Source organism: Vulpes lagopus, chromosome 3 (assembly GCF_018345385.1).
Source record: "Vulpes lagopus strain Blue_001 chromosome 3, ASM1834538v1, whole genome shotgun sequence".
NCBI classification, from domain to species: Eukaryota; Metazoa; Chordata; class Mammalia; order Carnivora; family Canidae; genus Vulpes; species Vulpes lagopus.
Genome location: NC_054826.1, coordinates 36,434,341 through 36,506,429, shown reverse-complemented (window position 1 = coordinate 36,506,429; position 72,089 = coordinate 36,434,341). Strand labels below are relative to the sequence as shown.

At 40.9% G+C, this 72,089-nt stretch overlaps 1 long non-coding RNA gene across 1 annotated transcript; it reads right to left on the bottom strand.

Annotated features, from left to right (window-relative positions):
• Positions 1–43,158: 43,158 nt before the first annotated feature.
• LOC121486366 lies at positions 43,159–67,584 on the bottom strand. Its single transcript, XR_005986614.1, has 4 exons — positions 67,469–67,584; positions 53,976–54,137; positions 51,771–51,823; positions 43,159–43,353 (listed from the first exon to the last, which is right to left on the bottom strand). It is a non-coding gene; the product is annotated as an uncharacterized LOC121486366 (long non-coding RNA).
• Between the last annotated feature and the right edge of the window lie 4,505 nt (positions 67,585–72,089).

Below are 72,089 nucleotides of genomic sequence, written 5' to 3'. Positions count from 1 at the left end.
TTGTCCTGGAAGGCCTTTGATTCCAGTTGGGTTTATAAAGACAGTCACTCACCAGTGCTGTACCTTGTGCGCAGTGGCTTGTGACACCATATCTAAACATGTGCCATGACCTACGATTGAAAGTCACTAGTCCAAGTTGAAAACTGAAGAGTACTGTAGGAGAGTTAAGCCACCTCTTGCAAATCCAAAACCCCGTCACCTCCATCCAGCTGTCTCCTTTAGGGGCCCCGGTCCTTGCTGAGAAGTCTTTCTTCAAAAGACTGTGCTTGGGAGGGCGGGATTAAACGTCCCCCGGCTGCCTGTGTTTCAGCTAGCATTAACGTGTAGGTGCCACTCCTGTAGCTGTTAACTTCGAGTTTAGCTTGAATCGTGGGATTGGGGGGGGGGGGGGACATTTAACTTAATTACTGCTAGTTTTGAGATGTCTGTAAGTAGGGTTGGCATGAATGCAACAGTATGGAAGACTTGGAGATGGGGTCACTTATCTGTGTTCCTATGGAAACTATCTGAATATTTGTTTTATGTGGATTTTTATCCAATTTTCAAACATGCTACTAAGGAGTGCCCCTCAGCTGCTGAGCAAGCACTAGTAGCTTGTATGTTGGCAGAATGGGCCAAAAGCTTAGTGTTGTGACCTGTTTTGAAAATAAAGTATCTTGAAATAATAAAAAACAAAACAAAATAAAACTGGGTAGTCAACTGGGATTGGTATACCCAGTCCTCTTTGAGGATGTGGCAACAATGAGTGAATGAGGAATCTAATGAAAAAAGATGAAGTAGTTTTCCCGAAGTGACATGTACTAGCTAAAAAATACAACAAGGAATCCTCTCCAGATTACTGGAAGATTTTAGACTATGGTCACAGTTCTCATCCCAACTTCTCCTCCAGGAAACCTATCTTTGGAGAATTATTATGCTATTAAAGTAAGGCACGTTTGGGAAGGTAGAGAGAATATGAGTTGAACCACAGGCACTCCAACCAGCCCATTATTTATTTTATGGCTATACTTTAGTGGGACTGGATGCCTTCATCTCATTTCTCAACTCTCTCCTTTCCACTCTACTTCCCAGTACTCTTGGGGTTTTATGATTTTAAGAGTTTAATGTTGGTCCATTTAAATTGGGAAGGCTGGGCCACTCACTCAGCATAAGGCTTTTATAATCTTAGTCACAAAGTGATAGATTGATTGAAAGCAAGACATAGTCCAGTTTCCTAAGGCTGTGATTTCCTCTTTCCAAATGATTTTGTAGCACTCTACCAGAGGAATATGTTATGTATCGATTCATCCTAGGAACTATCCTTCTGTAGCCAGTGAGTCTGAATGGTCAGGAGTTTGTCAATGACCAATTCTTCTTATGCAAGAACCGACAACCTGGACAATGAAGAGACCTACATTTTAAATAAAAAGACATAGAAAATGTAGGAAAATTTCCCCCCACATCCTGGTTGAAGCTTTGATATTAATTTTATGCAAACTATATAATAGACATTCAACCAACATTTGTCTTTTGACTGTTCATAGAATGATGCCAGGCACTTGGGGGGAATTCAAAAGAAATGGGAAGCAGAGGTCACTTCCTCAAAGAATGTTTACTCTAATTGGAGAGAAGAGATGTGGAGACAGCACTCATTAGACAAGTGCATTTCAAAGCAAGCTGCTTATAGTTAAGTAGCAATTAGGTAACAGAGACAAGTCAGAAAAGGGAGCTATCCATGTGGGCTAGAGTGAGGGGGAAAGTGCCTACTACAAGGGAAAAATGCAGGATTTTGACAGAAACAAAGGCTGATCAAGAAAGGAACTTTGAGTCAAGAATAAACTTGAGTAAATAGTACCGTGTTTTCAAGTGATATTTTGTAAAGCACTCATTACTCCCCTCCGACCTGTTCAATAGGGCCAGGGATTGGGAGGGAGTCTGAGAAGGACAGTTTTGCCCACTGTACAGAAATGGCTGAGAAATCAAGTGATTTCTGCAGAGTTCCATACCATATTAAACACATTCCCTGAGCTCAACTGACCTGTGATTTCCTCTTAAGCCATCAGCTTAAACGAATAGAAGGAAGTTGGCCCCTTTTTACTCCTCTGGGGAGAACATGTGCCAAGAGCTGGTAAATGCCAAAAAATTGAAGATATTATGTTTAATGAAAAGATAATAGTACATTTTAATGAGTACTTCTAATTTTCTTGATTTTTCAAATGAGAAGACAGGCTTAAAGAGATTATTGTGCCACTTGTCTCATCTGGTGAATCAGGAGCTCCAAAACAGGGTTCTCCAGTTCTAAGGTCCAGGTTCTTAATCACTTCTATCAGATGCTCCAAGGGAGAATGATACTAGTAATATTAGTAATGCCAGTATCACCTGAGAATGCAAAATCCCTGGCCCAACTCAAACTTACAGAATCAGAAGCTCAAGGGAGTGAGGCCTCACAATCTCTGTTTGAAAAAGCCCTGCATGTAATTCTAATGCAGGCTCAAGTTGGAGAACTATACTGCTTACACCATTTCTCTGACTATTGAGCTTAAACGAAGTTCAGCATAAACAGGGAGAGCGAGGAAGAAAGATCTTTTAAACCGAACATCGATGGGAATGTTTTTAGTATTTCTGAACAGCTGATGAGTCTGCACCTGCTAAGGGGTCTACAAATGGAGCTTCTGTTTGTGAATGAAGGCACAGGCTGGACATAGGGACCAATTTCTGGAATGAAAGCCATTACCTTGGAGTGGGTAATGGCTGCCAGGCAGAGGCTACAAGCCCAGCTCTACTATCAATGAGCACTGTGACCTTGGACACAAGGGTCCTAATTGGGCACTTGGGCCCTAATTTCCTCATCTGTTCCAGAAGTCCACTGGGTTACACAATTTGCGTTGTCCCTTTCTGTTCTAAAACCCTTGTCTCTAAGGCAATTGCTGCAGAGCCAGGACAGAATTAGGCACTATATTGAGTGGCAGACTAAGAAGCCAGGAAGAGAAGATGACTCAGAAGGTTTAAAAGAGTCAGGAAACTTGATTATTAGAGACAGTGAGGGTGGAAGCTAGGAACATTTCAGACAGGAGGTTGGGGGGAGACCATGCCTTCCAGATGGAAGAGTTGGAAATTGGGGACAGGTGCCAGATGTGCTTGTGAAGTTAACCTGAGGAGCTGGATTTGAATACCATAGAGACAAGTAAGCAAAACTCTCAGAGAGTTTTCACTTTGACAATGAGGTGGAGCCATCAAATGCACAGATTATTGTTTTTCCCTTAACTTAGCACAGGAGTTCTCAGCTAGGGGCTATTTTGTCCCTCAGGAGACATTTGGCAATGTCTGGAGCAGTTTTTGGCTGTCACAACTGAGTGTGTGTGTCGGGTGGGTACTAAGAGTCGGGTAGGGAGAAACCAGGGATTCTGAGATGCTGCCAAACATCCTACAATTCACAGGACACCTCCTGCCTCCACGACAAGGGATTAAATGGCCCAAAGTATCAACAGTGCCTAGGCAGAAAACCCCTTCCCCAGCAGAGGAGCCCTGGCCTGATGATACATATTAACTAGTTTATTAGATAACCAGAAGCAGCAGATAATGACTACCATGCTACATAGGGTTCTGAGCACCCTCCAAACCTGCTGTCACAGCAACCCTCTCTGCTTACTTAAAAAAAATTTATTTTTTATTCTTTATTTTTCAAAGATTTTACTTATTTTGAGAGACACAGAGAGATGTAGGCAGAGGGAGAAGCAGGCTTCCCATGGGGAGCCAGATGTGGGACTCCATCCCAGGACCCTGGGGTCACATGCTGAGCCAAAGGCAGACACTCAACCACTGAGCCACCCAGGTGTCCCAAGATTTTATTTTTTAGAACAGTTTTAGTTTCACAGTAAAATAAAGCATAAAGTACAGATTGCCTCTATATGCCCTTGCCCCCACATATGCAGAGTTTTTCCTATTATCTGGGCTCACTTTTTGGTAGCTTTTTACCTGTAAGAAACAGAGACTTCTAGAGCCTTCAGTACTCAGCTAGCAAGGTGCAGCACTGGAATTTGGAGTGGGATCAGCAGAATTTGAGAGCCAATGCTCTCGTGCACGGCCTGGTTCTTTCCACCACCCTGCTGCCTCCCTTGCTGCGTGACCCTGTCAGCTCTGCTGTGAGCACCTGAGGCAAAGAGGGGCAGGCCGATTCTGTTTCCAAAGCCCTAGAACCCTTGCTTTCAGAGCTCCCCTCCCCACCCTGCCCGCTGTCTACTTCAGACTCTCACTCTTCTTTTATCAAATGAATCGAGAAGAAGCTAAGGCGTTGGACAGGGATCCCAAGAAAACAACTGTGTGAAAACCGTCTACACGAAAGTATTGTTTTCTCGGCACTTCATGCCTTTGTGGCCTTTCCTCGTTCTTTCCAGAGGAGTCTTGGGCATCAGCTGATGGGAGAGGTGAACCATGAAAAATGCTGGGTTCCAGTCAAAGTAATTCCATTAGGGGCAGAAATGGCTCTCTGAAACACCAGGGAGGGAAATCATTTGCAGCGTACCAACAGCTGGGCTCAAGTGACATCATCGCCAAAATCAAAGGAAATGAGCTAATCAGATATGCAGAAAAGCTCTTTTTGTTTGCTTGCTTAGAAAGTTACAATTTGCTTTTTCAAGCTAGAGGTGAAAAAAAAAATCTCTTTGAAAAATTTTGGCCCTGCTCTTTCGCTTCTTTAAATTGTTTTCAGTTATCAGAGCAGACGTGAAAATAAAATGCTTGAAATGTTCTCAGGTCACTGCATATTAGGAGGAATTACCACAGGAATGTTATTTTCACAGATTCCTGCCACACATCTGATGGTCCTCAGCCCCCTGCCCTCCTCAAAGGAAAAAACAAAAGGAGACAAAAGTTATCCATTGGTCTTTGTACACTATACCCCTTCCCATTTTGACCTCTTTCTGTTTCGTTGCAAGCTCATCCAGTCCTATGATTGAGTAAATACATATTAAATTAAGGGTAGAAGGCTAGTGGTAAAATAGAATTAAACAGCATTAAATAAAGGAAGCCAAAGGCAAGGAATTCAAAGTGATCTATCCGATAAGGGCAAAGAGGGAAATCCTGCTGTTCCCCAAGGATAGAAGCAGGGGATGTGCCAGGCAGGCCTCAAGTTTTGGAACATTTGTATCGGCAGCAAGAACATGCAAGAAATGAAAGCCTTTGGGTTCCAGTAAAACCCATCTTCTGTTTTTCCTGGACTCTCATCACAGTGCTAAGCTGGGAAAGCAGAGCAGGATATTATTGTCACATGTAGTGACTCAGCTTAGCTCTCACCTAGGAGTTATTCGAATACTCTCAAGAAGAAAAGCTATGAAGGCTGATGCTTTGCGGTGAAAAGGTGCATTGATGGAGTCCGTGTCTCCAGTTATAGGGTAGATGGAGCAGGGTTCAGTTAATGTAAGGCATTCCCTTCTACTGAAGTCATCCCAGAACCATGTGAGTTAGCCAGGCTTAGAGACAGTTCAGCTGTGAAGTGCAGTATGGTACCCCTAGTGGTGGCCATTTACAATAGGGCCTGGATGGACACCTGAAAGTGCTAGGGCCCAAATGACATCTGTGCTCTGGTGGGCCTCACAGGCCCAGGCACTGTGGGTGGCAGGGAGGCTGCACAAAGCAGAGATCCTCTCTGTGCCTGCTAACACGAGGACTCTATTTAAGCTACTATTAAGAGAAGAGACATTTTAGGCCAATCTATTACAAAGATAACTTTACAGTTCCTCTTTACCTCTCTGTTAAGAATATTTCCTTTATTTATTTTTTTGATGAAGAAAGGAAATAAAAGTTTCTCTATAAAATGAGTCTCTGGAAGAAAATGCCTGTCTCTACAAATAGCCAACAAAAAAACCAAACAAACCAATTAAAAAGCAGGCAGAGGACTTGAGTAGACACTTCTCCAAAGAAAATATACAAATGGCCAATAAGTACATGAAAAGACGCTTCACATTACTAATCATTAGGGAAATGCAAATCAAAACTACAATGAGATACCACTTCACCCATTAAGATGGCTACCATCAAAGAACAGAAAATAACAAGGGTGTGTGAAAATGTGGAGAAATTAGAGTCTTTGTGATCTGTTGTTGGGGATGCTCAATGTGTAGCTACTGTGGAAAACAGTATCTCATAGTTCCTTAAAAGATTGAAAGCAGAATTACCATATGATCCAGCAATTCCATTTCTTCTATATACCCCAAATAATTGAAAACAGGGTCTCAAAGAGATATTTGTACACCCATGTTCCTAGTAGCTTTCTTTATAATAGCTAAAACGTGCAAGCAATCCAAGTATCTGCAAACAGATGAATGGAGAAATAAAATGTAATATATATATATATATAATATTCTTCATATAGTAGTATATTAGAATATACTAGAATATATTCTAGTAGAATATATATCAATATATATCAATATAGTAGAATCAATATAATAGAATATTCTTCAGTCTTAAAAAGAAAGGAAATTTGCATACATACTGCAACGTGGATGGACCTTGAGGACAGTATGCTAAGTGAAATAAGCCAGTCACAGAAATACAAATACCTCACTTATCTGAGGTACCAGAGGTAGTCAAAATCAGAGAGACCAGAGGTAGAATGATGGTTGTCAGGTGCTATGGGGAGGGAGCAAAATGGGTACCAGGTGTCAGTTTTGCAAGATAAAGTGAATTCTGGAGATGGAGGGTGTTGCTGGTTGCATGACACTGTGAAAATGGACTTAATATCACTAAACTGTACACTCAAAAAGGGCTAAGCCGTTTTCTCAGGAGGTGGATTCCATGATTGTCCCCATTTTAGAGATGGGAAAACTGATACACAGAAATGAGGTCAACTTACCTTGGACACAAAGCTAATTATTGGCAGGGTGAGGATTCAAAGCCAGGCAGGTGTGCTCTGGAGAGGTCATGCTCTATAACCACTGAGTCACACTATGAAATACAAGTAATGCTGAGGATTTGGTGGGAAGTCTACACTGGAATACTTTGATTAAATAACATACTTAGTGATAGAATGGGCTGATACTCAAGGAGGCATTGCCTTTTGAAAACAGAAAAGTCTACCTATTTGTTTAGTTGGATTTGTTCTTAAACTTATTTTTATTTCTTCTAAAAAGTTGTTAAATACTCTGGCTGCTATGTTCAGTGGCTCTAGAAGCTGTTTGGAGCCGTAGATGGTAAAAGCTGAATGTTGATAAAAGATGCTATGCTACTCTATATGGCCCAGGAGCTGGGGGGACAATGTTCTTGAACACCCGAAGGGTTTAATTTTACTCCACTCTATTTTAATATTTGGCACATATAACCTAAGTGGATAAGAATGGATTTGTTTGTTTTTGTGAGCTGTAGTATGTGTGTATATTAGTGTGTGAGTGTGTGTATGTGTGTGATGGGGAGGAGGGTGCCAGCTTAGGTTACAACATCTGCTCATAAGAGTTTTCTCATCCCAGTCTACTTAGATAAATCTACTGAGGCCTTCACACAAGGGACCCAGTGAAGGCCAAACAAATACAGTTCAGCAAACAAAAGGTGATCTTAAAGTAACATGGATTCTTCACTTGTATTTCTCGGAGTGAAGGGACTACCCGTTACACACCTGTCAAGAGCATAGTGTTGAGAGTGGGCACCAGACCCAGAATGCCTGGCTGTAAAGCCCTGTGCTGTCACCTACTAGATGAATAATTTGAAACAAATTTTTTAATGTGGTTAGAATAAGGGTTCATTTAGGATAAAACTACTGCACAGGATTGTTGGGGGATTAAAATGAAAGGAAATACAAGAAAGGTGCTTAGGGCACTGCCTGGTACGTGGTAAGTGGTCGATAAATCTTAATTTGAGATTTTATCATCTCATTTCCTCTTGTTCTCTGCAAGCCATGCACTTCTAAACCTTACCCCAAATACCTTTTCTAGTCCTTTGACTCCTCCTCCTCTTGCTGCTTCCCTATCTTCAAAGCCAAAGAAACCATTTTAAAGAGGGAAAAAAAAGAAAAAAAAGGTCAGAAAGAAATTGTGAACCAGAACTCTGGGCTTGAATGGGAGGATGTCTAGGAAAACGTACTTTTTCTTCATACACACATAAGGCACTGGACTCATCTCATTATCTTCACCACTGTTGGAAGCAAGCTCCAAAGAGCAATTAATAATAGGAGCTTTGGAATCAAAGGACTCTGGGTTTGAATCCTTGCTTTGCTGAGACCATAGCAAGGTTCTAAAGTTGATAGAATCTCAGTTTCCTCTTCTATAAAGTGTGATTGGTGATGCCCTCCCTGTCGGGTTATGAGGAAGTTTAAATACTGCAATGTGCTGGCCTATAGGAAGTAATGGGGAGTAAGTGGAAGTCACAGTTATTATGTTTTGGTAGTTCTGCTAGGAGCCAAGATAGGATGGGAAGGGAACATCAAGGTAGAGACTGTCAAGCCCTAACTCAGGCTCCTAGTAAACCTATTTTCAGCGCTGTCCCTAATACTGCAGCGCCTAGAACTTTGATTTTTAGCCTATCGACCCTTGCTGTTTTACCCAGAGTCCAAGAATCCAGCCTTTTCCGAAAAGCTAAGAAAGAAAAACAAAGCCTAATTTATAGGTTGTCACTTTCTGGGCACACAGAAAGCCCCTCAGAGGGCCCCTGAGCAGAGGACAGGGAACAGGGTGGGGGCTCGAGAGCGGAGAGGAGGGGGTGTGGGTCCCCAGGCCCCTACAGCAGGGCTGTCTTCCAAGTCTAATTGCAGCACATTCTTGAGATCTGCCGTCATTCACTGAGCCATGATGCAAATGCCTCAGCATTATGGGTGGAGAGGAGTTAGCGTATCTATGAAAGACACACAAAAACATATGCTGACCCCTTCAAACCTATGACCATATTCTAAGTGGAGCCAAACTAAATGAAATCAAGGTCTCTGTCCAGCATTTGAGAGCCAGTGAAAATAGGGACTCAGTGTTTCTCTAAATTCACAGAGTATATTACCTTAGTCATAAAATTGGGGACTTTCAAATCTAATTTGTTCAGCACTAGTGCTGTTGAAGGCTGGGCAGGGTTCCAAAAGAAATCACCTCCACGCAAACAGAGATTAGCAGCTCTCCACTGGAGACATATGGGAATGATTCCCTATAATCTCCAGTAATTGTGGCTGCATTACATTCAAATCCTGTTTTCAATTTTCTTAAACTTCTAGACTGATTGTGTTATTAAATCATGCTGGCTGATGTGTTTAATAAGGACCTATTAAATGTTTATAAAATTAGGGAAATAAATATGGGCTTTTAGTTGGATTGCCCAATGGATCTGGTAACCTATTGTTAAAATAACAGCCCTGCTGTTAAAACTGGGTCTCCTGACTACATACGTTGGGTACTCGCTTTAAAACACCATCCCAACATTCAAGCAGAGCTGTTTATTCTAACACTCCATTTGCAAAAGAATTTGGCTCCCCCTGCCCCCTTCCACTCCACAAAGAAAGAAGTATGCTCAAAGAAGACTAACTAAATGTAAGAGGTAGTGTCTCGGCCAACAAGAAATGTCACCTCCACTCCCAATGAAGTAGTGATAATACCGATTTCCAGAGAAGACCCGGAGAGACCAGTTTTGTTGTTGTTGTTATTGTTTGAGCATTTACCTGGCTGAATTTCAAGCTGGAAATTGCACTGAAGTTCTCCAAGGCCTTCAGCAGGAAGGAATGATCAGTTTTTAGAGGGGGGCAGAAAAACTTGGCAAGGATTTATACAGCAGGGAGAAGGAATAAAATCCATTCTTCAAACAGAGGGGTTTACTTAGGAATGATTTCCCTATCGAATCTTGGTGACCATAGATGATTTGAGTATAGTTCTCTGTGACATGGCTCAGGCTAGCTCAGTAGCCTCTCCCTCCTTGGCATTTGAAAACAAAGACTAGAAACACCTGCAGAGGAGAACCAGGCATGATTGGCTAATGCCTTCTTAAAACAGAAGGCGCATAGTACCCAGGACTGTGGGCTGCCAGGGCAGGGAAATTTGTATCCGGCTCTGTATTCAGTGCTGATTTGACCTGGGAAAAGTATTTCCTTATCTCTGAAACGGAGATGTTAACAGAATCCACCTCTAGGGGTTATCAGAAGGATTAAATAAGACTGTAATGGATGTCAACAGTGGTGTTCTGGCACATGGTAAGGGCCCAAACGTGGTTACTAAAAAAATGAGAAGTGAAGAAGTGGAGGTCATGGTCCAATCTCTGATCTCTTTAGAGTGCTAAAAATAATTACTATACGACGTTAAAAATAAATATTAATACAACATTAACTGTCTGAGTGTGCTCCTAAGTGTGGCATTAAACTCAGTACTGCCTGATTCTAGTCCAAAGCAATTCCCTAACACGGACACAAAACCATAACTTCAGTCCTCCCTGCCAAAACACTCTCGGCCACCTGGCCTCAACCACAGTTTCCTACACACTCGACCACAGCTCCAGTAATTCTGTTATCTTCAAGGCAAATGCAAACCCCACTTTCTTGGACGAATTAACCTTTGAGTTTCCCCTAAGGAGGAGGAGGGCCATTAAACAATCTTTCTGGCACTTAAAACAAAACAAAACAACAAACCACATCATTATCTTGGTATAAACACACCCCCTTAAAATATTCTAACAAGTGTGTACCGGCTCCCCCCATTCGCCCACTGTTGCCACCCCCCATTCCAGAATATTGTAAAGTGATGTGAAAGCTGGCCTGGTTCACATTAGGGGCTCTGAAAGGTTGGAGGAGAATTGGATAGAAGGTTAATATTTGGCAGAACCTTGTAAATGACCTGATTGTTATTTTATATTGCCTACAGTCTCCAAATCACTGCTGCTTGCCAGAAAGGCCCCAAGTGTGGCCAGGTAGTTACACACAGCAGTGTCACAAGCCAGCTCTGTGGAGGGACGCACTTACTCTGTGTGTGTTTGTGCGTGTATGTGGGTGTGTGTGTTTTCCGTGAGTGAGTGCACAGGCACCCGCTGTCTTTTCTTACACCCAGCCAAAATACAGCAGAGACCCAGCACAGCAATTATTTTACGGATTTTTTTTTTGGTCTGCCCTCAGGGGACCTTCTTCCAGTTTAATTGTCTAAGGGGATTGTTTCCTTGTGGGATTTTATTTCAAAATGTTCCTGTTAAAAATTTCTCTCTGAGAGGGAAGGCAGGAGAGGATGGATTTTTTTTTTAAATCTGAAACACATAAACCCACAATCACATCAAAATTCACCAAACTCTGTATCCTGAAATTAATAGAGGTGTTTCATGATGCATAGATTTTTAAATTATTTGTCTAAAGATATGTTTAGAATTGATTATATTAAAGGTGTATAAATCTTAGGTTCCCTGCCCCCACTCCCGTGCCTTGGAAATGAATTCAAGCAAACCAACTGAATTTTAAGTTAAGACAAACAGGGGGAGAGATCATTTGTCTCCAGTTATACATGAAATAGCTTATAATAGCGGATGCTGAGTTCATGAAGTATATGTTCGACCCCCTTTGATATAAATTCCATCATCAGCTCACAAAGAAATTGTATTTATGCATAAGACAGTGCTCTCTAACATGAACTCCTATAAATTATGAGAATAGAAAATCCAAATTTATAAGATGCCATTTCTGGATTTATTTTTAATGCTCTCTCCTGCATATTACCAAACAAATGCCACATTAGCAGAGCATGAAAGGCTTTTTACTGGCATAAGCTCCAGTCATGAAATTCACAGCACAGGCTGGGGGATAAGGGATTGCGAATGAAGAAGCAAGGAGAAAGTATGAGAGGGACCCGCTTCTGAGTGCTTGGGGGGTCCAAAGGCCTGCTATTTGCTTCAGTGTAGACAAACCGGTCATTTTCCTTTGAAGGAGGGTACATGTCTTGATCTATTAATAACAGTAAGCACAGGTGATTGTTTCTGTTTCCTATGAAATGAGAGTTTGTGTTTTCCTTCTAAACCCTACCGGTAGGGTCAGATCCAATTCTCCTCTGCATCTTTCACTAATTCCTTCAATTATTCATTAACTCATTTTTTCATCAAGTATTTATCAGTTGCTTAATATGTATCAACCAGTCAGCTAAGGAACTGAGGACACAGTCCAGCAAGAAGAGCAATGGAGGGTAGCAGTTAAACACAAGCTCTGGAGTTGGTCTGCCTGAGTTATGCATGAAGAAATAATAATAATAACAACAACAACAACAACAACAACAACAACAACATTGGCTAACACATATTGAATGTTTACTTGGTGACTGGCACTATTCTGAGTTTTTACATGTGGTAACTCATTTAATCTCATATACCTATGAATCTAGATACTTTTACTTACTTTAATGGTGAGAAAATTGACGTATTATTAGCATCATCATTTGATAAATCTCTCACTCATTACATACAAAGGATGCATTAAGATACTGGGATTCTTTCGTGGAAACTACTTGAGGAAGGGCCAGATTCAAGCAGTTATCAAGTGGTAGAGATACCAACAAGATCACCTGACTTGTCCAAGGCAAACCACCAGAACAGTTGAATATAAATTACTGCGGTCATTTTGTAGTTCAAGGGAGATTTGGAGGTCATGGGTGGGTGGGATTCAGTAATGAACTCTGAGGTCAGATGACAACCCAAGTCTCGATATGTAGCATATTGTCCTCTTGCTCAATTATTAGCCTCTCTTTAGGAAAGGCTTAAAGCAGTGCCTTGGAGCACTTAAGACTTTTGATTCTGTCCTCTTTTTAAAAAACCCAAAGGCTGTGAGGGCAGGATGCTAAAATGGCAAAATGCACAATACTCAAATGGCAACTACTCAGTAAGACCTGACTGTCCAAGGTGTGGGAACCAACCCTCTTCAGCCTTTGTTTTCAGGAATCAACTGTAGTTTGTTTACTGTCTTAGCTTCTGTCTCAGGCAAAGTTCTTGGTGGTAAGCAACAGAAACTGAACGAAGCTGACTTGTGCAATAAAAATAATTTATCAAAAGGATATAGGGTAAGCATGCCAGCGGGAACCAAGCTCAGAAACTACCAGCCTGGAAGGTGACCACAACCTGCCACAAAATGGTGTGAGCAGGACAGCGCTTCCTTCAGCATGGAGCACACTGTCTGGAACTTGTATATCTGGACCAGGGTGTCTTGCAATCATCCTTCTTCTGCTTTCCCAGAAACTACATTTTGCTGCGCCCACCATCACTGCCAAAATTTTCCATGGTCCTGCATCTTTGTGGCTCTATGTCTGGGTACAAAACCGGAATAGATACATATGATTGACCAAGCTCAGGTGCATGCCCTCACTGTCAGGGAAGTCTTGAAAGCAAGTTTCTGGCATTTTTAAATTCTGTAGAGTAAGAAAGACTCAACCTGCCTCTAAATATCATAATGTATAGGGATTGCAAAATAACAGGGAGAAGGTTCAGATGCTACCAGCCAAAAATAATGACAAAAGTCCACTCCATATTTCCAGTTTGAAGAGTGATTCTCTAGGGATGATTTCACCTGCCCCCTCTTGGGGACATTTATAATGTCTGGAGACATTTTTGACTATCACAGCTAGGAGTGGGTTACTATCATCTAGTTGGTAGAGGGATTAATTCTCTACCATGAATAGGGTGGCCCCTGCTCCCAACCCAAACAAAGGATTAAATGGACCAAAATGTTAATAGTGCCAAGATGGAGAGGCCCTTTGTTAGCTCCATGTGGTACAGACCCTTTCTTGTTTTCCTCCCAGTCATGTTCTGGCAACCATCAAAGGAAGAGCTCTATCTATTTGAATAGATAAACAAAAGAAAAGATGCATTAATAGATGTTCTTCATTGTCCACTAGCTTTAATAGCAAAAGGACCAACTGATTGTTATTTATTTTAGTTTCTGACTTTTTCCTGGCCACCATGGCTTTGAATGCATGGCTGTCCATGAAACAGAAACCTGATACATGTTTGTCAAATGAATAACTCAGGGTAAAATACAGTGTCTAAACAATGCCTACAAAGCCCTCAAAGATCTGGCTTTTTAAAACTCTTCAATCTCCTCTTCTACTACTTTCTCCATTGCTCGAACTGCTTCTACCATGCTCGCTTCCTTGTTATTCTTCCCTACATGTCAGCCATGCTCCTTTTCCCTCTGTCTAGAACGTTCTCTGTCCTCCCCACTTCCCAGATAGCTGCAAGGCTCACTCTCTCACCACCTACAAATCTTTTCTGAAATAATCTCTTGGCCTTTAGCTTACCCTGAGCAACCTAAGTAATGGTACACCTGCTACCCTACCCTTGGCATTCTTGACAATTTTACACTGCTCCTTGCTTTGTAAAAGGCTTTATATATAATTGATATGTATTTGTTATATATCAGTTTAATACATAATACATGATGTTTACATATAATTGAGATATAAATGGTATCCAAAGAACTGCACATAATGAATATGCACAATTTTATGAATTTGGACATATTCGAACACTCTGTGACACCAATAGCACAATCAAGGTAATAGACATATTCATCATCTCCAATAGTTTCCTTCTGTCCCTTTGGTTTTTGGTTTGTTTGTTTAGGTTGCAGTTTTTTTTATTTAAAGATTTTATTTATTTATTCATGGGAGACAGAGAGAGAGAGAGAGAGAGAGAGAGAGAGAGAGGCAGAGACACAGGCAGAGGGAGAAGCAGGCTCCATGCAGGGAGACTGATGGACTCGATCCCGGGTCTCCAGGATCAGGCCCTGGGCTGAAGGCAGTGCTAAACCGCTGAGCCACCTGGGCTGCCCTAGGTTGTGCTTTTTTGTGGCAAATATGTTTAGCATGAGATCTACCCTCTTAACATATTACAGAATTTACTAATATGTTACGTTTGTATCTTATTATCTATCTTCCTCCCATTAGAGCGGCACTTTTTGTATATTTCGTCCACAGTGAATACTAAGTGCCTAGAATGGTGTCTGACACATGGTAGTTGCTCAATAAATGTTTGATGAATGAACAAACAACCAAATCAACTCTAAGATGTGGGACAGATTGAAAATATAAATAGTACCTCCAAAAGATTTTTTTTTTAAGTTCATAAAATGACAGATCCACGGTGGTGCAACAGATGCATGGGACTTCTGGGTGTTTGGCAAAGTTTAAAACTGATCCTGGAAACAAAGCACTGCCCTGGCTAGTGCAGCTTCCTAAGGCTTACTGTGTATCAGGCAGGGTCCCAGGGGGCTCCAAAAATAGCCTCTACATCCCATAAGTCTATGAGGGAAATGCTAGTATCCAAATTTTATAAATGAGGAAATAGGGCTCAGAGAGATTAAGTAGCTTTCCTAACGGCAACATAGCTGGAAAATAACAAAACCAGGAGACAGATCTGAGTTTCTGTTTCCAAAACTCATGACCCTAAACTCTACCTGGAAGAGCTTTGAGCCCCACCTGATGGGGCAGTTCTCATGGTGCTAGATCTCCAGAGCCTGTACCAAGTGCCCATATGGAATGAAGAATTTTCAGATTAACAGGCAAAAAGGGAAGCAAAATCATAGTGTCACCACAAAGGGTTCTCTCCAAACCATCATTTAATTTTCTGGCTACTTAATAATATATATCAGTGTACTATGTATACGTAATTATTTCATGTTAATCATCAGATTAGCACCTCTTTAAAACCCAGTGCATCCTTTAGACCAGAAGACTTGTCCCTATTTTACAGATAAGGAAACTGAGGCATAGAAAGATATAGTGACTTGTACCAATATGGCCAGGAGTGGAATTCAGTGTTCTTTCAGTGTTTACATGCATATAGATGTGTATATATGTGCATGCATGTGTGTGTGTGTGTGTGTGTGTGTGTAGGCTCCAGATGCTAACATCAAGAACAGCGCCTATTGACCACTCCCAGCCCTTGGGCTCTCTCAGAATCCAGATACATCTGGAATTCAAGAAGAAAGGAAGGTGCTGAGACACATGCTAAATGAGATGAGTCTGAACATCTGGTCTCTAGACTTGACCTTTCCTCACTCCTCAAAAGAGGAGTTTGGTCACGTGGTTCCCAAAGTAGCATGACTCCCTGGTATTAATGTAACCTCTGGGTTCCTGCAATGTATGTTTGTTTGTGTGTTCTCTCCCTTTAACCAATCAATTCCTATTTATCCTTAATGTCCCGGCTTGAATTTTACCTCCTCAGGAGGGTTCTACTCTCTCAGAGGGCCCTGAACTTGCCTTTCATGGCATTTAGCACAGCAGCTTAAAATTGTCCTTTATTTTGTATATTGTTTGATCAAAGCCTATCTCTCCCTGGTGGGGTGTAACTTCCATGAACATAGGAGCCTTGTGACTTCCCTCACTGCCCTGCACCCAGGGCTGAGCCCTGAAACCTGAGAGGTTGCTCCACCACTGTGTTGATTGAATGAATGTAGGAAAGGAGCTGGTCTTGAGTTTGGTTTCTACTAACAGAAATTTGTATGACGAGTAGCACCTTGTAGAGATCAGTAAACCAGCAACTGTTCTCTCTTCATAGCAATGTTTTAAGAGTAACCATATTTATTTTTGACTTTTGACTAGCTGTTTTAATGCTTATAATAGACTGAAAAATTTACATCCGTAAGATTTTTGTACATCTGTGATGTAAATATCAGACCACTTAGATTTTTTTCATTCTGTGGCAGCCCAGCTTTTGTCTCATTACCTGAGCTATACAAGACATGGCCAAAAGCCCTTGGGGTGGTTTTAAAAATTAAGAATGCTTATCCAAATGAACTGAGTAAAACTTCACCTTGTAAGGTTTCTTGCAAGTGCCTATTTTTAAAGCCACTTTAGGTAATCATGTGGGAAACTTCATCTCATGACCTTATGATTCCCTGTTTTAAAGCAAAGTGTTCTATTCAGGTTGGCCACTTTCTTTCTTCAACATGCTTAATGCCAGATGACTTCCAGTCCAATTCAAAAGTTAAATCTGTATTACAATATGAAGACTGACTGCCATCAAAACTTCTCAAAATATCCTTGGAACTTGAGTGTTCTAGTAATGGCAGCCTCATTGTGATAAATATATAGTCTTTCAAGCTGATCAACTTGGAACACGGTCATGTTTACATGGTTTGTTTTTTAGGACAGCCAAATTGCTTCATGTGGTCATAACTCAAAATTTCTTCAGGTTAGATTACTAAGATAAAACCAGCTTTTACATAGTCATTTTCATAGTATTTGATTAAACTTCTTGATATTACTCACGGAAGATGAAACAGTAAATAATACTATTTGTTGACATACTTTTAGCCCACTAGGCTGTAACATCAGAAGAGTAGAGATCATGTCTCTGTATCCTCAACAACAAGCATAGTGCATAGAGGCAGGACAAATGGTGCCAACACATTCTAGTTTGCCCAAGACTGTCTTCATTTACTCTGGCTTGTCCCGGTATGATATTTAATAGCATCCCCTTACTCTTGAAAATGCCATAGAATGGGAGATAAATTACACAGCAATGAATGTTTTTGACTGTATCATGAGTGAAATAATGTATGAATAACTAAACAAATGAGACCCACATCTCTCATACATCTGAGATATGTGATGAAGTGCATAAGTTGGCTTTCTGAAAACAAAGCAAATAAGCCCTAATTTGTAGTATGTGCTGATTTCTGTAGTGCCAATATTCTCACTATGTCTGATTCTAAGATACCAATGTTGTATCACTGATTGTGGGGTTGGGAAGAGTGGTGTGAGCTGGTCTGAACTGGCTTCAGCACACCAGTGTTCCAGGAATACTCCATCACTGGTGTACTGTGGAGATACCAAACTGAACATGGGTGTGTGGTTTGTTCTAGGGATGATAGTAAGCAAAACATAACAAATGGTATGACATGGGTACCAGTCTATCAGAATGGATGCTGGTCTAATCACTGCAGACATGGACTGTAAATGAATAGGATAGCCAACCAGAGCATCCTGGTCCTGGCCCTATGGGGACTACAGCCACCACCTTGACCTCATCTGCCCTGCACACTCACTTACCAAACTTACTGATTTAGTTTGTCAAAGGCAGACCAAGGACAATAGCAATATGACTTCCAGGTCCTGTAACAATCTTTTGGTGTTTCCCGGAATTTTGAACAGAGCGGACTAGTCCTCCCCTGTGTGTGGTGTACTCTCCAAAGCTGTGAGTGGATCACAAAGCATCACAGATCCATGCTGGGAACTCCTGCTGGCCTGCCCTACTGGAGAATATTCCACAGTTTCTCTGTTACCTTGATGTGGAATTGAACTGTAGAGGAGTTAGACAACATAAGCTAAAAGTATTCTCAACCTCCCTTTGATTTAGGTAGGAAAAAAAATTTTTTTTAAGATAAAATAAAACATACTCCCAGGCCATCAAGACCACAGTTCTTAGAAGATGTGGGCAAACTTTCAACTCTGCCAAGAAATAGATAAGTGCTCTAGGAGATGAACACAGACAAACTGTTAGAGGAAAATGAGGACAAATCAAAACTCTTCCTTGGCATCTGTTTTAATCCATTTGGGCTGCTATAAAAGAATAACACAAGTTGAGTGGCTTATAAACAACAGAAATTTATTTCCTACAGTTCTCAAGCTGAGAAGTCCAAGATCAAGGCTCCAGCAGATTCAGTGTCTGATGAGAGCCTGATGCTTGGTTTGTAGACAAGTATCTTCTGGCTGTGTCCTCACAAGATGAAAGGGGCAAGAAAGCTCTCTGGGTCTCTTTTATAAGGGCACTAATCCCATTTGTGAAGGCTCCACCCTCATGACCTAATCACTTCCCAAAGGCCTCACCTCTAAACATCATCATATTGGGAATTAGGTTTCAACATAGTGTATGTAAACATTCAATATATGGCAGCATCTTGAAGGGTAGAAGGAAGAAGCTGAGTGAAGCTGCTGCTTTGATGCTGAAATGAAACCCATTTTCTCTCAGAAAACAAAGATGAGCAGGCTACATTCTTGAAGGTTATTGAACTCCTTAGACAATTGATTCCTGGCAATCAATGTCTTCATATGATGGTTAGAACATGTTCAGTAGATATGAGGGGGTAGATGAAGGTGTTGCTAGTTTGGAGAAGATCTATATATACATGGAATTGACTGCCACCTCCATTGTAGGATTTGAAGGCATTGAGCTCTCCCAAATCACACATAAGGGTATGCAACCTGTGCAATTATACAGGATCCTATACCTAGAAAGGCCTCACCTTTGGTTTAATGTTCTGTTGTTGCCATCTTGAAATTCTCAGTAACTTTTGAATAAGAGATCCAGGATTTTCACTTTGCACCAGGCACTGCAAATTAATTTTTATCTTCCCAAAGTGCCATTAAAGGAGATAAAATTTTAATTTCTCAGACTGTATATCCTGGAGACAGAATTGCCATCAACATGTGCCATGAGCCACCAAGGGATAAAGGGAAAAACAACAGAAATATGTATAACTTAATCAGCAAGGATAACAGGTTTTTCCACCTGTTAACAAAAGTACATCGTATCAAAACAATCAACCCCTATCACTAATCAGAAGGCATGGTTGGAAAAGGCAATAGTGGGGCACAGAAAAAGTGGGGCAGCACATAGAAGGAGTCATTTGTGGAAGGAAGCTGAAAATATAAAATAAAGAAGCAAAGACTAATTTCCTAAATTTGCAAATGTTGTTTCTGTATTGCCACCCATAATTCCCTGAATTTGCTTCCTCTCTCTTTTTCTCCTCCCTCCCTCTAGTCTTTTATATAATCATCAATAAATCTTTATGGTAGATAATGAAATGCATAAGAAGAGAGATAATGGTAAGGTACTCTGTGAGTTCAGAAGAGGGAGACATCACTCTTAGTGTGTGGGAAGATACATTTGGAGGAGTCAGCACTGCAGCTGGTCCTTGGGAGACGGGAGTGACTTGGATACAAGGTGATAGAAAGGTTTTCTAAGGAGAGAGGACAGTGGGAACAAAGGCATGAAATGAGAAAGCCTGGGGGTGATTATAAAGAACAGTGCATTGCTTTGTTCGGCTGGAGCACAAGGTTCATGACGAGGAGCAGTGGGAGGTAGAGCTTTCATTTCTCCCTCTATTGATTCTTTTCCTAAATATTTCAGATGAACAGAAGCCACAGTTTAGAGAAGGGGATGCTTAGCCAAGTAACTGGTCCTTAGTGACTAGTCTTATCTCTACCTTGTGCTGTGACATATTGCAAATTCCCAATTTGGAAAATGTATCTGTCAGGACAGACTTGGATGTACCGTAGCAATAAACAAATCCCTAAGTTCAGTGGCTTAAAAATGTTAACAAAGGCTTCTTTCTTGTTCCATGCTGCAAGTCCACAGCAGATCAGCTGGAGACTGCTTTGCTCCATGCTCTCCTCAGTCAGGGATTCAGGCTGATGAAGGCCCTACCATCTGGAGCTTTGCTGGCTGCTCTGGAAAGGGATGAGAAGAGCAAACCATATACTAGCCCTCAAAGGCTTTTGCCCAAAGAAGGCTCATGTCAGCTCCACTCACATTTCACTGGTTAATGTGTCTTATGACCACATCCAACTGAAAGAAGCCAGAGAAGATGCAATCCTATCATATACTTAGTAAAAGAAACATTAGAGTTGTCTGATGAATGGCACCAATGAATACCACAGAGAATCTCAAGGTGACTTGTTCCAAGACACCCAAACATTTGCTTCAGTCTATATATTATATGATTGGATGAATAGTTTTTACAGTTTCACATTTTGGTGCTTTGGCAATTAAAATTGATAGACTTATTTATACAATTGAAGCTTTTTAACTAATTTTTTTAAAGCTTCTTACCATTTTTTTTCAAATTCAAGTTACCTGAGAACTGTAGACATTCTGATCATTCTGGCCCTACTTTGTTTCTCATATAGATGTCTCCAGCCTGAACTACATGATCAAGTATTACTCATGTATTACCCTGGAATTTCTCTAGTTTGGGGATGAAAGATGCATTACCACTTTCTCCTTCTTCTTCCAAGACAGACATCACTCATCAATCATGGTCCCCTTTTCCATTGAACCAAATTTGAATTCTTATTAATAGAATGTTCCAACTGATCAGAGTTTTAAATGAAATAAAATCAATTTATCATCCTCCTCTAATGGGGCACGGGAATAAATATTATCTAAAAACCCAGACTACTGTCCAAGAAATCAATAGCATATTAATGGGAAGGACTTAATTTTTTAACATATATTTGATTTGTTTGTTCTCTCATTTATTCAGCAAGAATTTACTGAGAAACTACTATATGCCAGGTACTGTTCTAGGTACTGGGGATGGTGATGGGTGCAATAAGCCTGGTCCTTTCCCCAGTGGAACTAATGTTCTAATACTGCTAAATATGTCCATGAGTTTATGTGTACAAGTGCAGGAGCAAGAGACAGAAAGGAACTGTATTGCAAGGTAGAGCAGAAAACTTTCAAGTTGGGGATCCCTGGGTGGCGCAGCGGTTTGGCGCCTGCCTTTGGCCCAGGTCGCGATCCTGGAGACCCGGGATCGAATCCCACGTTGGGCTCCTGGTGCATGGAGCCTGCTTCTCCCTCTGCCTATGTCTCTGCCTCTCTCTCTCTCTCTCTGACTATCATAAATAAATAAAAATTTAAAAAAAAAACATATACAGAAAACTTTCAAGTTGAAGAAAATGGAATTTGAAAGGCCAGAGGAGGACTGAAAACCTGAGTGCTCCATGGGGGTAAAGCTAAAGAGGAAAAAAATAATCTCTAATTTTTAGCAGTAACAAAAACTGTCCTCATTCACCCTAGAGTTCAAATCAATTGATTAACACTTACTTACATATTTGCTAAGACTTGATTGGTTATCCTTCCTAGAGGTAACTTTTTACAGATTCATTCACTCATTTATTTGCTTGTTCGTCTATGTCAGACAGTAAGTGATTCCATAGAAGGTGAAATACAAGAAAGATAAAAAGTCTATCTTCAAGGAATGCCCAGGCTTAAGCTTAGGGGTTTGGATAGGGCTAGCAGAAGCTGACTGTGAAGGAAATAAATACAAGACAGAGCAACAGGAAAGGTTATGGTGCCACAGAAGAAGGGGTCATCATCTTTGGCTGCACAGGGATTGCTTTGAAGAGGGCTGGAGGAAAGGGAGTTTAGAATTTTCCTGGAGGAAGAGGAGGCCAAGGACAATTTGAGCAGACAGAGGGGTTCAGCAGGATGGAAAGAAACAGATTGGAATGAGTCTGGGGAATTTAACAGGAATCAGTAGCTTTGGAATGTGGAGGGCAAGAAGATGAGACTGGGGAGAAGCCACGGCAATAAATGAAGTTCTTGAGATGGGGTTTCAGGGAGGAAACCATGAGCTTCTCCTGACATCCCTGAAACCAGCACCCCAGGTTGCTACTCACTCTGTCATCACATAGAACCACCCCAGTGCTGATGGTGCACTTGTCCCCCTTGCTCTACTCTTGGAGTCAATCTTCTTCCTTGCTTTATAGTCCTCTGTCTGAAATATAGAAGAATGTGACATTTGCAAGAGAACAGTATGCTCTTTCAATAAACAAAGAAACAAACCAACAAACCCGACTGCATTAAAGGATATGCTCTCAGTTGGTGGTATGAAAATTTTCATCTTTTTAAATTTGAGCCAACAGACCTCCATAGCACCAGAACACCCGTATCCCCCAGGTCATTTGTGGTTAGAAGCCCAGAGTTTTAAGTGTGTAGAACTTCACCTTTTTATCACTGTGAGAGTTGGGCTTAACCTTGGGTCATGTTATCTTCAAGTATTTTAAAGCATCTTTGTGCAGTTGGATGCTAAAGGCTGTACTTATATGCTCCTCTGTGTAAGTGCAGAGCCCCCTTGAACTACCTAAGGACACAATGGGGTTTCATTATAACAAGGCTGTTTGTAGCATGTGCCTACTTCATTTCCCCCTTTCTTTGGGGATTGGCTTTCTTTGTTTCTGGGCTCATCTATGTGGTGAAGCAATGCTATGTAATCACTATAACATTTCTTCTTCCTAGAGTGCAGAGAGACCCCATTTCCCTGCCTCTGCTGTAGTTATGTTTGGGCCATCTCATTTAATCCAGGCCAATGGAATGCATATGGAAATGATGTAAGGCCTGACCCTTAAAAACATCCTTGTGATCCTCCAGCTCTCTCTTCTCCTGCCACAGCAAGCTGGAGGCCATGTGTTCATGTGGCATTCCTACATGCGTGAATGAGAAATATGCTCACAGTGTTAAGCCGCTGAAATTTGGGGTTTGTCTATTGTGGTAGGTGGCACTAATTTCCCTAACACTACCTGGAGGAAAATCTGATGTCCCCCAGCTGGTAGGATTCTATTTCCTTTGTTTAAGAAACCAGCTCCACTGAGACCTTAATCTTAATTCTACTTTCCTAGGGGAGAGAGGCTTCCATTAGCTGAAGTCAGGGCAGAAAGCCCATTGCAGAAATATGGCTTCTCCCACAAGAGACATGTGGATTGGGTGCCTGGGTGGCTCAGTCAGTTAAGTGTCTGCTTTAGCCCAGGTCATATTCCCAGGGTCCTGGGATCGAGTCCTGAGCCAGGCTCTCTGCTCAGCAGGGAATCTGCTTCTCCCTCTCCCTCTGTGTCCCTCCTGCCTGCTCCGGCTCACTCACTCTCTCCTCTCTAATAAATACATATTTTTTTTTAAAGAAGCATATGGACTGAGGGGGTGAGAGAGTCCATTCTTAGCAAATGGATGATTTTACATTGGTGGGCCTGACAAACAACTCAGTAGATAACTCTGCTTAGAATCTTCCCAATAATCCCTGGGTGGCGCAGCGGTTTGGTGCCTGCCTTTGGCCCAGGGCGTGATCCTGGAGACCCGGGATCGAATCCCACGTCGGGCTCCTGGTGCATGGAGCCTGCTTCTCCCTCTGCCTGTGTCTCTGCCTCTCTCTCTCTGTGTGTGTGACTATCACAAAAAAAAAAAAAAAAAAAAAAAAAAAAAAAATCTTCCCAATATAGGGGAAGGCATTAGGAGACAGAGACCTTAGACTGAGCATTTTTGGAGGGTTCTAAGCTCCATTCTGCCAGCGTTGGCCTCTGAATCTTTCCTGTTAATACTGAGACATAAGCAGAGTTCAAAGGAGCCATTCCTTCCAGAAGGTCCTTCACCCCATCCCAGATTCCCTGTCTTGGTTGTCAAGGAAGCTTCTAGCTGTGAAAGGGCCAACCTGGGAATCAAACCATGAAGCTGCAAGTCATTTTCCATAAGCCACTGAACAGCTGTCAGATGTTAATGAATTTGACTCAGTACCACCCAGGAGCTGAATTTTGTGGACAAGAAGTGAAAAGCTTCCAAGTCTATGACAGAGCTGGTCACACCCTCTGTTCCTTGGAGAGGAGGTAAATCTTCTCAGGGAGGATGAAGGCTTGCCACCAGAGTATCCTTGGCCACTGGGGCAGATGCACCATCAGTGCTGTTTTGTAAATGCCTCCTGCCTGTGGGGCTGTGATGCTTTGTAAAGACAAATGAGTGACAAATGAGTGCATCACCCTCTGCTGACAGCTGCCTACAGAGGCAAGCAGGTCTGATTTGCAAGTGGTTCATTTACAGGTAGAATAACCCTCCAACCCTTTTTTAATATCCTGGACTTAAATGTCAACCATGGAGAGGGGGATGGGAGTGAATGATAGCTTAGAAATGTGTGCGTGGGGGTGCCTGGTTGGCTAAGAATTCGACCCTTGACTGTTGGTTTCAGCTCAGGTCATGATCCCAGGGTCTCGAGGTCAAGCCCCTCATTGGGCTTGTGCTTAGCGGGATGTCTGCTTCCCCCATCCCTCTCCCTCTGCTCCTCTCCCTGCTTGTGTACTCTCTGTCTCTCAAACAAATAAAATATTTTAAAAAACCTACATGTGGGTGTATCTGTGTGTGTTCGCGCACATGCATGCGTGTTTATTTATTTTTCACAAGAGGGAGGAGTTGGTAGCTGGCAAGACCAGCAAAGCTCTTTAAGAAACCAGTGGATACTCCAGGAAGGGAGGGGCAGACTGGTTTAGAACATGAAGTTTTCCTGGAGGAAGTGAATAGAACCTCCCCTGGGAGGACAAGGACAAGACTATAATATAACACAGAGTCTGATGAGAGATGGGTGGTTGACAACAATGCTGCTGTTTCTACTTCCAAAACATAGTTGGAATCCAGCCAGTCTCCATATCCACTGCCACCTCTTTCAGGCCTCCAGGCTATTGTGACAATCTCCTGACTAGTCTTCTTACTTTCCTTTTTGCCCCTTTCTAATCCTTTCTCACTAGCAGCCCAAGTAATCTATTTGAAATTGGAGCATGAGCCTCCCTTGCCTAAAATTCTCCCAAGACCTGAAGAAAGCCTGTTCCTTATTGCAGGCACGATTGGGTTGAACCTCATTTGCCTCCTTATCCTTGTGTCTTGTTCCATTCCCTCTCTCTTCTCTCTCCCTCACCGCGCTCCAATCTTCAGTTCCTTGTAGTCACTAAATGCATTCCCTTCGTCCGACTACAGCATAGGCTGTGCATCACCTTGCACAATTCAGGTCCTCTTTGCTCACTCTTCTGTTTGACCATCAACATCACCTCCTCAGGGATGCAAATATAGGTCTTAGTTCTGTCCCTTGCCAGCACTGAGACCTCAGGTGGGTGGCCTCCTCTCCAAGCCTCCATGTCCTTCTTGGTCATGGGGATAAGAATGATACCCCCCTGTTACACTTAGTATGAGGACAACACTGTGCAGGAGAAATTTCTCAGCTGGTGCCTGGCACATAGCAAAGTGCTCAAAAAAAGTGAGTTGCTATTGTTAATAATATTCATAGTATTGCTATTGTTATTATTATTATTATTATTATTATGTAATTCCATTTACCCAAGACCCCAAATCCTCCCTGGAGAAGACTTGAACAGGCCTTTCTCATGGTGTGTGTGTATTTTTTTTTTATCATGGTGGTACATAACCCCAGCCTTCTGTTCTATTCGTTTTTACACCAGACAGCATTTTACCACAAAAAGCGGCTGTTGTTTCTCTAACGGCAGTCACACACTTAATGCTTCAATTTCCACATTTTATTTTATATGTAATTTAAAGCCCATGGTGCCTTAATTGTAAAATAGGCCTTATTAAAATAATAGCTTGAAAACCAGTGGGGCTCCCTGTGCCGAGCAATGAGGGTTTTTAGCTTAACGGCTGTTTACTAGGATTTAAAAAGAGACACAACCCAAATAAAGCTGTAAAGACATTTCCAGCGTGAGTGATGGGCTGAGGACCAGCTGATAATTAAGCTCCCCCTCCCCCTCACATTTTTTTCTTCTTTTGGTTGCTGTCTGGAGCTTTCCTTAGAAATCCAAAGCACACCCTTTGCTGCTTTTATGATTGATGAGGCGGTGAGGATACTTCAGTACGAGTAAGCAACGTGGTGCTTTGATTAATGATGCTGGTGGGACTCCCAGAAGACCAAACAGAATAACACTGTTATCAGGAAAGCAGCTGAAGCTGCTGAGAGGGACAGCGGCAACCAAGCCTGTGTAGACGGTAAGGCCATCCATAGGTAGGTAGGGTCTTTAATTCAGCTCAAACCCAACCTGTCCTCCTAAAGGGCCAGTAGCCAGAGAAGAGGAGACTGAATGGCATGATTTTCCATTGAATTCACAAAATTGGCATTGAGCACAGTCAGGTTCCCTGGAAATCTCAGAGTATGATACACACATGAGCTGGTAGGAATCTCAGGCTCTTTTATAGTCATGATGGATTTTTTCAATGTGATCTTTCTCAGGCAGCAACATTCAGATGAAGAGATTTCATTGTATAGGAAAAATAATAGTGTTTATCCATTGAACACTGACTTGGACTTACACTGAATCCTCATAATACCATGAGATGGGGATTACTATTATTCTTCTTACTTTATTGCTAAGGAAACCTGGACTCAGAGAGACTTTATATAGTACAGGTCCACACAGCTCTTGAGCTGTGAGCCGGGACTCAAATCCAAGATGACCCCATGTCTAAGCCTATGATCTTGGCCACCTACCAATCTTAGGCTTCCAAGAAGAGATGGGGGGTGGGGGTATTGGGAAGACACCTGACCAGGTTTCAGAACATCTCTGTTTCAGGTCCTACTTTTGCTGCTCACTGTGTGACCTTGGATAAGATGCTTACCTCTCTGTGTCCAAGTGTCCTTGAATAGGAAATAGATACATCCACCCTCCCTCACAAGGTTTTTGTGAGGATCAAATAAATTAACATTTACAAATGCTTTTTGCAAGGTAAGAACCCCAATGGACTATTTATTATAGCAAAGCTGTCAAGTGAACCCACACAGGAAAGCATTTATAAGGCAAAGCAACACTGAAAGAGCCAAGCAAATTAAGATGCCTGGTTCCAGAGGAACCCAATATAATTTTCTAACTCCTAGATGTATGACTTTGGGTAGGTCACATGATCTCTCCGAATCTCAATTTTCTATCCCGTAAAATCAGATAAGACCCATCTCTCAGTATTGCTGTGAGAATTCCATGACATTATTCCCATAAAACAACTTAAACACTGCCTGGCACATGTGCCCCCTGATTGTTAGCTAGTGTTATTATTTCCTTCCCTTCAAGCCACAGTCCACTCCTCATTACTCAGTCAGGTAGGGCTGCGCCTGACTTTCTGGTTGTCTCTCTGAACCTTTGTGGCGTTATAGACTGAAAAAGGAAATATGAGTCAAAGAGTGCCCCGAGGCTCCAACACTGTGGTTTTGAAAGTCAATATGCCTGTCGATAGCAGAACTCATGGCCTCTCCAGGGACTGCCATGCTGGTGCTGCTGAGCTCCACCAGCTCTGCAATGAGAAGCTTTCTGATGGTGGGAAATGCAGCCCAGAGAAAGGGCTGTGTCATTGTCAGGCTAGAGCTTTTGCAGCCTCCGTTGTTAACAGGGATTTGAGCACAAGGTGAGCAGGACAGGCCCAGCTGCCCCCCAACCCGCCAACACCCACACAGTGGTCAGAGGTTGCCACCCCTCATGTCTGCACGGACCTTTACACTTGGAAAAGTGATTTCAGGTCTCACATGCTGGACGATGAGTGGAAAAACCAGGGAAAGCCATCTCGCACCCTCTCCAGACCGACCTGGATCCATATTGCCAAGCTCGAGTTCAAAGAGTAGTGTCAACTTTCACACAACATGACACCAAACAGCCCTGGGTTTGAATCATGGTTCTGCCATTTCTGAGTTCCATCATCTTGGGCATATTCCTTAACTTCTTAACTATCTTTTTCTTCTATAAGAAAGCAGCTAAGTGCAGCGGTGCAGGAGGCAGTTCTCGCATCAGAGTGCCTGGGTTCAAATTCAGAGTCTGGGGACACCTGAGTGGCTCAGCAGTTGAGCTTCTGCCTTTGGCTCAGAGTGTGATCCTGCAGTCCTGGGATCGAGTTCCTCATGGGGATACCCAGGGGGAGCCTACTTCTCCCTCTGCCTATGTCTCTACCTCTCTCTCTCTCTCTGTGTCTCTCGTGAATACATAAATTAAGTCTTAAAAAAAAAAATCCAGGGTTTGATGCATCCTAACTGTGTATTCTCAGATCGTATACTGCTTTCACTGCCTATAAAATGAGAATACAAGGTCCACTGTGAGGATGAAATGAAATTAAAAATCTACGTAAAATCCTTAAAGTAGTAGCAAGCACTAAACACCTGTGGGCTGTTGTTTTTGTCTGGATGAACCAACGCTGCTAGAGTGAAAAATAAACCTGGAGAGCTCAATGGATTAGCATAATAAAAGTTTATTTCTCACTCAGGCAGGGGGAGGGATTTCTTCTCCATCAGGCACCTCAGGGCCCCTGGATCTTTCCCTCTGCAGACATTGCCCCGTCCATCTGTGGCTTCCCAGTTTGCCATGGTAGAGAAAAAGAAGGTGAAGGAGGCATATGGCTCTTACCTCCCTCGGCACAGACATGGCTCCTGGTGCTCCCACTCACAGCGCTTCAGCCAGAGCTGGTTCTATCACCCCAGTCTCATTGTGAGGGAAGCAGTCATTACCGTAAAATAGGCTAAGTGCCTAAATCACAATGTCCTTGTAAAAAGATTAAGTGACAATATGTATGGAATGATTAGCACACTTCTTGGCTCATGGTTAGTGCCTGTTGTGCACCCTGGTGATAGTACTTTGGATTTGGTGCCCGTCTGACTTGATTTAGTGCAATTCTGACTTGGATTAAACCACTGGTCATTCCTTCTCAGGGTCCATTATCATGTCAGTACCAGATTCTCTTAGTAGCCATGTTTTTCTCTTACCTTTGTCACTGTGTCCCTACCTGTCCTCAGCATTTTTTCCTCTTTCAGCATTCCCAGGGTGCCCAGTACCCTCAATGGGATCCCTTGATGCTTCCTGTTGTGGCATTCCACCACAGAACAACTTCAATGCTACATGACAATTTTTGATGTTCAAAGTGCTCTCATCGTATTGATTGTGACACTCTGCCAATTCATACGGGAAGATTTGATTGAGTGCCCACTATCTGCCAGGAATTGGATCATGCAATAATGGTCACTGACCCTTGGAGGTCAGTCAGAATTCTCAGCCTTGTTTCATATGAGCTAACTGAAGCTCAGAGAGGTTAGGGGACTGCCTCAAGCCACACAGCCTGTATGACATGAAGGCTGACTGAACGCAGGATGACTCCCTATCAAGAGCCCTTCCTACTATCCTCCCAGGGCTCTGCTATTAGCTTCTGTGTATTTTCAGAAGGACTTATACACATTGTGGGCCTTTCCTAAGCCTTCTTTATGTCTTTTTCCTTCAACAACTTAAACTTGAAGAATTTATTAATTTGAGCTAAACCCCTGCAGAAAACAATAGCTTGACCTATCATTCTTCTCTGGGACATTATAGGGCTGAAGATCACTGTCTTAGCCCAGAGCCTATACACCACTAATGGTGGAAGTCAAGCACTCATTCAAGTACCATGAACACCATTCAGGGATAGACATTGAGCAGTGTCCCTGAATCACAGTGTGTAAGCAACAGACTTTCATCCAAATAATGAGGCTGATCTTTCCTGCCTCAATGGAAATATCCAAAAAGTGAAGACTCAGGTGATCACTGAACTCAAGGAGCTTATACTTTAAAGGGGACCCAGGGCCAATATACACAAAAAGAGCATCACATGGATTCTCTCTCATGAATATTATTTTTTATGTTTTATAGCTCCATTCCCAGAGTGTAGATTCCCATGCCAGGTATTTTAGAAATATTATCTTACAGTCTCATAATCAGCATGATGTCAGGATTAGTTATCTCTATTTTCCCATGTAGAGGAGGACACCAAAGCTCAGAGAGGTTAAAGTGATTTGTCCAAGTCACACGGCAAATGTCGGAATTAGAAATTTAACTCCTAAATCTATCACTTTCCATTCCACCATACAACAGCAGGATGCCATGGAAGGAATTAGCCCAGGAGTATCTAAAGGGTGGGTTGCTTTTCTTAGGGATGTCTCCAGCATCCTCGAATATCAATATGGTATCTCAAAGGCTAATGGAGACATAGAAGAGGGAAAGCCAGTTAGGTAGGACTCTGCTTCTACCAGAGAAATTTCACTGTTGTATTTTCCACACTGGGTTTTCTCATACATATTTTGTTGGAAAATATGTATCCTACAGCATGGGACAGAGAAAAGGAAAGTAAAAAAATAAAATAAAATAAAATAAAATTTAAAAAGAGGACTGAAAACAATAGTTTTAGCACCATGGCCTCAATTTTAAGGACTAGACATTAAGGTTCAGGAGATGAAAAGATTTTCCTAATGATCAAAGAGTTCTAGGTGACAGACTGTAGTTTTGAGCAGGTCTTGGCAACTTTTTTCTGTAAAGGGCAAGATGATAAATATATTTCAGGCTTTGCAGACATGCAATCTCTTCACAACTACTCAACTCTGCTATTGTAGGGAGAAAACAGACCCAGACAATGGATAAACACATGAACATGGCTGTGTTCCAATAAACTTTATTTACAGAACAAGCTGAGAGCTGGGTTTGGCCCTCGGGCCATAGTTTATGGACCCCTGGTTTAGAACAAAGGATTCTTGACTATTTATGTAGCACTTTTTCTACAAAAACAAAGCTTCTTCCTTAATGACAGATGAATTGTACACCCCTGTTGTTTTCTTAATGTTGAGGAAAAATTGAAGATCAAAGTTGGAAAGTGCATGAGGATTTTATAAAACAAAGCATGGGTAAACAATAAGATAGACATTAGACATGTTAGCCTGGTTGGGGGCAGAGCTCCCAGGATAAGGAATAAAAGGGAATCATAAATAAGTGATTTAAAGAAAGAGCCTTGCCCTGATGATGATATTAATGTGTCATGAACTGAGAAGTGTGACTAACTCAGCCCTCTGCAATCAAGGTCCAAAATAAATTAATATATTTTGGTGTTGTACAACATTATAAAGGTACTAAATGCCACTGAATTATATGCCTTAAAGTGGTCAGTTTTGTATTATATGAATTTCACTTCAAATTTTTTTTTCAAAAATAAATTGGTAATTAAAGTAAACAAAAAATGTGAAAATGAAATGGCATGGTTCTATGTGGTTGGGGCTTCCCTTAGATGGGTGAGGAAATCTTCTGCTATACCATGTGGTGGCATGATATGATTTTTTATTTTCCTGACTTTGTGTCACATAGATCTGTTTTTCTTCCTAGCTTCTTTGGTCTGCTCTTCCTTCACCAGTAAGATGCAGGTCAGCATGTGTACCATCTAGGGGTGATGTGGCCATTACATGAAATTCTGATAAAAACAGTTAAATCTAGCAATTGTTCAATAAATACAGCTTTTAATCTAGCTCTTTCTTTCTTTTTTTAAAACTGGGAGAGTAGGAGTTAACCATTTTAAAAGATAATGGAGAGAATAGTGTCCTATTAAAGGGAACAGCAAATAGAAAGGCATGATGGACTCCAGGAAAAGAGGAAGCTGCTTTGACTCAAATGGAGGGTGATGAAATATGGAAGCTACAGAGAAAAGCACAGACTGGATTGTGAAGGACCTGGTAAATAGGGTTTATTGGCTTGGTTGTTAATCAGGGTCATGAACAAGGTGGCTTATTTTTAAAGGGTCACTGCAGCATTAATATAGAAGCAAAGGGAGGAAAGTCGGTGACAAGTGTATAACCCAGGAAAGAGATCACTAAGATGGAGAACACAAGAGAAAGAGCAGATTTACAGAAGATGATGAGTTCAGATTCAGAACATTACATCTGAAAGATCTTAATGTCTTTATTTTTGAGAAATCTTTGTCTTTCATCTCTTTCTTCTTATATTCATTCATTCATTTATTTGTTTATTAATTTGTTCATCATTTATGGAGCTCTTTGTATGTTACAAGCAGTATAACCTATACTCATTTTTTTATTGCTGTGTAACAAACTACTCTCTAAATTTATAGCTTAAAACAACAAACATTTATTATCTAGTAATTCCTATGGGTCAGGAATTCAAAGAATTATCTGGGTGGTTTTGGCTCAGGATCCCTAAAGAGGTGGCTATAAGACATAGACTAGAGCTACAATCATCTGAAGACTTGACTGGTGCTGGTGGATCTCTTTCCAATATGAAACTGTCACATGGCTATTGGCAAGAGGCTTTGGTTCTTGCCAAGTGGGTCTCTATAAAGTGCTCTCATGAGGCAAACATTGGCTTCCACCAGAGCAAATGATCACAGGGAGAGAGAGAAAGAAATCAGATCTAATTATTCAAATAAAATATTGTCATACTTACCTTATTCTAAGAAACAAATCACTAAGTCAAGACCACACTCAATGAGAAGGTATTACACAAAAGCATGAATACCAGGAGGTAGGATTATTGAGAACCATCTTGCAGGCTACAATAGCCCTGGGATTAAAGTGATGAGCTAAAGAGCCACTAACATATAGTCTAGCAGAAGAGACAGATATATATCAAATTATTATGAACATAAAATATAACAGCCCATTAACAACCTATTAGAATAAGACAATGAAGGAAAAGATACAGTAAGTTATGAGAGATATGTACCTGGAGCACTCAACTCAAGAAGGAATAGAGGGATAAGAAATCATTTGTGAAGAAAATACATTTTTGTTGAGGCTTAAAGAATGTATAGTAGCTAGTTAGATAAAAAAAAAAAGATGATGTTTACCATGAAATGTTAAGCATAGTATTACAGTATACCCAGTAATCCGACTCTTAGGTATATACCCAAGAGATGAAAACATATATCCACATAAAATCTGTGAATGTATGTGTGTGTGTGTGAATGAATGTATGTGTGTGTACTATGAATGTTCATAGTAGCATTATTCATGATAGCCAAAAAGGGGAAACAATTCAAAAGTCCATAAATCAATGAATAGAAAAACAAAACGTGGTATATCCATATAATGAAATATTTGACAATAAGAAAGAACAAAATTCTTTTTTTTTTTTTTTAACAGAGGAGAAAACATTTATTGGATTATATTATGCACCTACTATATTTTAGTTTTTTTTTTTTTAATTAACTTTTATTGGTGTTTAATTTACCAACATACAGAAAAACACCCAGTGCTCATCCCGTCAAGTGTCCACCTCAGTGCCCGTCACCCATTCCCCTCCAACACCCGCCCTCCTCCCCTTCCACCACCCCTAGTTCGTTTCCCCGAGTTAGGAGTCTTTATGTTCTGTCTCCCTTCCTGATATTTCCCAACATTTCTTTTCCCTTCCTTTATATTCCCTTTCACTATTATTCATATTCCCCAAATGAATGAGAACATACACTGTTTGTCCTTCTCCGATTGACTTATTTCACTCAGCATAATACCCTCCAGTTCCATCCACGTTGAAGCAAATGGTGGGTATTTGTCGTTTCTAATTGCTGAGTAATATTCCATTGTATACATAAACCACATCTTCTTTATCCATTCATCTTTCGATGGACACCGAGGCTCCTTCCACAGTTTGGCTATTGTGGCCATTGCTGATAGAAACATCGGGGTGCAGGTGTCCCGACGTTTCATTGCATCTGAATCTTTGGGGTAAATCCCCAACAGTGCAATTGCTGGGTCTTAGGGCAGGTCTATTTTTAACTCTTTGAGGAACCTCCACACAGTTTTCCAGAGTGGCTGCACCAGTTCACATTCCCACCAACAGTGTAAGAGGCTTCCCTTTCTCCACATCCTCTCCAACATTTGTGGTTTCCTGCCTTGTTAATTTTCCCCATTCTCACTGGTGTGAGGTGGTATCTCATTGTGGTTTTGATTTGTATTTCCCTGATGGCAAGTGATGCAGAGCATTTTCTCATGTGCTTGTTGGCCATGTCCATGTCTTCCTCTGTGAGATTTCTCTTCATGTCTTTTGCCCATTTCATGATTGGATTGTTTGTTTCTTTGGTGTTGAGTTTAATAAGTTCTTTATAGATTTTGGAAACTAGCCCTTTATCTGATATGTCATTTGCAAATATCTTCTCCCATTCTGTAGGTTGTCTTTTAGTTTTGTTGACTGTATCCTTTGCTGTGCAAAAGCTTCTTATCTTGATGAAGTCCCAATAGTTCATTTTTGCTTTTGTTTCTTTTGCCTTCGTGGATGTATCTTGCAAGAAGTTACTGTGGCCAAGTTCAAAAAGGGTGTTGCCTGTGTTCTCCTCTAGGATTTTGATGGAATCTTGTCTCACATTTAGATCTCTCATCCATTTTGAGTTTATCTTTGTGTATGGTGAAAGAGAGTGGTCCAGTTTCATTCTTCTGCATGTGGATGTCCAATTTTCCCAGCACCATTTATTGAAGAGACTGTCTTTCTTCCAATGGATAGTCTTTCCTCCTTTATCGAATATTAGATGACCGTACATTTCAGGGTCCACTTCTGGGTTCTCTATTCTGTTCCATTGATCTATGTGTCTGTTTTTGTGCCAGTACCACACTGTCTTGATGACCACAGCTTTGTAATACAACCTGAAATCTGGCATTGTGATGCCCCCAGCTAAGGTTTTCTTTTTTAAAATTCCCCTGGCTATTCGGGGTCTTTTCTGATTCCACACAAATCTTAAAATAATTTGTTCTAACTCTCTGAAGAAAGTCCATGGTATTTTGATAGGGATTGCATTAAACGTATAAATTGCCCTGGGTAACATTGACATTTTTACAATATTAATTCTGCCAATCCATGAGCATGGAATATTTTTCCATCTCTTTGTGTCTTCCTCAATTTCTTTCAGAAGTGAAGAACAAAATTCTGATACATGGTACAATTTGACTGGATCTTAAAAACATCATGGTAAATAAAAAAAACATCATGGTAAATACAAGAAGGTAGAAACAGAAGACCACATATTATATAATTCCATCTGTATGAAATGTCCACAATAGGAGACAGAATGGAGCCACAAAGTAAATCAGTGAGTCCCTAAGGCTGGAAGTAGAGACAGACTGGGGGGATATGGGAAGCAACTCTTAACGGGCAGGGGATTTATTGGCGGGGGGTGATACAAATGTTATAAAATAGGAGTGCCTGGGTGGCTCAGTCGGTTAAGCGTCTGCCTTCGGCTCAGGTCATGATCCCAGGGACCTGGAATCAAGTCCATGTTGGGCTTCCTGTCAGTGGAAAGTCTGCTTCTCCTCCCTCTGCCCCTTCCCCCTTGTGCTCTCTCTTTCTCTTGCTCACTCTATCAAAAAAAAAAAAAAAAATTTTAAATGTTGCAAATACATTGTGGTGATGTTTGCACAACTGACTATATCAGAAACCACTGAACTGTACCCTGTAAATGGGTGAATCTGTGATGTATGAATTATTTCTCAATAAAGATGTTTAAAAAAAAAAAGATGATCAGAAAGGCACTGCAGCAAGAGAATCACCAGTAGTGGAAGAAAACACGGTGCGTGGGAGAAACTCAGTGTGTCTGGAGCACAGAGAGGGAGGAGAGAAGTGGTATCAGATGAGTCAGGGATTAGACCCTACAGGCCTTAGTGACTCAAGAATGGAAATTGGCCTTTATCTAGGGCAGTGGGAAACCCCCGAAAGCTTTTAAGCAGGGAGTTACATGATCATATTGAAGGTTTTCAAATTTTATATAATAAGTGCTTAATAAACTAAAGCTAATATTTACATTGTAGATAGATTAACAGGACAGGCAGAAGTACTGAATACCTTATTTTTCATCATTTTCCCCTGGGGAATATATCTCCCAAAGTCTTGGGGTAGTGCTTGAGCCCTTTGTCATTATGAGTGTCCTGCTTGTTTTCACATGCTTTTCATGCACTCCCTTGCATCCTAAATGGCTCCATATTGCTCAATGTGGGGAGACAGGTAGCTGTGGCCACCCTTGGGTGCTGACCCAATGTTCCCACGTTGCAGAGTCCCTGGGACTCAGGGCTTCACTGAGCTCTTTATCCTCCTCCAGATGGCCAAGTGAAAGAAATATCTGGTAAAATGTTAATTCCACCTCATTTAATGCGGTTTACATAGGTGTGGTGCAGTTGAGGCCTCTACAGGAAAAGCTGATTTCAAGTTCTGGCACAATGATTAGCTGATTCACAAAAGATGTGAGTCTCTGTTTCTTCCCTGCACATCTGTCCTGTCTGCTTTTAATTTGGAAGCACCAGTTTTAATTTAGCGGCAGGACTGTAAACTCCATTTCTGTGAACACAGAATGACATACTTTGTGGAACGGGGGGCCTCTCGCCAAGATCTGACTCTTAAGTAATTGATGGCTAGTGACTCGCTGAGAAACGCTCCAATGCGAACACTTTCCATGGCAAAAACCCTGTCATATCAGCTGGATTGCAACTGAACCTTCTGGGCTACTGCCCATCTAAATACAGGCCATGATTTTTAACCACGGCCTCCGGAGCCCAAAGGGAGCCTCTAGCTTCATTCTAAACATTGAAGCTCTATCCAACCCATAACTTCCCTGTGTCCCTCACACTTTGTTGGAAGCTATGGCCCAATGCAAAGATTTCCTCATCTTTGGAAGTCAACCATATCAGGAAGGAGGCTTCAGTGTTAGGGGTTGTTTTGTTCTGGTGAAAAGGACACTCTTTTCATCACATTTGAAAACCAATTTTTAAAAATCTCACTCATATCCAATATTTTGTGTGTGTGACAGAGAAAAAACAGGCCTGGAGTTACATCACCCCTGTGGTTTAAGAAATCTTTTTCATAATATGTACACTGTTTGAGGGCTGGGATTTTTGGAAAGGGAAGGAAGGGATAGAGCAAGAGGGATGGAGAAATAAGACAGAAACATAAATTGTCCTCCAAGTAAGATGGAATAGATAAGCAAAGGAAATAAAATTGGCAAAACTTCCATGCATTCAGAATCCTCTAAATAGAGAGATAGCTGGTACAAAACTCTACAATACCTGTTTGCTCAATTAAATTTTTTTCTTTGAATCTCTCTTTCTTAGATCACCATTAAATACCTATCACTTATCACGATGTCTGGCATAAAATAGATTTAAATACATATTTCTGAATATGCAAGTAAAGAAATGAGTACTGAGTGCTTACCACGTGCCCAGCACTTGCTGTGGGTCACAAGGCCTGGGGGACCCAGCTAATGGACCTTCTGGCAGCCAGGTGTACAATAATGGTAAGGGACCAGGCCTTGGAGTGAGCTAGTCCTAACTCTGAGTTTAGGTCCTCTGCCACTTACTAGCTGTGTGGACATGGGGAAAACTATTGGAGCTGCCTAATTCTGAGTTTCCTAAAATTGAAATGGGCACAATAATAGGACCATCTGTGGTTGCTGGGAGGAGGTAAAGGGTGGAAGGTACTTACAAAAGTGCCTGGAACATAGGAAATGCTCAGTAATAGTTATATATTACTCAACCATTATATAGTTTGGAAATGGCACATGGCAGACTCACACAATCATTCTTGCCTTGGCTCTCCTCAGAATGTTCTTGAATAGCTACCTTTGTTTCACATCCAGTTGGTTGCCAACTCCTTTCCAAAGCCATAGTGAGACCAGTACTGCACACTCTTGTTGGTTTTACTTAAGTGTGAAGAGTCCCATTGTCCTGAAACAAATGAGGGTTTTGTGAAAATCGTTTCTTCGTGGAGGACAGTGGCACTCAACTCCAGAACAAACGAGAACATCCCAGATGGTTTGCAAAGTATTTTAGATTTTGCCAAGCATGTTTTCCTCTAATTTTAAATTCCCTATGTTTAAGTGAAATGTAATCAACATATTTCTGGTCAAGTACATTTTGGGGAAGGAAGCGCAGAAAGCATATGGGAAAATCCTGCCATCAGCAACGAGAGAGGATGCAGTATCTCAGGGGTCTGGGTGCACCAACAGGGCAGGGTCTGGACGAGGAGGAGGAGAGGAGAACACTCCTGACCCTCCTCCCCCAGTCATCACTCACAGTACTCTCTTACCCACTCCATGTTCATGCGAGGCTTGTTCTATTTGAGTTAGATTGCGGGGTGGAGGGTGGGGTCAATGAACTTCCTTTGTAAAGGCCCAGGTAGTCAATGTTTTTGGCTTTGTGGGATGCATGGTCTGTTGCAATTACTGACCTCTGCTACTGTAGCACAAAACTACTCATAGATAATACACAAACAAAAGGGCAGGGTTGTGTTGTCCTAATGAAACTTTATTAAACAACAACAAAAACCATTAGGGCCAAATTTTCCCAGTTGGCAGTTGTATACTGGTCCCTGGACTGGCTTATGCAAGTGAAGACAAACCACCCTGAGACAGACTCTCCAGGACTAGATAACTCAGGACTAACCAATGAAGAGGCTGGCCCCAACTAAACAGCAATTCAGTGGCAAGATATCAAGGGGCCTACAGGTATACCTTTCAGGAAGGTTCAAATCCTGGTCCCATCAATTATTAGCTGTGTGATTAAGACAAGTTATTGAATCTCTATAAGCCTTGGCTTGCTCATCTGTAAAATGGATACAATAATATTGCTAATGTTATGAAATATTATAGCATTATTAATTAATATTATTTAATCTTCTCATCGAACAAGGTATGCTGTCTAAAGATTCCATGCAATATCTGGCATCTTGTAAAAGCTGCTATCCGGAGTGGATGAAGCACAGATTTTGGAGCCTGTGGTCCTTGAGGCCTGCTGTTGCTTAGTCATCTAGACTAGGGGTCAGCAGTCTTTTTCTGTAAAGTGCTAAGAATAAATACTTAAAGCTTTGCAAGCCAAAGGTAGTTTCTGTCATATACTGTTTTAACTTTATAATTAATTAAAAAATATAAAAATCATTCTATCATTCTCAGCTTATATACGATACAAAACCAGGCTTTGGGTCATTTTGGCCTGAGGGCCATTGTCTGGTGACCTCTGCTCTAGACAACAGCTGTCCATTAGAAATAGAGTGTGAGTCATATTTGTGGGGCACTTATATCATTTTAAATTTTCTAGTAGCCACATTAGAAAAAGTTTTTAAAAAAGTAAATTTTAATAATATATCTTTTTTGGCCATTTAAACTATTACTTCCATAAGTAATTAATTAAAAATTATTAGTGTGAAATTTTACTTTTTTGTCTTTTATCTTTTTGCACTTTGAAGTCTGTGTGTACATTACATTTACAGCACATCTCAACTGCCGAAAAGCCACGTGTGGCTGGTGACTACTGGGTTGTCCAGGGCAGCCCCATATCTCAATAATTCTTTCCAAAATGAGCATATAATAGCATTTGCCTTTTAGGGTCATTGGGAAGATTTAAAGAGATAATGCACGGAAGGCACAGAGCACACTGCCTGGTACAGAGTAATCTTTAAATGCCAGCTCATCGTGGCTAATAAGAATCACTGTGCATTGCAATAATGCTAATGATTATTTTGAGGGACTGCCTGTATCTATTTCTTCCTTCTGGGAAAAGTTTGCCAATCCTGGTGATCAGAGGCTTTTCACAGGACTCTTCTCCCCAAGTTTGCCTTATCATTTCTTCCAGGAGCCCCTAAAGATTCTGGCTCGTTCCTCCAAAAATGGCAGCTTTCCTGAGGCCGAGGACATAGGCAAGAGTCAGGAGTCAAACATGAAGTTTAAGGAATGAGCCGCAGCCCACAACTTCTCTGGGACACTGCGATGGTGAGCACCGCCCAGTCTTTCTGAACACATGCTCTTAGGCCGGTGCTCCAGGAGAGCCCCGGCTCCATCTAATAGCATGTGGTGCGTGTCTGTGTTTCCCCTCTATCCTGTACCATTTCTTATTCTAATTCCTTTTTTTTTTTTTGCCATGTAGATGCTTTGCCAGCATTCCCTACAGGTTAGCAGGAGGAGCAGACCCATAGGTTTTCAGAGAGAGACTTTTTGAGAAGCTCAGGAAGTCTTGCATCTGAGCCAGGCACTCTAGGGCTGTTGCTCTGTGCCCTGAAAAGCTGGGAATTGCTGAACATCCCCATCTGACCTGGTACTTGCCTAGTCAAAAAGCAGGGCACTCCGGTCTGTGCTTCTCATGTTAGGATGCACATCTGACTCTCAGTGGGAAAGAATCATTATATACCAGAGGGTGACCTGGGTTTCTGGGGAAAGCCAAATCAGATGGACGGGGAGAATGTTCCTAGACTTAATACAGCAAAAATTCTTTCTGCTTGAGGTCGTCTAGCATAACTTCCTTGAAGAGGTGGTTTTTATATTGAACAACTCCAGGTCAGGGGTGGAATGACATCACCCACTCATGAAACCCAATCCTCTGCAAAAAGTCCCTCAGTTAGCATTTTAAAGAACAAGATCTTTGGAACCTAATCCTTGCTCTGCCACTTACCAGCTGTGTGACCTTGAGCTAATTACTTAACCTCTCTGAGCCTCAGTTTCCTCATCTTTAAATGTGGATAACCATATTCTGGGTTGGTTTACAACTGAATAATGGATTGTGGGCAGGACTCAATTAGCTGCCATTAGTTATGGGGCAGGTTTAATTAGCTCAGAGCTTGGCATATAATAGGCACAAATAAAGTGGTAATTAATTATTACTCTCTTTTCTCAAGTGAGGTGACTGTCTACTTTGACCAAACTCCTTTCTTCTCTCTCCCATGCTGTGCCCTGGCCTTTCTTTTGCATCCAGCAAGGTTCAAAATGCTGCCTTGTGGATATAAGCTCACTAGCCCTGAGCCTTTACATAAGGTGAGTGATGAATGGAAACAAATAGGCCAAGGGGCTTGACTGGGAAGTTAGTGGAGAAGACCAAATACACTTTCCTTTGTCATATGACTTGTTTTTTGAATAGTAGAGCCCTCTTCCACCTTGCCCTACAGGCTGCAAGTAAACACTCAGGTCTCTGACAGGAACATTCACATGGTTGGGGTACCAAATTTTGCTACTCCTATCAGGAAATGCGGTAGTGCTTAAGCAGGTGTAGTAGTACTGATCTCCAGGAAACAAGAGGATTCTGAATCTCTCTTAGATTCATTGATACTGTTATTCAAAACCGAACCACTTGGAGAAATGAACATACATGGTACACATTGACTTACTTTGTGACATTCATACATGCGGTCTAATCTTGATGCAAAAGATTGCAGCTGATTTGTATAAATGCAAATTTCACCTTACCAATCCTCTTACTCTACGAAAAAGGGCAGCATTTGTTACAATTATCATTACTATTAAAAGTGAGAATAAAAGCAATATTAATGAACTGATAGATTTCCTTCCATGTGATATCATGACTTTTAAAAAGGCAAGCCCAGAGGTGCCTGGGTGACTCCTTGGGTTGTGTCCAACTTGTGATTTTGGCTCAGGTCATGATCTCAGGGGTGATGGGATGGTGTCCTGCGTCAGGCTCCAAGCTCGGTGGGGAGTCTGCTTGGGATTGTCTCTCTCTCCTTTCCCCTTTACCCCTCCCACACTCTTGCAATCTCTCTCTCTAAAAATAAATAAATAAATAAATAAATCTTTTTTTTAAAAAAAGGCAAGCCCATGTATCTTTGAGCCCGTAGAAAGCCAAATTTTGAATTAACAAGCATTTCAGTAGAATTTGAGGAATGTAATACTGTTCTGACTCCTCTCTGCTCCTAAAATATCCTTTACTCTAATCTAAGGGTTGGCAATTTTTTACCATAATATGCCAGATAGTGATTATTTTAGGCATGACAACCTATCTGGTTGTCATTGTGGGGACAGAGCTGTCTTAGATGGTACATAAATTAATGGCCATGGTTGTGTTCCAATAAAACTTTATTTACAAAAATATAGAACAGGCTGATTCTGACATGTGGGTCCATAGTTGGCTGACTTCTGTTCTAGTCAAACAAATAATGAAAAAAAAAATCTCTGAAAAAAAATCTCAACAAATTTATTTCCATTATCTCTGTGTAAGGTAAACTCATGATAATAATAATGTGGGAAGAGCACTGTCCGAGCTGTTAAAATATATTAAATGGCCCTCCTATGCATGAGCCACTGTTGCTTTCTTTTTTTTTTTTCAGGTAACATAAATATGAGTGTTCCAAAATCAGAATGGGACATGTTGGGAAGGCTATTATTGAACTGAATAAAAGACAGAAAGTAGTGTTAGTTTATTTATCCAATTAATTCATTCAATACAAATTTACTGGAAATCTATGGTATGCCAGACATTAAAAAGAAAGCACTTTTAGTCATCAGTGACCAGGCAGTAAGAGAGGCTTTTGGTTTTGTTCATTTTAAGACATTTCCAATACTGCTGAAATCAGACTATGAAAGAAATTCTCTGTCCTGTTTAGGCAAAAAACATAATAGTAATTCTAATCCCGGATTTCCATAATGAGAGCCCTAAAGTATACATGGGGATAATTAAAACCAAAAAAATTAAAAATAATAAAAAAGCTGGTTATACTAGTGTTGTAACTTGGGCACTGACACCATATGACATAATTGGTGCTCGCCTCCAAGCTTCATCTGAATCCAGCATTCTAAAGCCCTTTCGTAACAGCCAAGAACATCTGCTCTAAAGAGGAGCTCTACACCCAGGCAGGCAGGAAGAATAGTACAGAAGGGTGTGTTTTCCTTAAACTGCAATAATATGTTATGAAAGTATCAAATATCTACAGTCGTGACAATAATTATATAAACATAGACTCCAGGACTGGAGGAATAAAGGTATATCAATTAAAAAAAAAAACTCACAGGAGAAGCAGCATTAGATATTGGGATAAGGGTTCAGTTATTTTTCTAGGGTTGGAGTTGAACATATTTGAAAGGAGTGAAGATGATCCTAGTGATGTTTTTATTATTATTTCTTTTCCTTCAAGACTTCCTCACTTCAAGCAAGAATTATTTATTAACAAGTGGAAATCATTACTTTGGGATTTTATTCATCACAACATTATACGGAAAAAAAATAGGCTCCCAAGCTGACTGAATGTCATCATGTGCTTTCCCCACTTTTTCTAAATTGAGCTCATCCATAAATTTTTAGAAATAGCATCTTTAAAACCCACCAACAAATTTTTCATGGCAGAGAATGCCCTTCTTGTTCTGACACAACCATTTGAAGATTTTTCCACTCCGTTCCTAATCAAGAAAGAGAGAGAGAGAAGCAAACAGTGAGAAAACATTCTGAAACAGGAATTAGGTTACCCACGATTTCTTCAAAATTGCAATTGTTTGTGGATTCATATGGTCTCTGGAGGATGGAGCAAGATGTATTTCATCAAAGTGTTGAAGCCCGTTCTGAATGAGGTTGATATACTGCATATGTGTGTCCGAGTGTGCCAGGTCAATCACTGTGTGCCTGGCTCCCTCTCCAAGGTTAATGAGATAAACTGGACTCTTGGGGAGGGGGCTGTCTATTTAGCACAGTCAACACGGCCAATTTTTAATGTTGAGAAGTTCAGAAGATGGAAGCGTGTTTGCAGTGCCTGGATTCTCTCAATGGAAGGGCTTATCAGTGGAAGTTAAAATGGCAGCTGAAAGTTCCAATTTCTTTCCCTTTTTTCCCCAGTTTTTTTTTTTTTTTTTTTTGGTAAGGATTGTTCAAGGGTGGTGGAGGGATGAGCCATAGCAACTTAAAAAGTGTTAACTATCTCAAAGACAAAAACATTAGGTCTTAGCTTATGCATCAAATTTGCTAGTACATACATTCCCAAATTTCAAACGTGTTCATCTCATTTTTATGATTTTTGTCAAATTTGTGTATCACTTGACTATTATTTACTTAATATTTTTCTTTAAAATGCTTCCTTTTCCCTCACTTAGATAAAGTTGCATAGAAATAAAACTTTATATTACTGCTACTAATGGAAAAACATTACCACTTGCCATTAAGGAGTTTACCACAAAAACATACGAGCAAGGAAAACTAAACCACGCTATTAAAATCTAGCTAAATACATTTGCCTGCTCAAAGCTCCATGCCTGAGCTCTCTCTTTAAGGGAGATTAGCAAGTGTTAAAGAAACTCTGAGGCAGGCTAGCACCTAAGACTTGCTTCGTGTAGGAATCAGAAAGAGTGACTGCAAATGGAAAAAGGATGAACTATCTTACTATGTTGTTCAACATCCCTTACTGCCTACTTCCTAAACTGAACCCCTGGACACTAGGCATGCCTCTCATCTCATCAGCTACACACCCCACAATTTGGGAACCTTGTTAGCGGTCTGAATGCTTTTAAACACCTTTTTTAGGGGATCCCTGGGTGGCGCAGTGGTTTAGCGCCTGCCTTTGGCTCAGGGCACAATCCTGGAGACCCGGGATCAAATCCCACGTCGGGCTCCTGGTGCATGGAGCCTGCTTCTCCCTCTGCCTATGTCTCTGCCTTTCTCTCTCTGTCTCTCTGTGACTATCATAAATAAATAAAAATTAAAAAAAAAAAACTTAAACATCTTTCTTAGGCTTCAGAAAGTGCTTCTACATACAATGTTCTATTTGGTTTTAATGACAACTCAGGTGATGTAGAGCCATAATTATGACTTTTATTCTATTGGAAACAAAAGCACAAAACAAGATATTTTCAGATTCACATAGCAAGTCCGTGGCAAAGGCCTCTCTAGAAATTGGTTTGTTTTTTGAAAAATACATTTTGAAGGTTATTGATAAATTCTCCATTATATCTTTTATAATGAATCGTGAGGCTTCTATCAAGTTTTTTTTTAAGTCACCTTTTCCCCTCAAACAAAAGATATTTAAAAACAAACTCACTTATTGACTCAACACTCAACCTTCTGTGTTCACCAATGCAAAAGTTATGACAGCCCTCCAAATTCTTCTCATATCAGCATTTTACACCGAAATGGAAATAGAAAAATGAGCACCTATTAACTATTTGGAGCAGCAGCATTCAGGCCTCTGGACTCTTCCCTGAGTCTAGTGGTTTCCAAAGGCGACTTTCACAAATGGTCGTATTTCTCATCCACGTACCACAGAAAACTAGCTATTGCCACCAAGAGAGACTGAAATGTATGGGTCTTGTGTATACAGTAGGTATTACAGGACAATCATCTGGTTGCAGGGTTGGATTTTATGAAATTCCCTGAGGTCTCCAAGCTTTGATTCACATTATGTCTCTACTGCAATAGCAATTCAACCATTTGGAGCCTGGTTGGTTTTTATTTACTGGAATGAGTGCTGAACAAACCGATCGATCACCAATCCAATTTGGTTATCTTGTATTACTGAAATAATTCTGCCAAGTAAAATAACCAACCCTAGTTATGATGATGGTAGAATTGGAGTGCTTACAGAGCAGAGGAGATGAACCGTTAACTTGATCAGCTGTATAAACAAAGTTTCTGACCAGTGGAAAATGTTAGTCAATATCCAAGGCAAGGGAAGGGCTTTAGATGAAAAATCAGAGAGGCTGCTAATGGAATATAACGTGTCTCTAGACCCGGAGGGGAAAATAGACAGAAGGCTCCTTCTCATAGTTGGTTTAAGGATCAGTAAAAGCCTTTGAGTTTGATGTGGCATCAGGGGGAAACACAATGGAGGGCATGCATCAGGGTGAGGTATTTTCTCATCTGCCTGTCCAGCTCCTGAAATTGTGTTGATTCTGAGTCTGAGTCATTATGTTAGAAAGATGTGTTGTTCATTGCTGGAGCCATATCAGATTTAGCAAGGAAAGTACAAAATGTAATAAACATGTAATAAACATCTTTCTGAATCCTGTTATTTGAGAGATGTCCAAAAACCGTGAGGACTTGAGTAGTTCTAACAAAGTTACTCACATTATATACAGCAATCTAATTCAGTTGGAAAATTCTACACATCTGAATGATTCTACTACAGAAGGCTACGGACAATTTCGGAGTAAGTTCTGTTGTTATGAAAATACCAGGTTTATTTGACAATACGCATTTAGCATAAGTGTGGGTTGCTATATGTGTTCACAACAAATTATTTATAGACAAGACTGTAAGCTCTTTGAGAGTAGGGGCTCTGTCTCCCTCTTTCTGTGTCACTGAATCTCACACAGTCCCGTCACATGATGTTAGTTCAGTGAATTTGTATTGAATGAATTTGTATATAATGAATGATATTGTGGATTACATATTAACTGACAAATCCTTCCTTAGCCCTCTTGTCCAAAGAACTAAATTAAGAGATAAACTAGACATAAAATAATGGCCTCACAGTAGGTGAAGATTAGTCTAACAGGGAAGTTACTACAATCAATCACTTCCAAGTTGAGCCCATGAATTAGCCCTGAGCCCACACAGCTCAGAGTTGGCATTGTATTATTCAAATTTTTTAAAAACTCAATTTTGTATCAAAAGCTTTAAAGAACCTCTATTATTTACTCCAAAAGGTCTGAATATATGATGAAACCTCTGCCAATACTTTTAAAATTAAAACCTAAATTAAGAAAAAGAAAAAGAAAATTTTTATTTTTTATTTTTTATTTTATTTTTTTTTAAAAGAAAATTTTTAAATAAAAAACATTTTTCAAGTTAAAAATAATTTGACCAGTAATAATAGCGCACATGTATGACAACTATTCCCCCAAGTCCTTCTCTCCCTCTTTTTCTTTTCTAAGCATTCTTTCACATACACAGAAAATGTGGCTTTTCTATCCCCTACTGACTCTTGCTCTTTATGATATAGTTTAAATTAGTTCTTTCTTTAATTTTACTAACTAGATTCTTGACAACAGAAAAAGATTCTGGATGCTAACTTGGCAATAAATAATCCTTTCCTGCTCAGAAAAAGTGGGGAAAAGGCAAAATTGTGTCTCATGCATAAATAATTTTTGTTCTTATAACACAAGTAATATGGCTAATTGCATCCTGGGGGTTTCTTGGACCTGAAATAACATGAAGAGCCAGGCAGCCTGAAACTTCATGAAGTTCTGGTTTCAGCAAGTCATGACGAGCACACATGTGCATACCACTAAGTCACTAAGCCACAACGTTCTGTTTTGACATAGGAACTAGTAGAGACAGGAGGATCAGCAGTAGGAAAAAGGCCTGGAGAATGGACCGTGGAAATGAGGGGCTCTCCCTGGACCACAGAAGCCTTTCCTGAATCTCCCAATAGAGCTTATATGAGGCCAGGGCAGACTTGCTTTTGGCATATGCCTTCTGGTCCTATGTTTATCTCACTCTAGGCTTGGGATTTTCACACATCCACTCTGGCTCATTCCCTAGCACTAAAAAAACAACAGAAATTACTAAAGCTTTTGCTGTAAGAGATTTAAACATTATTACTCTCCGTTTTCATTTTTCAGCTTAAAATCTCCATTTGCTATATGATCTTAAAGACTGATGAATCAAAGCAAGTTGCAACATTATTTTGGCTCTCAGACTCTTGTTTTTTTCTGACAATAAATCTGGGTGCTGTGAGTTCTGCTTCGTGTCCACTCTGGCTGGGTGCAGATGCTGCTGCTCTATCTAGAATCAGTTCCTTTAAGAAAAGTGGTTCTTAATGGGGGCGGGGTGGGGAGCGGATTTGCCCCTTCAGAGAACAAGTATCAATGACTGAAGACACTTGTGTTTGTTACAACTGAGAGGCAATGTTACAAGCATCAAGTGGGTAAAAGCCCAGGAGGCTTCTAAACATCCTAGATGTGCAGGACTGTCCCCCCAATGACAAAGAATGATCCTACCTCGAATGTCAATAGTGATGATAGATGGAGAAATCTTGCTTTAACAATACTTGATTCAGTAGCATCATGCATATACTTTCCGGGCTCTGGGTGTAGCCACGCATGCCTTATGGGCAGAACCAGGTTCTACTTTCAGCTCTGATAGTGCGGGTCACCTCTAAAAGCAAGTTTTTCTTCAAGTTTCGAAGTAAACCAAATTTTTCTCATCTGCCATTAGTACCTGAAATTTCTACTGTTGGCCACTCTTTTCATATACGAAACCCTTTGTGAAATTTCAGTAGGCCACTCATTTATTCACACATAATGTAGTTTTTAAATTCTTACCGTGTGTTGGCCAGTGCTATTCAGGAGTAATCACCTATCTTAATGTGAACTCATTTGCCTCATTAGCTGTTGTAAAAGCAACCATTTCTGAAGTTAAACAGCTTAGAGCATCCTACTTAGAGTTGCCCATATGAGAAGCAGCTCCATTTCAAGTACATTATGGAACAGGAAATATCTGCCCTTTAGGTTGGTGCTGTCCTAAGATGCGGGTAAGAAGAATCCTGCCTTGAGCTTTAGAAGGTGCCCCTGGACCTTGTCCACAGGGCCACAGGAATGTATCCATCCAAAGCTTATGTCATGTCTCCTTCTAGACCACACTTTGGGTACCAAGGACATTGGAATTATCTGTCCAAATGACTCTGAACCCACCTTCAGGACTTGAATAGGCTTGTTCTAGCCAGTTCTCTTGTGGGAGCAGATGTACAGACGTAGGCATCATGAGGCCTGAGCAGGAGCAGCTGTTGGGGTAATGGACTCACACTAGGGTATCTATGGTGGATATGAGGCACCCACAATGTGGAACAGCACTGGGTGTGTGAAGACAAGAGAGGGGGATGGGAAACCAGGCACCAAGAGTCAGGTCTTGCTTTTCCATGGTTTGGTGCTAACTATAAGGAGTCCAAGAATTCTAAACTAGAACATAAGATGTTATAAAGAAACATATGTCGAATTATGAGGGGAAAGTATTTTATTCAATAGTTAGCTGGGATTATAACTGAAATGTTTGGTTATATGGTACTTGGATCTTCTTTTAACACTTGCCCCAAGTCCCTTAATTTGAGAGGGGGGTGAGGGGAGAGGACTGTTTATTTTCTCTATGCGGAACTCCTCAGGATTCAGGGCATACTTCTCCCAGGTGGGAATCACTAAGACTGCTCTTGAAACCTCAGTTTCAGCTGCTTCCCAAAAAGACTGCCAGTCTTTTGTGGACTTTATTTTATGCAACCTCCACAACAAGTCAGCCCATCTTAAACTTATTGGCATTTTCATGTGATGGGGCAATAGATCAACAAGAAGAAAATTATGTTTCTATAATTACTTTGCTGAGTCAGAGCCAACAGAAGGAAAGAACCAGAGGACAGGTAAAACGCTTGTAGGAATAGGGAGAGGAAAGAGGTCCAGAGAAAAGATGCTTAGTGGGAAGGGGGCGCTCTGAGCAGTTAGGGTGACAAAATCGGACATTTAACAAAAGGGGACAGGAAGTAGGGAGAAGCCTTTGAAGAAAGGATGGGCACCTAATGCAAAGAAAAAGAGGGAAAAAAGGGAAAAAAACCAAACTACCTGTCTTTTCCTCCCATTCTGTTTATTGTTTCAGAGGGCTGCAAAAGGAGAACATTGAACTTCTGGTTCCATTTTGCAGCAATTTTGACATTGTGCAGGCTCCTGAACATCACGTCTGAGAAATGGGGTCCTCCTCCTGCCCCAGCTCTATCCTGAGATCCTGGAAAGGGGGTAGGATCCAGGAGGATGCTATGCTTGCATCCGATATGGCCCAAATCCCCAGGACGTGTCTCCTGTCTTCTGTCACAGGGGGAGGCACTGACTTAGTCCCAAGGAGAGGGTTACAAACTGTGGTTCCCACACACCCTGTTCCTTGTCACTCAGATGGAAGGTTCAGACCAGAGGGCCAAGCGGAGAGAGGCGGGAGTGAGGGCCGCTGTTTAAAATGAACAAAGGCCTAGTTTCAAGATACTTGGGGACCTGTTCTGTAGGAACAAGACGACGCCCAGAGGCTGGCAATTACTGGAGCGCTCCTGAAGCACACGCACGCCATCGAGTCACTCACTGGGGCTCCCAGCCCCCGGTGAGGTCCTGGGAGCCAATTCCACAGCCAGCCAAAGGCAAGACTTGGCAGCCTGTGTGATTAATTGCCTTTGTTTCCTCACAAAGAGAGCGCACCCGCTAGAATCAGGCAGTAGGAGGGGAGTGGCCTCCACCCGGAGGTTCCCCCTTCCTCCCTCAAGTCCAGGGTGTGCCTGGAAGGAGCTTCTGTGCTTTGCTCCAGAAAAAAAAAAAAAAAAAAGGTATCTTTCCAAGAGAAAATTATACAGCTCAGAAAGTTAGTCATTAATGTAATGGTCTGAATCTACAATGAGAAAAAGATTGAAGCTGACATGATTTTTATCTTTGATATTATAGCTTCTGAAGTTGAGAAGTAATTACGTATGTTAATATTACATCCATCCGATATTCAGTGAATTTTTTTTTTTTACAACTCTTTCTTAATTAATCTTCCCTCCCCAACCCCAACCCCCCCCACCTCTGCTCACAGTGCTGGCAAACCGTCCTGAAATTGATCTGGGCTGATGCAAAAAGAACACAGCGAGGAATCAGGAAGATCTAGGTTTGAGTATAGACCGATGTCTGATTTGAGGCACACGGTAGATAAATAATACAAATAATAATCGGTGCCGACTGAAAATGCGTTGTCGTACCAGGCACTATGTGAAGGCTTCACACACACATTGTTTCATGGAATCCTCACAAAACCTTATGGGATGTGAGTTCCTCTCAGGTGCATTTTGGAGATGAGGAAACAGGCTTGTCAGGGTAGAGCCTGAGCTCATGGCTGGAGTGGCTTGTGCACAGCAGACCAGGTCTCTGAGGATACCGTCACCTTTCAGCTCTGTACTCCGGGATCTTGCGCTGAACATAGAGGTAGGGGGAGTTGGGGGTGGAAACAGTTACCCCCACTGCCTCAGATCATCCTCCTTTCTCCACCACACACCTTCTATTTTAACAGGCTAGGGCTACCACCTGTTCCAGGCTTCTATCCTACCTCTAACCCCCCAAGGACCGAGTAACCGAAAGCATCAGAAAAGCAATAACGAATCTCTCTCTGCTCTTCCCTCCTCAGCAGAGGCCAGGAGTCCCAGAGTGCTGGAGAGAATTACAAAAGCAAGGAAGCCGCAGCCACTGCCCTTCAGCTTAAAATACAGGCACATTAAAGAGACACCACGTGCAAATCACAAAGAACCTGGCCACTGTCCTCACTGTTTCAATTCTCCGGCAGACCTGGGGCCCTGAGATGCCGATTGCTGAATCTCACATTCCTAGAGGATCTTTGAGTGTCTGCCCTTTGATGTTTGACAATAAGAACAGAGTTATGAAGATAGATTACATATATATGTGATTGCCAGTACAGGGTCCAGAAGTCATTTAATATTGTCATTATCCCTGTCGCTGTTATTGGATCTTGAAGTTGAAGATGACTTGGATAAAAGGGGAAGAGGAGCTTCAGGGAGATGGAACAGAGGAAGGAAAGGCTTATAAGCATAAGGATTTGTTAGAGGATATCTATACAGATTATAGGTACAATTTTCAAATTTATCATTTTATCCAACAAATATTTATTGAGCACCTACTATTCTCTTGATCCTGTGTTAAGCTCTGAGCAGGAAGATAAAACAAGAGTCCTACACTCAAAAGGCATAATAATAATCCTGGGAAGACAGACATTGCATAAAGTCAACAAACGAATTAATGTGATTACAAAGTGTGAGCAATAAGCGCCATAACTTAGGTTTATGAGAAAATGACAAGGGAGCAATTTATAATGGGTGTACCTTTAGGTAGGTCGAGGATGACACTCCTGAGCGGGGGTCTTGGGAGCTGAAACCTGAAGGGAGAGCAAGAATTGGTGAGGAAAAAAAAAAAAAGTCGGTGAGGCAATGAATTGGGGGAAGAGTGTTCGATTTCTAGGGAACAGCCTGTGCAGAGTTACTAGGTCAGGAAAGTCAGGCCACAGAAGGGTGGGGAAGGGATGGCTGGTCCTCTGTTCGACCCTCGGCAGGCTCAGGCACCAAACAAAGCCTATCACCTCCTCCTTACCTTTTCTGCTCCTCACCCCAGCACCTCCCTATGCCACACACCACGGCTCTGTGGATTTGGCCTTCTCTTCCCTGCAGACAACAAGCACGTTAAGAGGCTTGGGGTCTTTGACATACTTAGGGGACCAGACGAACACAGGCTCCCTAAGATAGATGCCGATTTCTCTACTTATAGCAAACTGCAAAAAGCACAGCGCAGAGGAAGCTCCCTTCAGATTCCTGCAGACCCGCTGCTGGTTCTGACTGACTTGCTTGGCACTGGAGGAGGTCTATCTGCATTTGGTATTGATCTTTAATTGCCAGCACTGGTCATCACTGGCTCTTGCTCTCTTTTCTGTGGCTATTAGAAGGAAGCAGACATGTCCACTGGACAAGGGAGGCAAGTTATTAAAATGTTTTGGTATATTCTCAACAGCACATACAAAGCAATAGTCACTTTTCCAAATTATCTATTTGTAAACCTGGATTTTCTTTATAAACAATTTGGAGACAATCTCTTTCTCTCTCTTACTTTTGGGAAAATGCTTTAAAGGATTACATAACTCCAAAATCCTTATCATCAATGGGAAGGGGGTCAGACGCTTAAGTGACATAGTGTCTTGTGAACAGGCAAGTGGGGAGTTGGAACGTGTGGTAGAGTGGCGAAGAGTGGCTATTTTGCTCTGAAGAGCTGGGTGAGGAATGGCACACTGGGGAGGCCCTGCAGGGTGTGGGCAACCATGAGGACCCCAAACAAGGGCAACAGCGTGACATTTAACTTTTGATCACCCAAATACATCTGTAGCACTTCTGTTTTTATTACACAAGAAAAGCTCAAACATACCCAATTTTAAAAGATTTCGATAACCAGGAGTAGTCAGAGTAAAATGTGAAATTATCTCTCTTCCTGCTTCACTCCCATTATGCCCATTCCTCACCTGGGAGAATCACAGCCAGCACCTGTTTATTCAAGTTCATACCTGCATATGCACATACACATGTACGTCATGAATACAACTCTCCTTTTCTCAGTTGAAATACCTGGGAGAGTTTGCTGAGTCCATGGAGATGTATCAGATGCTTTGTAGCAGCTACTCAGAACAGAGGCATCCCCCTAGTGCTGGGAGCATTACTGGGATCAGACCCGGGCAGAGATCTGAGACAAGGATAGAGCCAGGGGAGGCGGCAGGGCTTCACCAGTGAGTGACAGGAATTCATGTTCTTTACATTTATTTCCATTTTTATTAGACGAAGCTAAATTACAGTAACAAGCTCCATTTTAGTCAGCAAGCTAAGAGCTTTGCATACACTATTCTTTAAACATTTACAACCACCCTGCAACCTAGGGACTATTATTCCCATTTCGTAGGTGGCAAAACTGAGGTTCATTTCAGAAATCAAGGAACCTCCCTGAAGTCATGCAGCTAACAAATGATGGGGACATTAGTGTCAGATAAATCTTTCTAACTCTGATGTCCATGCCTTAACCATTACACTTTATCCCTACTCTATAATCATATCCAGGGCATAGGAACGTTTTTAAAAAGTGGCTTTTCATTTTGGTCCCCAAAGACTATTTCGAGCAGGTGAACCATGTCTGTCCACAGCCACAAAACTGACTGGTTTATTCCCTTGTCGGCAAGGCTCACAGTCCTTTGCTTTCTGCAAACTCTGAGGACTTGCACAGCTGTCCTTATGGTCCCTGACCCTGGTGACTCCACAGGGAGGTGTCCGGCTGTCTAGCAAACACCAGGCAGGCAGCTTCCTTGCTGGGAAAAGAGATCTGAGATGAGGTGGTGGCAGTCAGCATGTGGATGAGGGGTAACATGCCTTCCAAATGCAGTTATTGGAAACAATACTGTAATTGGTTCCTGCAGGGCATTGGAGGTTAGTGACACAGAGGAGACAAAAGAGGAGGGGCTGTGAGGGAGTGTACTCTAAGGATTTTATTTCCTTTTTTACCTTTTCTCCTCCAGGAGGGAGCTTCAACTGGTCAGCCTCACAGTCAGGCTCCGTGTATGGCAGATGTGAAGCCTTCTGCGACCGGTACTCACCATCCCGCTTCCTTCTTGCTCTCATCCACCTTTCAACAGGAGCCTGCCTGTTGGCCTCGTCCCACCTCTTCTGCCAGAGAAGAAAGCTACTGATTAGCAAATTTACAGAAAGATGTAGGAAATTGATGTGATGCCCCTCACAGACTGAGTGAGGCAGATAGGATTTTTCAAAGAACCCCATGTGAAAGGCAGTTGCTTAGCCCAAAGTCAGAGGGACCAAATGGGGGGGATCTGTAGGTACTGGTGAAATGGCAAGTCATCAGTTAGGTAATAGATAACACTTTCTGCTGCCCACATATAGAGCTGGACATTGGCATGAGGGTACCAGAATGTTCCCACTTACTTGGGGTGAAGAAAGGAGAGGAGATATCTCTCTACCCTTAGGGTTGGATCCTTTTTTTGAACACTAGTAGGTCAACATGAAAGGTGATCTCCTGATACTCAGTTTAGCACTCCCAGGGTATCCAACCCTGCCTTTCTAAAAAATCTGATGGGGGGAATTATGGGTTTTATACCCAGAAGCCAGGAAATTTCTGAGGGGCTGAAAATGTTTTACCTCTTGATCTGGGTGTGGTTCCATGGTTTTAGGCACAGTAAATTCATCAAGTGATTCATGTAAGATTACTGCATGTTACATTTCTCATATATCTCAATTTTACAAAGTAAAAAATAAATATTTGTCCATTGCCAAAAACATCAGTTCTCAAAAACTTATTTGTACACCAATATTTTCCTGAAACTCTATTAGCTGGTAATCATCTATCTCTTCTCTCTACCTAGCCAAATCCTGGGTTTTATTAAGGGCCAGGTGAAGACAAGCTTTCTAAAGAAAATGTAACCTTAATTGCCCAAACCACATTGATCCATGCTTTCTGAACTCCTTACAGGACCTACTCTCAGAACTGGGGGCAGGTCTAGGGTTATGGGGTCTGAGGTTTACACAATATGAGTATTTCTTTATAAGATAAAGGATACAAAATTACGAATACAAATCAGATTACAAAATTAGGTTATGAAAAGGACACTGGAAATTTCAGGTCCCCCTTTTTCTTGGGAGTTCTTTAAACAATTTATCAACAGTGTTCATGTAAGAAAGCTACCGGTTTGTAACTTGGCTTCCGATCTGTACCTAGAGCTCTCATCAGCTCCTGACCACCCTTAGAATGTATATGGATCAGGCAAGTGAGAAGCTCAGGCTTCATCACTTTGCAGTAAATCTGGTCCAGATCAGCACATACACGTGGGCATTTCACTTCAGCCCGGTCTGAGTAGAAACTTCTCTGTTTTGTGCACACACATTCAGCCACCCTGGGTGACTGTAAAATCCTGCAGGGCAAAACCACAGCAAAAGCACACTGCCTTCAAAATTCTCAGAATTTATACACCAGTGTCTTTTTTGGAAAGGCTCTCCATGCTGTTGAAATAAATGTTTGGGAGGAGGGAAAATGATTCCCAAAGACAGGTGGTAGTGATAATGGGGAATGATAAGTCATTAGTTGGAGTAAGTGGATCCTTTCTATGCCCCCACTATCCAGGTCCTGAATATTTGCCCAGCCTTCCACTGAGCCAAACATCTTTTAAAAATCGGTTTGACTGAAAATTAACCTCAGGCCACATGGAAAGTAAGAGATGGTCTGGCGTGGCTCAGACAGGTAAAGTCATTTCCCTAGGCTGCTTGCCCTTCTGCATGGCATGAAGGATTCCATAGAGAAGAAGGAAGAGAAAATAATGGAGAGAGAGAAGGAAGTGGAAGAGGGAGAAAGAAGATGAGGAAGAAAGGAAGGGTCTTGTAAAAACAAAAAAGTAGGAGATTAATGGAAAAAGAATACTTAATAAAGCTCTCTTGGGCTCACACTCTGTCTCTTTTTCTTTCTTCCTTTTTTTTTTTTTTTTCTTTTTTGAGGCTGCTGTATTAAATTAAAGTCATACATAGGTTTCAAAGGAAATCACATTTCTGCAGTCTGGTGAGCCCACCTGACAATGCACGCTAACAGAATTGTAAATGTAAAGGGTAATGCTTGTCAGTGCCTGACAGTTCTAAATGGCCTTTTAGTTCAGTACGCAGAGCTGTCATAAAAAAACATAAAAATGCATATGCAGACAGCTGAAACTGCTATGCACATCATTATCTGCAAATGGTATAAGTATCCTGAACAAAAGGCCTTCCAGTTTAAGGACATGCATAAGACATTTCTCTGCCTCCAGCTTTAAAACAAAGTGCTGTCAAGAAAACAAGATTCCCAGTGCCAGAACTGAGGTTTTTCTGTCAATCAGTGAGGTGCTACATTTGTACATATTTTTCTGACCCTGCATATGAGAAGAGCATTCTTAACAGATGTGTATTTAACTTCTGGCAGCTACATCTGTTTCTTCTGCACCTTCCTTCTTATTTCTTTATCATTGTTCCAACAGACCGCTGCACAGAGGTGTCTTCTTGTGTACTTACTCATCCTATCCTGTCTTTGCTCTTTTCTTCTCGTTTCCTCTATATCGTCTTTTCTTTAAAGCATTTCTTTCTTTTCTTCTTTCCCCCCGCCTCCCCATCATTCAGGAAAGCCCAAGGAGTCCAAGTTTGGGACTGTGGTGATCAAATTGGTGGAGGTATTTGTCTTTCCTTCCCTAAGCAGGGATATTGTCTGCCTTTAGGATTGCAAGTTGCTTGAGGGCAAAGATGATTTTTGTAACGTAATCATTCTGAAACCTAGTTGTCAGAATCATATGAAGAACTTTGCAAAATTCTCATTTCCTGAATCCCCACAAATGATCCTCTGAATCAGATTTTCTAGGGTTTGGAGCCAGGGCATTTGTATTTTTAACAAACATCCTGGTGCTTGCCGTTTTTCATTCATTCAAGTGATCATCAGACCAAAATTTATTGGACATCTACCTTGCGGCAGTCAATGTTCTAAGCACTGGGCATGTCCTAGTGGATGGAAAGGCAAACTCCCTGACCTCCAACAACTTGCATTCTATTCAGTGAGACAGACCAATAAACACATAAATAAACAAATGAACATGTTTGGTACGTAGAGTGACAAATATCTGAAGAACATGAAATGGACAATGGAATGGAGAGTAGCATGAACCAGGGTGAAGGATTCCCATGTGCACATCAGATAACTCTTCCTGAGGTGCTGACAGAGGATCTGAGAATTGCATGGTGAGGAGCCAGCCAGGAGAATATCTGAGGAAAAACATTACCTCATTTTATTCTTTCAGCAAAAAAGTATTACCGAAGTAGCCAAACTGAGATTTACACCTCTGTGCTAAGTGAGATGTGGCGAATCAAGCCCAAGTCTCACCCTTGTTTCCACACCTATCCAAATCCTGCCCAAACTTTGGACTCACCCTGAAATATAAACTTTCCCTCTGTCATCTCAGAGGCATCCATCAATGCATCCATCCAATGTCTGTTCGTCAAACATATGGGGAGGATATATTCCAATACAGGTATGTGTAGAAAATTCTACAATAAGTTCCCTAATTGAGTCCGTTTTGATCTCTATTACTTCTGAATTCTCAGAATGTGGACCACAAAAACTAACTTCTAATCAGATCGCATATGTGGACAAAACTAAATAAGACTATAAACTTCTTAGGTTGGGGCCATATTTCACAACTTCACTGTTTCTGGCCCACTGGGGACACCCTTCAATCTTTTTCATGAGCTTTTGAGTGTTAAGTTGAAGCTTCAAAATCTCCAGATGAATTTCAAGGAGAGATAATGACTTTTAATAATGATTTTCCCCCAATGACCAATCACCACTCCATTGTTGGAGTTTAACTGAAGTGCAGGACTTGGAAGACAATATAGCCAACTGACAGAAAAGGTGGACCCTGGAGTAAGAGACCCACTAGCTATGATAGTGGACAAATCATGAAGTTTTGGTTCACTCAACTTAAAAATGGTGATAACAATAGGGCTTACATGAGATAGCTATTGCAAAGATTAAATAAAATAAAGTATGTATGATGCTTAATACACTGTGGCATATAGTAGATGCTTAATAAACATTATCAATTGTATTTATTATGATTATTACTTTCCAATGTGCTATTAGGATAAGACACTGCCATGTGACAAACTGGACCTATCATCAGAGTTCTGAACATTGTTGTTTTCCCTTACCTTGAAAGATATAAAAGTCCAATCTCTCCCAAAGCCAACATGCCCAGTTACCCTCTGGAGCCCTCTCTAAGGAAGGCATCATTTTTTATACTATACTTTCCTACTGTATTTTCTTCTAATAGAACTTAGGTCTTCTAGCTATTATAAAAAATAATGTTCTCCTGCTCCATCTCCTGGGGTTTCACTCTTGCTAAGAGCAATCGCTTTTTATTGAATGTGCAATTTTATTGCTATGGAAAATATAGTGATTAATGAGACCCTGTGACCAAGGTTAGTTGGGACAGGCTTGGACTTGTTAGCATCATGTCCTTATTTTTCACAGTACCAAAGTTGGCTACAGTGGGAACTGCATTATCAAACTCATTAGTAACTTTTTAGAGGGGATAGAGTTAATGAAAAGAACTACTTTGTTGTGTACAATTAGAAAAAGATTTAGAAATGAAGTAAGCTTAGAAATCTAAGGTGGTGGAATATATAGTAAATATGATTTTTAAAAAGATTTATTCATTAATTTAAGAGAGAGAGAGCACAGGTAGGAGAGGCAGAGGGAGAGGGAGAGAGAATCTCAAGCAGATTCTGTGCTGTGCATGAAGCTGGACCCAGGGCTCAAGATATATATATATAATACACACATATATATGTGTGTGTGTGTGTGTATATATATATATATATATATATATATATAACTGAGCTGAGCATGAAGCTGGACCCAGGGCTCAAGATATATATTTATATAATACACACATATACATGTGTGTGTGTGTATATATATATATATATATATACACATACACACACATATATATATATATATAACTTTTAGATTTAAAAAGGACATCAAGGGTCACCAGTATAATCTTTGTAGGGAGAAATCCATCCCACGGTATTCCCATAGTTGGTCTGAATTATCTCACAAACTACAGAGGCAGTCCTACTGGAAACGTTCTACACTTTAATCTGACGTCTAAATCTAGCTCCTGGTAACTTTTAGTCTGGTCTTTTTAGAACAATGAAGAATAAGACTACCTCATTTTTTCATAAAATGTTAGAGTTGAAAAAGCCGTAGACATTTCATTACTGAGACTTCCCATTCTGCAGTTAAGAAAACCGAGTGCTTCTTTTTCTACAGGCTTCCCCTCTGGGTGCATGAAGAGTTAACATTTTCCTTATAGCATGAGTGGAGTTTGAAGTGTTGGTGAAACACTGGAACTCAGAAGACAGGTTTGGGATACAGCAATAAAGCTAATACTCATGGCATGTGTCTTGGTAGCTAAGCTCATGGAAATTAAGGAGATTATCCAAGAGAAAGAGATAAATTGAGAAAATAAGAGGGTAGGAGGAAATTCTGAGGATCTTCCATTTTTGTGTCATGGTGGAAGTTAGTTTTGCTACCTGTAATAATAATTTAAATCAGCTATAACAGGGACCCCACATGGCCCAGTCTATTCAGTATGTACTCAAAGATATAATCGTTTAATTCCAAAAATCTTAAGAAATTATATTAACTTCTTAACTGTGAGTTTCTTCTTTAAAGAGAGTAGCATTTCAAATGCTTCTCAAAAGTTCTGTTCAGTTGGGGCACCCAGGTGGCTCAGTTTGTTAAGTGTCTGACTCTTGATTTTGGCTCAAGTCATGATCTCAGGATTGTGAAATTGAACCCCGACTCAGGCTTCACACTGAGCATAGAGCCCGTTCAAGATTCTCTTTCCCTCTTCCTCTGCCCCTCCCCCTTCAATGTGCTCTTGCTCTCTTACTTCCTTTCTCTCTCTCTCTACTAAAAAAAAAAAAAAAAAATCTGTGCAGAGAATCTCTTCTTTTTTGAGGTGTCCAACTCAGGACAGCTGCTAAAATCTGTCCTTGCTGACTTCCTACACTCTTACCTTCTCTACAGTTCTTTTTTCACCACAATGTGGCTTTCTCCCCAAAAATCTCTTTTCCCAAAGTCCCGGTGCTTCTCTAAAGCTGAATGTGCCAGCTGAGATTTCTGCTTTAAGGCATATTGGGCCACCTAAGGATGGTGGGTGACTTGAAAGCCCCACAACACCTATCTTCCCTCACTGCACCCCGAGGGAAAGCATGGAGAATCTCATTTCTTCCACCTTCCCCCAGACATGTATCTCTTTTCATTTTCTCATTTGTTTCCTTATTTAAAATTCTTATGAATCATTTCTGATAAGTCAATTCTTTATAACATCGTATCAATTGTCCCCTCTAGTTTTCTGCATCTGAAAATTTCGTAAGCGTGTATTTATGAAAATACTTGCTAACATGTTCAATGAAACCAAGTCAATAGTAGAATCAAGTGGCATGCTAACAGAGACCATTTTCTAGGTTGACTGGGATAATTTTCACTTGGATAGCATTGGAGTGTACTAAATGACTGCACATATTGGGCTTCATTATTGATATGTGTGTAGTGATTTGTCCAAAGCCCAAAGTAAGATGGATTTCAAACTCATGGCCACTAATTCAAGACCACTAATTATGCAATAATTTTAAAATGTATCAGAATCAATATTTGGTATGCAGTCCACCAATTTTTCCAAAAGGTAGTTCTGACAAAACTTTACTACAATTCAGGTCAACTTGATTTGTGTCCCATGGTCTCTCCATGTGGTAATTTTTTTTTTCCTTAAAGGAAGTAAGTTAGTCTTTTCTGCTTCCTTCTTAGTGAACCCATGTTTGCTCTTATAATTCACCACATTCTTTGTTCAGGCTCTAAATCTTCTCTAGTCAACAGTCTGTCCTAGAATTTGGTTGAGTGTGGTTAAAACTAAGTTCCTATCTATAGTTCCCAGAATTTGCTGTTTAAAAAAATCATTAAAATGTTTATTTGCCTTTAGCATTCTGACATGGATCTCATTCCTGAAACAGCCTCAAAGATTATAAACAGTTTTGCGTAACAACATAATGTGGGATCCATGTCCATAGTCCACACCCACATCCACGGTGATATCCTTCTCCCCTCTAGTCCCTTCCCTAACAGTCTGGGGAGAAATACATTTCTCTTCTCACACAGAAGACCAGCCATCTGTCATCTTCCTTTTCACCTGCCGAATTTTTTTAATTTTTATTTATTTATGATAGTCACAGAGAGAGGGAGAGAGAGAGGCAGAGACACAGGCAGAGGGAGAAGCAGGCTCCATGCACCGGGAGCCCGACGTGGGACTCGATCCCCGGTCTCCAGGATCGCGCCCTGGGCCAAAGGCAGGCGCCAAACCGCTGCGCCACCCAGGGATCCCTCACCTGCCGAATTGAAGCAATTCTCTTCCTCTTCCTCGTGATGCCCCAAATGTGTCTGCAAGTCCTTCTATTTATTGAAGAATCTGCAGCCAAAAGGACTCTGCCGACCACAAGGCCAGCCCCCATCCAGCTTTGAACTAGGAAGGACAAGATGCAGAGAGGAGAACTATGTACAGAATTGTAAGTTCTGGTCTTAGCTGCAGTATTAAAATTGTACATGGGCAGTTTATTGAACCCTTCTCTGCTGCTGTTAATTTCAACATTAGAGCCTAGACTACCTTCCCCACTGAATTCACAAGATGGTTGAGAAAATCAACAGAAGAAAATGCTAAAGAAAAAAACATAAAGTGCTTTTTTGATGATTAAGGCTAAAAAATTCAACCTCAGAGTTCAAGCTGGGGCTTGGGCTGTGCCCACTGGCTTTGCCCATTCTCTGCCTTGATTTTGGCATCCCTGCCTTCATTTGGCTCTCTCCTATTTCCAACCTCAATCAATCTTCTCCCACCCTCTCAACCCCAGAATTTCTCCAATTACTGGTTCCTCATCCCAGCACACTGCCCTGTGCATTCTCAGCAAGATGATTACTGACTAATTGGGTAAACGATCCAAACTTATGAGGAAATGGGTCATAATGTGTTCCCTCTCCAGGCAACAAAACAGCGATCCCTGGACCACCATGGAAGTTATGTTCCTGAAAATTACCAGGATTGGCAAAACCATGCTTACCAATGTCAGGGTCTTCTAACAAAGAGGAGATTGGAAGGCAATGGCATTACAAATAAATGTTTTAATACATATTTTTGAAATGCAAAACAGAAAAGATTCTAGAAAATGTCTACTTCAGACCACATTTATCTATGTTTATAATCTGCTTCTAATATCTTCTTACTTGAGTATTTAGGAAAAATTGACATCAAATTCTAAGGCAGATTCTTCCTCTAGTTTTCTATTACACAAAATCTAGATTGTCTAAAATTGTGGTCACTAACTGAATGCCTATCTATTGAATCTGGTCCAAGACATATGTTTTTTTCTCACAGTATTTAAAAATTTTTCAATTTGAATGAATTTAGGCAGAGTTAATTGCCACAGTCTGTACCACTTTCTATTTACCAATGCTGACACTTATATATTATCATAAAGAATATAGAATAAGAATAAGAAGGCGTAGGTGCTAAAAGCATAAAATTTGAGGTATAATGTTGTTCCAGTTCTCCCATGTGCTAGCATTATGAACCTGGTCTCATCCCTTCTCTCTCCTCAGTTCCTTCTGAGTGATGGAGATACCATCATCTTCTCTCCAAGACTGAGGTGAGGGTCACATAAAATAATGTATATGAATACAATTCATGTATGGCAAACTACACTGTAAATGTATAGTGTTTTTAAGTAACAGACCCTGTCTAGTACAAGACAATTCTCCCTCCATACACACTTACTCAGATACCCTGCATCCTTCCACCATCTGCCAACCAAACTTTGTAAGTTGAAGAAATACAGAAGAAGACAAAGGGTCATTTACCTTGGTAGTTAATGCCCTATATGGATTCTGTTTATATAGGACTGTCTACAATTTTTCAGTCTAAAAATTACTCTGCACAGTTGCTTAATGGCCCTTTTATCTTCTCTTTAATCACATCTAGGACTTCTCACCATTCCCCCATTAAAGTTCCCATTTGTCTCTTTGATCATCCTCTTGATCCTTATTTGTATGCAGAACTGTACATGACACACACTATGTTTCTGGGTTAGCTAGTAGCAATTGAGGCCAAATGTACCAAAGAGCCAAGCAAAAGGCAGAAAAATCTTATTATTCCAACTACATAAAACATACATGACATGTGTGTATGTATGTACATGTACGTACCTGAACATTTAATACATATACTTAGATATATAGGGATAGAACAACAGTAAAAATGGCAAATGCATTGCTATGTTGAAGGCACTATCACAAGACCACTGGCCCCCAATCTGGCTTAAGGAGCTTTAAACAATACATACAGATACCTGGACACTAACACCAGAGATTCTGATGTAATTTGTCATGGTGGTGACTAAAGACTGGTTGTTTCAAAAACTCCTCTCGCCCAAGTGAATCTAGTGAGTAGCCACTAGTAGTAGTACTGGGAACATTACAATAGCAACAAATCTTGGACCCAGTCTTGTTTTGAATGCAGCTGAGTCTTGCCATGTATTGCTCAATGAAAATTCCTTCTTTTTTATATAGAGGCATTTTGCTCTGGCATTACAGGTATTAATAGTCTGCTCCCTCTAAAAATTCTGCTCCCAGAAATCAGTCTTAGAGAAACGCAACCATAATGTGTAAAGACAAAGATCCAAGGAGACACTGTAACAATGAACAACTGAAAGCAGTCCAAATGCTCATTGATATAGGATCAGTTAAATAATAATAATAAGGCACAGTTAATACAATGAAATGTATTTGATATGCCTTGAAAAGAATGGCCTAAGTTTAGAAGTCTACTCTGCCAGAAAAAAAAAAAAAAAACAAACCCAGAATACATTTATTAAATGAAAAAAAGCAAGTTGTAGGATAGTATGTATAAAAATACATCTTTGTACCAAACTCTCACCTTCAAATGAGATGACTGACACAAAACTGTAGAATATTGGTACGTGGATCTTGAATTAATTGAGAAAAATTCTGCTCAAACATCAAGCTATTTAATGGTTCCGTGTGGGAGTGAGATGAGATGGGTGGGGGGAAAGGGAGGCTTCTACTTTTCACTTTATAGTCCCCTTTATTATTTAAATGCTTATAAACAGACTATATTGTGTTTATAATTTTTAAAAGAGAGGAAAATTATTTGCCAGTGACACCCACTCCCTCACACACATTGCCTTCCAAATGTTAATCTGGCTGTTTAAAAAAAAAAAGATGATGGACACTATACTGGCTGCACTTCTCTGCAGATCAAAAACACCCTGCATCTTTTCCATTCAACATTCCATTAACGTGTACCAGAGCCAAGTCCTATGTGTGGGAAAGTGTGTCTTTGTGTGTGTGGATCCCGTTGTAGTTACAACGGCCCCTCCCTTTGGTAACAATTTAACACCCACATGCATCCTCAGGAAGGTCAAAAGGGAAAGGCAAGAATAAAAAAAAACATGTTTTAGAAATGTTAACTAGCTCCCACTTCCAAAATTCTTTCCCTCACATTAAAAAACGACATCATGCATGTTTCCATGAGTGTCTGGTGGCTTTAATAAAACGAGTGGTGATACCGTCCATAGAAGAAGTGGGAAGCTGGCAGCATGCTTTTCATCGGAAATGAAGCGCTGTGCTGGGAAATAACACTGGGTTTTACAACATAAATTTAAAAGTCATCATGCTTAATTCTGTATCCTTTTCATAATTCATGCAGGAGGCTTGTGGCCATTTTGAAATGTTAGAGTCCTAGGGAAAGAAAAATCATGGAATTTCCATATTCATGGAAAATCAGGACCTTCTCAGATGACTGAAAGAAATAAAAATTCCATTCACAAAAGAAAAACTAGGTAATTTCCTGTAATTTTATATTTGAAATTTCAACTTGAATCTTCAGTACTGAGTGGCAAAGCACAAATTCTAATCATCAGCATGTTTTCAGGTGTTTCAAATGAGAGAAACAAACTTGGGGGATTCATGACAATATTTCAGAAGTATTTCTGAATGTGCTGTGGTATAGTGCTCTTCCTTAGCCTGTTTTGATCAATCTATCTCCCTCTGAAGGAATGAATAAGTAAAATATAATACAGTCTTATACTATATGAAGCCTCACTTCAGAATCCTTGGACAAGGTAGATTTTAATACTAGCTTTACCCTCAAATCCCTTTGTGATCTCAAGCCATGTTACTAAAACTTTCTGTGATAATAGTATTATCAACCCTAAAACATGAATGAAAATACCTGCCCATCTGATAAGGCTGATAAGTGAGAGGATACATAGTAACCTACGTTTAAAAGCTAAGGGCCTCTTAACAGACACAACATCATATAAATAGAAACGATGTAAACTAAAACCGAAATATGTCAGGTAACTTCCACAACCTTGTTTTTTCGTCTGTAAAATGAGATGACTAATGAACAATTAGTTCAACAAATATTTAGCGCCCCCAAATGCCAGGCACTGTTTTAGTGGCTAGGAAGGATAACTGTTCCTTTGTGTCTACTCACAGGGATATCATGTATCAATAAAGCAATATCCATCAGATACCACAAAGTCTGGTATCCTCTTATGAGATTATTATTCATGTATTTTTCCTTTGTTTAAAAATAAGTTTATTGAGCATGTGTAATGTTAAAAGTGACGAATCAGAAAAATCCTGCCTCTGAGAGCTTAAAGTCTACTGTGGTTACTGAATATACTGATAGTGCTAGAATTGTCTTTAGGGCTGCTTGGGTGGTTCAGTCAGTTAAGTGTCTGACTTTTGATTTTGGCTCAGGTCACGGTCTCAGGGTTGTGAGATGGAGCCCTGCATCAGGCTCCATGCTCAGTGGGGAGTCTGCTTGAGATTCTCTCTCCCTCTACCCCTCCCCTGTTTGTGTGTAGTTTCTCTTATTCTCTCTCTCTCTCTCTCTCTCGAATAAATAAAATCTTTAAAAAAAATAATTGTCTTTAAAAAGTAACGACACAAGCGAGATGAGTGGCAACCCAGCTTCCTGAGTGATTCCGAGGATGTGTGGCTCAGGAAGGATTCCTGTGGGAAACTGGCTTGGGTTGATGTGATGCTGCTGCAGAGGGTCTCGCTAGCTCACCAGTACTGAATCTTTCCAACAGGTGTGTACTGAGCCCTTACTCTATGGCAGACACTATGTCATACTCTGTCTTGGGATATATTCTCCAAGAAAACACACATAGTTCTTGCTTATATAGAATTTAGCTTTCATACAGTTTCTTCTAGCTTTCACCTGTGGGCTTCCTACCTGGATATACAAATATTACTCCTCAAGATGGGCTAGACCCAGTGGTGTGCTGTTAAACCAGCTTCAGGAGGGAAGAGAGGGAAGAGGCCCTAATTTGAAACATTTGCCAGTTCCCAAGGTATATATACTCTTGCTGTGGATAATTTTAAGCTACCAGTGGTTTGACAAAGGCTTGAACAGTTTCTGAATACTTAATCATTAGTTTTCATAGGCTACTACAAGCCTGGTCTAGCATACTATTGGAGGGTTTTTGTTTCTTCTTTAGCCTAAGAAATGGCAACATTTTTAGATTCCCAATGACTATCCACCAAATGGCCCTTTATTCAAATCTAAATTCTTCCTCAGGAATCTACAAAGTCCTTCCAGGATTTCTTCCAAAACCCACAGGCCAATAACTAGGATGATTGCAGATTGGCTCCTCACCCTGCAATCAGAAATACCTAACTAGGCTAGAGTGTTCTTGGGAATGCTGAAATACCATCTTATGAAACAAAAGCTTAAGATTCAAATACAAAACAAAAACAAACAAACAAATTTAGGGGTGCTTGGCTGGCTCAGTTGGTAGAGCATGTGACCTTTGATCTTGGGTTCTTGATCACCCAATATCTGGGTGATCAAGAGCTTACTTAAACCAACCAACCAACCAACCAACAAATTTTACTTGACTCTTTCAACCTTATGGGGTGATTTGTAAGTTTAAAAAAAAACAACAAAACTCAAGTGACTAGAAAATAATTAATGTCATAGTAGGAAAGACAAAACCAAGGTAAAAAAAGAGAAAGACCCTGTCCATAGTCCTTCACTTTGTAAACACCTCTCACACATAGAACACATGCTAGTTCAAGGGAACAAACTTTCCATATAAGTGTTGGGTGGAGCCCAGAGTCCTTACTTAAATAGAAAGCTATTTATTATTTTATAAAATACTTCATGCGAAAGTACATGCTCAATTAAACTTTGCTTAACATGAAGGGCAATGGACAAGTGTTTGAGGAAAAGCTACACAGGCAAGACAGTGCCCCTTGAGAAGTACAAAATACATTCTCCACCCTCTGAAAGCTAGCATCTGGTTGCATTGAGGTTGTATTATATACTTACAAAAGGGTGGCGTGAGGGAGCAAAATCAGGTTTGCTGCAGACTAATGATTTTCAAGTGACATGTTGAGGAAGGCTGATGAATTCCAAACACCTCTGTTTCCCAGGCTGTTTACTATCTGGTCTACTTACACAATCTCCCAGTCCCTTCCTTACTCTCCACTGCAGTCATAATAAATTTCTCTCAGTTCCTCAAACAAGGCATGTTCTCTCCTCTCTATGGGTCTTCATATATTCTGTTTCTTCTTCTTAAAAGAGGCCTAGCCACATACCATTCCCCATTCCCCATATCATGTGGCTAACTTGGAACCATAGTTTAGATCTCAACCTAAGCACTGCTTTTTTGTTTCATTTCTTCCAAAAAGCCTTTTCTGACCCATCTGTTTCGAGTGTTCCTCCCTTGGACTTCAAGGTACTGTGTGATTTCGATCATCCCTAGCTATGTATTCCACCTAATTCTAGTTTCCTATTTATTTTCTTATCCTCTGTGAGAGCTCATTTGTACCATATACTGTGATAAATATTTTGCATGCATTATTTCATTTGAGACAATCCTTTTAATATGACTATTTTGCAGAAGAAGGAACTGAGGCTCAAAGAAGTTAAGTAATTATCTGTGGTAACACTTTGAGCATATCAATCAAGATTCTTGATTGCAGAACACAAAATCCATTATAGCTGATTCAAGCAGGAAAGTTTATATAAAGATACTGTGTAGCTTGTAGAAGCTCCTAGAGGACCAGCGCATTGGGTATGGAGGGTACAGAGAAACTGCATACTACTAACTGGATATAAACAAACCCCACATTGCCTGTCAACCAGTGTATCTGACACTAGAGACTGGATCCTGGAAATGGTACCACAGCTGTCTGAGAAGGACAGAAGCTTCTTTCACAATGAAAATCTGCTCTCCCTGAACACAGTCACTACCTCCCATTGCTCAGGGCTGCCTTCAAGTCTTGAGTGGATGCCCTAACTGCAATGGAGTCTATGCAATGCCATTCTTAGCTTCTCAGCCTCCGTAATATAATGTCAAACTAGCAGGACATTGAAATGGGCACCGAGTGCACCAACTTATAGTAGCAGCTGTTTGCTTTACCCAGAGCATAGAGGAGCTGGAATTTAAACCTTGCCTTCAAAGTCCATGAATGCAATTGCTACCCTGCTCCATATAGGTAGGTGTCCATGTAGGGCTCCGTGTCTCTCAGGCCCACAGATCTTGGGGATGTGTGATTTTTCCAGGTATATTAGCAGAGGAGCACCTAAGATTTAGATCTTTGGACTCCTCACAGATCTCTTGTCTATCCAGAGGATACAAATAAAACCTCTACCGAATGATAGAGGAAGGAGCCATCACCCTGGGCTCAGGTAGCCAGAAATGGCTCTGAGGAGGCAATAGAGCACAATTTCCAGAAATGGCTAGGATGCAAATGAATCAAGGTTGATGATAATGGCTATTATTCATTGGTTAGACATCTGACATTTATTAACTCTGGTTCTCTTAGCAACCTTGCGAGGAAAACAGTATTTACCCTTCTTTTTAGATGGAGGCTTGGCTTTACGGTGAAGACACTTATGCATACAGTAAGTGCCAGAGACAGAACTCAAAGGCAGGTCTCTCTGTTGCCAAAACTGTAGTTTTCTAGGTGTTGATAACGACAAAGAGCACCGGTTCTAAAGTCAGACTCAAGGATTCAAATCCCAACTTATTAGCAGTATGGCCTTGGCTAATTCATTTAAGCTTGCCGGGCCTTGACTACCTAATCTGTAAAGTAAAGATATTTGTATGTGCCCGATGGGGTTATTGAGACAATCAAAAGAGGAAATCTTATGTTAAGTGCTTGGTCTGTAGCCAGGCTAAATAAGATATTAGCTGCTGGTATTATTTTTGTTGCTATGCTATTATTATTTATTACTATTATCCTGTGCTGTTGCCTCTCTGAAGAATGATATCCTAGGAGGGAAAATTGTACATTGAATAAAAATGCTAGACATGTGCATTTGCATGGCTCATTCATGGGGCCATGAGATCCTCCCTCTTCCTGGAGTGAAGAGTTCCTGCAAGGGAGTAGTGGGTGATGAGGCTGCAGAGCTGCATTGCGCTGAAAGCTTTGAATTCCCTAGGAGATGGGCTCAATTGGGCCCTGGCAGAGACCTGCCTTGGGGGTGGTAGTCACAGAACTATTCCCAGCCGCTGTGCTTCACATCCTCACCCCAACACAAAAGGGAAAGATGAGTGACACCTCAAACAACTTTGGAGAGTCTAACAACAATTTTCAACTTCAAACAGGCCACACATAAAAGTTGAAGACTTTTGCTACAAACCCAACCACTGGGAAATCACTGCCTGGATGACATTAATTCCCCAGTTACTGTGAAGCCCTTACTGAAAATGCAACTTTTTTTATTCCAAGTCCTTTAACATTTCAATCTAGGGCATGGGCAATGTGGAGCAAATCCAGGTCAGGTCCTGCTTTAATCCCCAAAGTGAGTATCAGTGTTAACTCCACAAGGAATTCAGGCCCAGAGGTGAGGGCAGGGAGAGACGAAGGGCAACAGGAAATCATTCAGATCCTACTAGAACTGCCTTTCTCTATGTCAGCCTTAATATACAATGGGTCACTATGATCATCTCTGGTATTGCTTGTTTGTTTTAATTTTTTAAATCCCACATTACATTTTTATAGCATTTTAGTCTGTAAAGCTGATCTATATATGCTGTCTTTTTTTATTTCACTTGATTTGTTAGGATTGGACAAGTTCAGTTTCAGAATGACAAGGTTAGGAAGAGCAGGAACCTCAGAGATCATTCTAGTTTTGTTTTAGGATAAGCCATCACATGAGAAAGTGTCGATCATGGACTTACTGCCAGGCACTGTCAGAATTTGGGATAGCTTCCAGGTCACCAGATTTCTAGATTGAAAAATTGAAAACATTCATTGAATATTATTGCAATGGTATGTGGCATTGGGACTGGGGTAAAGGCAAAACCCTAGTTTCAAAGATTCTAGTCTAGTGGAAAAACAATCTGCTACTTAGGCAGTTATATCAGTAAAGAGATAAACAGATGAGGTACAGTTCAGTATAGATTGAGATAGAAATATCTATGCTCAAGGTTTCAAACTGGCACAGAAATTTTCAGAGCCACTTTTAAAAAAAATATTTATGCAAAGTAGAAAAGTACAAAGAAAAAAGTAGAATTTACTTAGATGCCTCTACTCAGAGATAATATAATGGGTTTTTTTTTTTTAAGATTTTATTTATTTATTCATGACAGACACAGAGAGAGAGAGAGACAGAGGCAGAGACACAGGCAGAGGGGGGAGCAGGCTCCATGCAGGGAGCCCGACATAGGACTTGATCCCGGGGCTCCAGGATCACACCCAAGGCCAAAGGCAGTGCTAAACCGCTGGGCCACCGGGGCTGCCCAAGATAATATAATGTTAAAATCCTGTTTAACGTCCTTCCAGATCTCTCTCTGTAGCCATCTGATTCTGCATAATTATAAATATGGTTACAGCTATAGATACATATTCATGTATGCAATCATAGTTTGCATGCTCATTTGTAAAGTCATTTTTTATTTTACAGTGTCACATGAACAAATGTAATTATCAATAAACATAGAATTACTACATCATTTTTAAAAGTTGAATACTATTTTACTGTATGGATATACCATATTTAACCAGCACCCTATTGATGGACATTCAGGTGGTTTGTAATTCTTTGTCATTATAAACAATGACTCGATGTGGGACCTTACCTGTGCATCTTGCAAACTTAGGTGAATGTCTCTTTAGGATAAATTCCCAGAAAATGGGATTGCTCTGCATGATCTGCACTGCTGATTTAATACAAACTGCCAAATTGCCTGAGGAGTTACTTTCCACATTTTAGGTGCTAAACATCCAGTGTGGTAGTGCCCTCCCTACCCTTAAGCTCACTGTTAGCTCCTCAGATTCTGCAAGAAAGGCCAGGGTAGGGAAAATGTTGGGCAAGAAACAATCTGGCCCTGAAAGATCCTCTAGGCATATTATCTTGTGCAAGCCGCACATCATTCTTAAGAAGTTGGTCATCCTGCTTACTTTATATCCACCGACTTGGAAGCTCAGAAGCGGAATACATTTCTTGAAGGGGGAAGTTCAGCATTGAAACTTGAACAATCATAGGACCACAAAATGCCCTAAGCACCTGGAGAATGAGTAATAAAAGTTGGGCAAAGAGGCCAAGCTTTATCTACTTTGAAAGTTTGCCTTCAGTGTCACTGTTCCTTTGTCCTATTTCTAACACTCTATAGAAACCAATGCTAAGGATAGGTGCGGTGCCAACCCTTCCTTCATAAATGTCAGCACCTGCTTGGGGCTCCTAAGATTGGCCCTTATCTTTCCCACTGGGCTGGTTTTTTCAAGCATTTAAGTCTGAAAAACAAGTGAGTTTCCCACTTCTCTAAGATCTTAAAATAGGAAACATCAGCCAGAAGCTATGAGAGGAAGCGAGCCAAGGTGTATGTTTGCTGGAAATAAACTGGTAGGCCCTTCAGGGCAAGGGGGAATAGACTCAGGGGCATTTCTTCACCATCTGTTTCAGCCTCCAATGTGTCTTGATAGATGGCTTTTGCTTA